Below are 72089 nucleotides of genomic sequence, written 5' to 3'. Positions count from 1 at the left end.
CATGGTATACCTCATCTTGGTAATCTAACTTTCTCTCTCTTTCATCTCTCATCACTCAGCCTCTCCCACCATAAGTACAAATTTTACACAACTGCTCATAATTTGTAAATTGCAACAAGATCTCAAATTTCTGTGCTTTCACAGCCTGATAGTTCATATTCACTTCTCAAAGGTAAGTTCCCATTTTATCTCTATCATGAAAACTTGCTGATTCTTCCTTCCACTCCTTAACCGAAATGAGACAATTGCTCTTCTTCTCTGCTCCTGCCATGTATCTTATTTTTATCATTTTCTTTCATTTACTCAGCAAACATTTGTTGGTCAGCTACTGTGTGGTGGTCACTGTTCAAAGCAGTAGAGATACAAACATGAAAGAGTTATCCTCAGCTGGTGTGGCTCAGTGGATTTAGCACTGGACTGTGAGGCAAAGGGTCACTAGTTCGATTCCCAGTCAGGGCACATGCCTGGGTTGCAGGCCAGGTCCCTGGTGGGGGACAAGGGAGAGGCAACCACACACTGATGTTTCTCTCCCTCTCTTTCTCCTTCCCTTACCCTTTCTCTAACAATAAATAAATAAATCTTTCAAAAAAGAGTGAAAAAATCTTTGCAGTCTTGACACTTACATTTTAGTGAGGGAGACAAGTAGTAAACAACATAACATAATAAACATGGAACTTACAAAGCATTTGTTCTCAACTCAAGGTTCCCATTAGAATCACTAGGAGAGCTTTTGTCTTTCTTCTTTTTAAAATACAAATACCTGGTCCCTATCCCAGCCAAAATTAATCTAAAACTCTAGGGGTGAAATAAGGCATTTTTATACATATATTTAAAAAAATTTTAAGATGTCTCTGATGCACAGAGGAGATTGAAAACTACTGACCTATAAACTACACCTCAGAAAAAAGGAAGTGATCCCAGAAAGACAGTTTGACAAACTAGAAGGAATACAGAACAAATAAAATGATGATATGCATCAACTTAAAAAAGAAATATGGTATATATATAAACATAATAATCAGGACAAAGTTGGGGTGTTGAAGAAAATGGTGATTCAAAGATTCTGAAAAGTATATGTGACTCAGAAAGAGATGGAGATCACAATTAAATTGGGAAAGAGGTTAATATATTTAAAAAGTTCAGACATTAAGTTAAAAATTATAATATGGGTGATAAACACACAATACAATATACAGATGATGTATTAATAGAATTGCACACCTGAAAGTTATATAATTTTATTAACCAATGTCACCCCAATAAATTCAATAAAATATTCAAAAATACAATAAAATAAAATAACAAAAACATAACAAATATTCAAAAGTTACCACTGAAGTAGTAGAAGCACAGTGAGAGTAAAAAAATAAATGAGAAAAATTTTTGCAAATTTAAACCTGTAGAGAGATAAAATAGAATAGGATAAAAAATTTAATCACTTAAAAAAGAAGAAACACATATTTGTATAAACAGAAAGACATAAGTTACTTGATGAAAGAAGGCCCTGCAATACATCAAAATCAGAGGAAATTTATTAATAGTTATCTTGTTCTTGAGTTGAGAAATAGTTCAGAAGTGTTCATTATACCATTGTTGTTCATAATTTATATCATATGCATCATTTTGTGTATATCATATATTGTAAAAGCATATGTAGAATTATTTAAAAGCAATTACAAAAGGAGACCAAGAAATATGCATTAAAAACTTTCCATCAAGGAAAATGGGACTCAAACCAAGGATTTGAAACAAAATAAAAAAACAAACATGCCCTGGCTGGTGTAGCTCAGTGGATTAAGCACAGGCCTATGAACCAAAGGATCATGGTTCGATTCCCAGTCAGGGCACACGCCTGGGTTGCAAGCCAGTCCCCAGCAGGGGCCAGTTCCCAGCAGGGGACACTCAAGAAGCAACCATACATTGATATTTCTCTCCCTCTCTCTTTCCCTTCCCTTCTAAAGATAAATAAAATCTAAAAAATAAATAAATAAAATTATTTAAAAAAAAGAAACAAACATCCACTGGAACAGAATGAAGAAACAACAATGCAAAAGAAAAATGAGGATAGGCTGAGAAAGCTCTGGGACAATGTTAAACACTGCAACATCCGAATGATAGGGATGTCAGAAGATGAAGAGGAAGAACAAGAAATTGAAAACTTATTTGAACAAATAATGAAAAAAAACCTTCCCCAATCTGGTGAAGGAAATAGACTTCCAGGAAGTCCAGGAAGCCCAGAGAGTCCCAAAGAAATTGGACCCAAGGAGGAATACACCAAGACACATCATAATTAAATAACCCAAGGTTAAAGAGAAGGATAGAATCTTAAAAGCAGCAAGAGAAAAGGAGATAGTTACCTACAAAGGAGTTCCCATTAGACTATCAGCTGATTTCTTAAAAGAAACCTTACAGGCAAGAAGGGGCTGGGAAGAAATATTCAAAGTCATGAAAGGCAAAGACCTACATCCAAGATTGCTCTATCTGGCAAAGCTTTCATTAGAATGGAAGAGCAGATAAAGTGCTTCCTAGATAAGGTCAAGTTCAAGGAGTTCACCATCACCAAGCCCTTATTATATGAAATGTTAAAGGGACTTATCTAAGAGAAAGAAGATAAAAATGTGAACAGTAAAATAACAAGAAACACACAACTACCAACAACTGAACCTAAAAAAAAAAAAAGAAACAAAAACTAAGCAAACAACGAGAACAGGAATAGAATCAGAGAAATAGAGATCACAGGGAGGATTACCAGTGGGGAGGGGGAGGGGAAGAATGAGGGGAAAAGGTACAAGGAATAAGAACTATAATAGGTAGGCACAAAGTTGACAGGGTGAGGTTAAGGATAGTATAGGAAATGGAGAAGCCAAAGGACTTATATATACAACCAATGGACATGACCTAAGTGGTGGAGGGGAATGCTGGAAGGTGGTAGGGTGCACGGAGGAAGGGGATAAAAAAATTGGGGTAACTGTGATAGCATAATCAATAAAATATATATTAATAAACTTTCCATATTATGCCTAGCCTCTAGCCAGCTGGTGAGTATCTTACTTATTCTTTCAAAGATAATTTATACATATGCAAGGATACACACACACATATATTTTTACCAAACAACAACATACAACATATGACACAGACTAGTTTTACACCATGATTTTTTTCACTTAAATATAAATGTAAGCATTCATTTCATCTTGGTATATAAAAAGATGTCATTTCATTTTTTTCAAGACTCTATTTATTTATCTTTAGAGGGGAAGGGAAGGAGAGAGGGAGAGAAATATCGATGTATGGTTGCCTCTTGTGGGTCCCCTGCTGGGAACTGGCCTGCAACCCAGGCATGTGCCCAGACTGGGAATTGAACAATGATCCTTTGGTTTGCAGGCCCATGCTCAACCCAGTGAGCTACACCAGCCAGGGCTCATTTTCATTTTTCATTATTTTTTAATTGATTTTTTAGAAAGAGAGAGGAAGGGCAAGAGAGAGAGAAAAAGAGACATTGATTTGTTGTTCTGTTTATTTATGCATTTATTGGTTGATTATTGTATGCCCTGGTGGCAGATGGAACAGGCAACCTTGGCAGGTAAGGACATCACTTTAACCAACTGAGCTACCCAGACAGGGCCAAGAGATGTCATTTTTAAAATTTGCACACAGAAAATTACTTTTTTGGTGTTTATACTGCTATGAGTACTAATATATGCAAAGATTTGTGTAACAACTCCACTATCAGGATATAGAACAATCTCATAATACCCTGAAGTCCCTATGATATCTTATTTTAGTCACACAGTCCTCATTCCTAAACCCTACTAAATATTAACCTATTCTCTTTCTATCCAGTTTCTTATTTTCTGAAATATTGTGTAAATCTTAGAATAGAATATGTAATGTTTCAAAACAGACTTGTTTTACTTAAGGTAACACCTTTGAGATTCATACAAGTTGTTGCATGTATCGATCATTCATTAGTTTTTATTTTTGATTAGTAGTATTTCATTGCATGAATGTTAACTCTACAAATCCATGAGCATTAGATTTCTCTCCATTTCTTTATATTTTCTTAGATTTCTTTAGCCTGTGTTTTATAGTTTGCTACATGCAGATTCTATTTATTTTTTGTTAAATTTACACCTTATTGTTTTCTCATTTTGAACTATCATAAATTATATTGTTTTCTTGAATTTTGGTTAATTATTGAAGTTAATATGTTTTAAAAATTTCATCACTAGTTTATAAATATATGATTGATTTCATTAACTTATATCCTGAGTTCTTATTAAACTCATTTGATACTTATAGAATAGTTTGTATTCCTTGCGATTTTTTCTAGACAGTTGTGTTGTCTGAAACTAGAGATAGTTTGCTTTCATCTTTCTACTTGGTATGAATTTTTTTTTAAAGGAGCAAAGCACTTTTTTTCAAAGATTTTATTTATTTATTTTTAAACAGAACAGTAAGGAGGGAGAAAGACAGGGAGATGTGTGGTTGCCTCTTGTGCTCCCCACACTGGGGAACCTGGCCTGCAACCCAGGCATGTGCCCTGACTGGGAATTGAACCAGTGACCCTCTGCTTTGCATTCTGATGCTCAATCCACTGAACCACACTAGCCAGGGCCGAATTTTGGTTTTTTAAAAAAGGCTGATTGCAGTGTTTAGTATTTTCACTGCAATCTAAATAGGAATGATGATAAAACCTCTTTGGCTTTTTCCAGAGATTAGGGGGAAAGCATTCAGTTTTTCACCATGAATTATAAAAGCTGGAGTGGCTATACTAATATTAGAAAAATAACAACAAAATAAACAAGCGAGCAAAAATGTGACCAAAGACACTGAAATACAGAATGGGCTGACAGGGTCCAAAGGGGAGAGGGGAGAGAATCACAGGGGAAAAGGGGAAGGACTCACATGAGCAAGTATAAAGGACACATGGACAATAACTAAGGTGGGGGGCAGAAGTGGGAGGGAGGTGGGGAGCACTGGGGGGGTAGGGCTGGGAATATAAGACAGAAAACTGTACTTGAACAAGAATTAAATAAAACAATAGACATTTAAACAAAAAGTGTATTACAATAAAGAAATATTTTTATAATGATAAAAGAGTATACCCATCCATAAGATATTAAAATTATAAATATATATATATATATATATATGCAGCTAAAACAGAGCTCCAAATGAAAGAAGCAGAAAGTCACATAATTGAAGACAGTTATTGAGAATTCTACAATAATAGCTAAAAAGTATAACACTTCACTTTCAGGAGTGCATGGAACAACAAATTAGAAGATCAAGAAGGAAATAGAAGACTTGCACAACACTGTAAAGAAATGAGACATAACAGACATCTATGGAACACTGTAGCCCCAAAAGGTAGAATATACAGAGGTGGGCAAATAAGGTTTACAGTTGTTCATATGGAATAATATATAATACAAGAATAAATAATAATACAAAGATAAACTCTATGTTTTATATACTCACAACTGTAAATGTACTTTAGCTTCCCCTGTATATTCTTCTTATGTACACATGAAACATTCTCCAGGGGCAAATAGTATATTAGGCCACAAAACAAAACTAAATAAATTGAAAATCAAAACAAAAAAATTGTTCTCTGAAAAGACCAAAAAAATTAATAAATATTTAATTAAACTGACGAAGAAAAGAAAAAGACAAGACTCAAATTGCTAAAGTGAGGAATGACACCAGAGGGAAAAGGGGGTGGGGATAGATAGAAGAGGGTATGGGGGGATAAATGATGATAAAAGGAGACTTGATTTGGGATAATGAACACATAGTACAATATACAGATGATGCATTGCAGTATTTTACACCTGAAACCTATATAATTTTATTAACCAATGTCACCCAATAAATTCAATTTGAAAAAACAAAAAAAATTCATGAGGTGTTAAAGTGTTACTACTTACATTAAAGACACAGGAAGAATAAAAGAGAATGTGAGAAACAACTATTTGTAAATAAATTATGTAATGGAGGTAAAATGCACAAATTCCTAGAAAGAAACAAACTACTGAAAGTAGCTCATGAAGAAATGAAAAATTAAAATAGACCCATGGCAACTATAGAAACTGGATTTGTAATTTAAAAGGCACCCCACAAGAAAAAGTCCAGGTCTAGATTGATGGACAAATTCTACCAAAATTTTAATAATTAATTAGAATCAATACCAATTTTTAATAATTTGTTACAGAATATAGAAGAGAAATATTTTCCAAATTCTATAAGACCAGTATTTTTCTACTAGCAAAAGCAGACAGGGGTATAACAAGAAAAGAAAACAACCCACCTTTACTCAAAAATCATCAGTAAACTACTACCAAACCAAATTCACCAACATACATAAAGTATTGTACTTTATAACCAATTAGAATGTATCCTAGGAATGCAAAGTTGGTGTAAATCTGAAAATCAAGTAAGATGCCACATCATTAGAATAAAGGGCAAATGCAACATAATCATCTGAATAAACACGGAAAATATTTGACACAATCCAATATTCCTTCATGATAAAAAAACTAAACAAGGAATAGAATGAAACTTTCCAACTTGACAAAGGCCTCTATGAAAAACTCATGACTAATATTATAATTAATGATTAAAAACTGAATGTTGTTTTCCCCAAGATAAAAGACAAAAATATACACACTTTCCACCAGTACTAGAGGTTCTAGCAAGCACAATTATGCAAGAAGATTAAGAAAAGGAAATATTCACATTAGAAAGGAAGAAGTAAATCTATCTCTATTTGCAAAAGACATGATAACATTTTTAGAAAGTGCTAGGGATATGTCAAAAAATTCAAACAATTAAAACTAATAAATAAGCATAGCAAATCTGTAAAATATAAGATCAATATACAGAAATAATTGTATTTTTATACATTGGCAGTGAACAATCTGAACATGAAATCAATGAAACAATTCCATTTACCACAGAATTATAAAAACATAATTAGAAATAAATTTAATTAAAAAACTTAAAATTTTTCTTCTTAAAATATTATTAAAAGTAATTCAGGAGACTTCTGGTCAAGATGGAGGCATAGATAAACATGTCTCACCTCCTCACACAACTACAGCAAAAATTACATCTAGGCTATAAAACAAATATCAACCAGAATTTCAAGCAAATATCAAGCAAGAATTTAAGGAAGCCCCATTCATCCAGACAAGTAGGAGAGAGGAGGGGTGGAGATATGGAGAGGCACACAGAGGAAAGGAGGCTCAGGGTGGTACAAAGAGGCATGAAGACACAGAACAGGCAGTCCCACATACACATATGGTAAATAACTTGGAAGTGAGGGATCCCAGTCCTAGACTAGACCACACAGCCCAGGGATCCAGCACCAGGAAATTAAATCCCCATAACTTCTGACTGTAAAAACTAGTGGGGGTTGGGAAGTGGAAGAAACTATGGGATTCTTAGGAGACTCCTCCTAAAAAGCCTGCAATGGACTTAAGACCTATGCAGACTTGCTCCCTTAGGGATTCATGACTAGGGTAACAGTGGCATACAGGGAGAAACTAAAGTGATTGGCATCAGAGCAAGTGCCAGGAGACAGCTCTCTCCTGTGCTAAACTCCAGAGGACAGGCAGTGATATTGTCCCCTCTTCTAGCCCCCCCAAGCCACAGAGTGGTGACACAGGTAGCCCTGCCCTGATGATTACCAAAAGCTCTACCCCAGACAACTTACAGGTGTGCTTTTCTACAATAGGCCATGCTATTAACACAGGAAGTCAAAGCAGCTCTTCCTAATACACAGAAACAAATACATGGAGGCCAAATTGATGAGACAAAGAAATATGGCCCAAATGAAAGAACAGAATAAAAGTCCAGAAAAATAACTAAATGAAATGGAGGTAAGCAAACTCTCAGGTGCAGAGTCGAGAACACTGGTTATCAGGATGCTCAAGGTACCCAATGGGTACTTCAACAGAATAAAAAGGACCCAGGGAGAAATGGAGGTTACACTAAGTAAAATAAAGAAAAATGTTTATTTTTCTTTATTAGAAGGAGATGAAGCTGAGAATCAAATCAATGATTTGGAACATAAGGAAGAAAAAACATTCAATCAGAAGAGGAAGAAGAAAAAAGTTTAACAAAAAACAAGGATAAGTTTAGAAACTTCTGGGAAAACTTTAAATGAACCAACATCCGAATCATAGGGGTTGCAGAAGGAGAAGAGGAAGAGCAAGAATTTGAAAACTTATCTGAAAAATAATGAAATAAAATGTCCCTAATTTGGTGAAGGAAATAGACATACAAGTCCAGGAAACACGGAGAGTCCCAAATAATATGGATCCAAAGAGGACCACACCAAGACACATCATAATTAAAACACCAAAGGTTAAAGACAGAGACTTATGGCCAAGATGGAGGCATAGGTGGAAACACTGTGCCTCCTCACACAACCAAGTTTAAAGACAACAAAGTTTTAGTAACAAAAATGCAACCAAAACACAGAAAATTGAATTATACAGAAGTCCGACAACAAAGAACCATTCAGCCAGACCGATAAACCTGGTGAAGGAGTGAGCAGTGAGACAGACCGCACAGGCCCCAGTGGCGGGAAGAAGCAGAAGAGGGGGCCGCCATTGCCATTCTCTAACCCCACCCCCACATACAGCGTCACAACCCAGCGACAGGGTTGCCCCGCCCTGGTGAACACCTAAGCCTCCGTCCCTCATATGTAACAGGTGCAAACAGTCCAAAACATTATGGCTCAAGAACTCAAAGCCCCAGAACCGATAACTCTAAGCGACCAAGAAATAGCAAACCTATCAGACGCACAGTTCAAAATACTGGTGATCAGGATGCTCACAGAACTGGTTGATTTTAGTCACAAATTAGAGGAACAAATGAAGGCTAAACTAATTGAAATGAAGGGAACTGCACAGGAAACCAATAGTGATGGAAAGGAAACTGGGACTCAGATCAAGGGAGTGGACCAGAAGGAAAAAAGAAATGACTACACAGAAAAGTATGAAGAAATAAGAATTCAAAAAAAATTAGGAGAGGCTTAGGAACCTCCAGGACATCTTTAAACGTTTCAACATCCTAATTATAGGGGTACCAGAAGGGGAAGAGCAAGAGCAACAAGTGGAAACTTATCTGAACCAATAATAAAGGAGAACTTCCCCAATCTGGCAACGGAAATAGACTTCCAGGAAGTCCAGGAAGCTCAGAGAATACCAAAGAAGTTGGACCCAAGAAGGAACACACCAAGGCACATCATAATTACATTAGCCAAGATTAAAATGAAGGAGAGAATTCTAGAAGCAGCAAGAGATAAGGGGACAGTCACCTACAAAGGTGCTCCCATTAGGCTGTCAGCTGATTTCTCAAAAGAGACCTTACAGTCAAAGGAGGGGCTGGAAAGAGGTATTCCAAGTCATGAAATCCAAAGACCTACAGCCAAGATTGCTCTATCCAGCAAAGCTTTCATTAGGAATGGAAGGGCAGATAAAATGCTTCTCAGATAAGGTCAAATTCAAGGAGTTCATTATAACCAAGCCCTTATTATATGGAATGTTAAAGGGACTTATCCAGCAAAAAAAGATAAAAAATATGAACATTGAAAGGACAACAAACTCACAGTTGTTAACAACCACACCTAAGACAAAAGCAAACTAAGAGGACAGCTAGATAAGGAGCTGAACCATAGAAATGGAGATCACATGGAGGGTTAGCAAAAGGGGAGTGGGAGGAGGAGAAGGGGGGAGAAGGTACAGAGAATAAGTAGCATAGAAGGTAGGTAGAAAATAGAGAGGAGGGAGGGCAAGAATAGTATGGGAAATATAGCATCTAAAGAACTTGAGACATGTGATCATAAACTAAAGGGGGGAATGGTGGGGGAGGGGATGTGCAGGGTGGAGGGGAATGAAGGGGGGAAATAGGATAACTGTAATGGCATAATCAATAAAATATATTTTTAAAAAGGTTAAAAACAAAAGAGAATCTTAAAAACAGCAAGAGAAGAGCAGTTACCTACATAGGAGTTCTCATAAGACTGTCAGCTGATTTCTTAAGAAAGAGTTTGGGGGTTAGAAGTGACTGGCAAGAAGTATTCAAAGTGATGAAAAGCAAGGACCTACAACCTAGATTACTCTATCCAGCAAAGCTACCATTTAGAATGGAACGTCAGATAAAGTGCTTCCCAGACAAGGTAAAACTAAAGGGATTCATCATCACCAAGCCCTTATTATGTGAAATTTAAAGGGGAATTATATATGAAAAAGAAGATCAAAACTATGAACATTAAAATGGCAGTAAATTAGCCCTGGCTGGTGTAGCTCAGTGGATTGAGCTTGGGACTATGAACCAAACAACTGCAGTTTGATTCCCAGTCAGGGCACATGCCTGGGTTGCAGGTCAGTTCCCATCCGGGGATGCATGAGAGGCAACCATACATTGATGTTTCTCTCCCTCTCTCCTTCCCTTACCCTCTAAAAATAAATAAATAAAATCTTTAAAAAATACCAATAAATTCACAGCAATCAGCAACTGAATCTAAAAAACAAACTAAGCAGAACAGAAACAGAATAATAGATATGGAGATCATTTGGAGGGTTATCAGTTGAGAAGGGGAAGGGGGAGAATAGGGGGAAGTGTGCAGAAATTAAGAAGTACAAAAGTAGGTACAAATAGACAGAGAGATGTTAAGAAAAGCATATGAAATTGAGTAGTCAAAGAACTTATATATATATATATATATATATATATATATATATAACCCATGGACATGAAGTAAGGGGGGATTGCTGGAGAGAATGAGGGTACTTGGTGGAGAGGGGCATAGAGGGGAAAACTCAGACAACTGTAATAGTATAATCAATAAAATATATATTTTAAAAAATTATTTATTTTAGACACAGAGGGAGAAAGAGAGGGAGAGAAACACCAATGTGTGGTTGCCTCTCACATGCCCCCTACTGGAGACATGACCTGGCCAGCAACCCAGGCATATGTCCTGATTGGGAATGGAACCAGCAACCCTTTCGTTCACAGGCTGGTGGGTGCAGGGCTGAAATATATATTTTGAAAAGTAATTGAGGAGGCCTAAACTGATGGGAAGAAATTCCACCTTCATGATCAGCAACTTTAGTACAGTTCAGATGGTGGTATTCTTCAAAGTGGTCTACAGAGTCAGTGGCAGACCACTTCCGTCAGATCAGCAGCAGACTGAGGAGAAACAATAGCCCCCACACCCGGAAAGATTCTGACCCATCCTATGGTGCTTCAACCTGACTGCTGAGTGACTAGATTAACAACTGAAAGAGCCAGTCACAGACAGTAGATCCCTGTAAGTCTCCAACAGGCTGCCTAAGGTTAGACAAGGTCACCCTCTGACCCCGCAGATCCAGAAAGAAAAAGCAGTGATAAATACTAGATGCTACCAAGATGAAATCCACTGTGGTCTTCTCCATGACTTGCTACATTTTCTTTCCTGCATAACTTTTTAACATTCAACTCTTGTACATCAAGTTTGTACATATTAAGTCACTAGATTTTATACTGTAGTGTATTTCAATTCACAAATTTTGCCCTTCCCTTCTCTCACCCAATTTTACCTTCTTCTTTCCTCATACTATTTTCTTTTAAAATTTTGTTTATTCTCTTGCTACAACTTGTATCCATTCTGCACTCTTACTATTTCTCCCCCTTCCGGCCCCACAAAAGAATTTTCTTGTCAATGGCCATCTACATTCCTTTCCCCTACTCTTAAAATACCTGCATTCTCTCTCTGCCTTTAGCAATCTTTCCTCGTTGGTAGTGGATAGGGTGGTTGATTTTGCATTTTTTCAATTTTATCCCTTAATCTTCACTAATTTTGTATTTCAAACAAACCTCAAATTTTACCATTCCCGTCATCTATTCTTTTTTTTGTCTCAAATTTTAATTTTGCCCTGTCTGCCTGGTTTTCATGCCTCACTCTTACTATTCCTTCTTCCTCTACCATTTCAAACTCACTTCCCTTTCCTCTAGACTTCTCTCAAGCTTTTATTTATTTCTCTTATCCCTCTTATTCCTTTCCACCTATATTAATTTTAGCTCATTTGTTGTTGATAGTTCTGTTACCACAGAACTATCTTTCTTTCCAATTTGGGTCCTATTTTTTGTTATTTATTTACATTTTTTTCTTTCTCTCTCTCACTTTATTTTATTTTACATTACTTTCTGTTTAAGGCTAATGCTAGAAGCTTTCCTTCTCTTACTGTGTTTAGCCTTCTTTTTTCCTTGTGTTTTAAAGATTTTATGTATTTATCTTTAGAGGGAAGGAGAGAGGGAGAGAAATATCAAAGTATGGCTGCTTTTCATGCATCCCCTGCTGGGAACTGGCCTGCAACCCAGGCATGTGCCCTGACTGGGAATTGAACCCCAATCCTCTGGTTCCCAGGCTCGCGCTCAATCCACTGAGCTACACCAGCCAGGGCTGTATTTAGCCTTCTTAATTCCCTTTTTAAATAATGATGTAAGTTTTACTTTCTTTCTTTGCATTGCTCTTCTTCCCTACTTTTATTCATGCTCCCCCCTACCCTCTCAAAATCATTTTTAGTAGGTCATCTCATATTTGCCCTCCTTTCTTATAACAGTCTTAATCTCTTTACACCTTTATTAATACTGGCTCATTTGCTGTTGATAGTGGAAATGTGAGTGAGAGTTATTTTTGCAGGTGTGGGTTTGCTTCCTGGGCTGTGTGGTTTTCTTCTGTCAGCACCTGCACAACAGCACACAAGACGCAGTGTGTAGAATGACCTCAGTCAACCAGCTGGAGGGAAGGACCCACCAAAGAATGACCCAACAACAATCAAAACCCAGTGACATCCAGAGAACCAACATAAATGGCATAAAGCCCATCCCAGGAGCATCAAGTTCAGGAGATCAAGGAGACTGCACCACTGATTCTCACAGGCCTCCTACCACAGAAGTTCACACCACAAAGACAGGGAGTCAAAGAAGATCAAATTAAGAAGCAGAAGCATACAAGAAGAGTTTTCTCCAAAATAGGAAGACAAAGAAACAACCCCCAATCAAAAGGAAAGGTGAAATCTCCAGATAGAGTGCCAAGTGAAATATAGGCAGGTCAACTATCAGATATTGAGTTCAAAACAATGGTTATAAGCAAGATTAATGAGCTCAGTGTGAATTACAAAAAACTACAGGGAAGCTAGGAGGAACTTATTGTAAATTATATCAGCATGAAAAAGGAGAATGTATCAACAAGACCCAGGAGGAAATGAAGACTACAATTTCTGAATTGAAGAACACAGTAGTAGGAATCAAAAACAGGCTAGATGAAGCTGAGGGCCTATTCAGCAAGCTGGAGGACAAGGTAGAAAAAAGCTCCCAGAAAGAGCAAGAAAAGGAAAAAGACTCAAAAAGAACAATGAGGGGTTAAAGGAACTGCAGTACAACATGAAATGAAATAATATTCATATAATAGGGATACCAGAAGGAGAGGAAGAACAATGGATAGAAAACCTGTTTGAAAAAGTAATGATCGAAAATTTCCTTAATTTGATGAGAGAAAAAGTCACACAAGTCCAGGAAGCATAGAGAGTCCCAATCAAGAGGAACCCAAAGAGACCCACTCCAAGTAACATCCTTATTAAAATGGCAAAATTCAAAGAGAGAATCTTATAGGCAGCAAGGGAGAAACATACAAGGGAGTCCCGATAAGGCTAGCAGCTGACTACTCGACAGAAACATTACAAGCCAGAAGGAAATGGCAAGAAATATTTCAAGTAATGAAAAGCAAAGGCCTGTAACCAAGGTTATTCTACTGAGAGCAAGGCTGTCAGTTAAGATGGAAGACAAAATAAGGAGCATCCCAGACAAACGAAGGCTAAAAGAATACACCTCTACCAAACCAGCATTGTAAGACATGCTAAAGGGACTGCTTTAAGAAGATGAAGAAAAAGAGTGAGAGGCAGAGAGAAACACAGGTACAAAGGGGAAAAATGAGTAAGTACCTATCAATAATAACTCTAAATATAAATGGATTAAATGCTCCAATGAAAAGACATAGGGTAGCTGAATGGATAAGAAAACATAACCCACACATAAGCTGCCTAAAAGAGACCAACCTCAGAACAAAATACATACACAGATCGAATGTGAAGGGTTGTAAAAAATATTCTAAGCAAGTGAACAGGTGAAAAAAAACAGAGCATCAATACTTATATCAGATAAAATAGACTTCAATACAAAAGCCATAAAGAGAGACCAGGACACTTCATAATACTCAAGGGAAGAATCCACCCAGAAGGCATAAATATTATAAACATATATGCACCCAACATAGGAGCATTCAAATATATAAAGAAAATCTTGGAGGACTTCAAGAAAGATATAGATAGCAAAAAAGTTATTATAGGGGATTTTAACACCCCACTGTCAACAATGGATAGATCTTCCAAACAAAATATCAACCAGGACATTGTGGCACTGAATGACACAGTAGATCAAATAGACTGAACTGATTTATACAGAACCTTTACCCCGAAGAAGCAAAATACACATTCTTTTTTTCTTTCAAAGACTTTATTTATTTACTTTTAGAGAGAGGGGAAGGCAAGGTGAAAGAGGGAGAGAAACATCAATGTGTGGTTGCCTCTCATGTGCCCCCTACTTGGAAACTGGCATGTAACCCACCCACGTGTCCTGTCTGGAAATTGAACTGGCGATCCTTTGGTTTGAAAGCTGGCATGCAGTCCTCTGAGCCACACCAGCCAGGGCATCAAAATCCATACTATTTTCAAATGCACATGGAATATTTTCAAAGATAGACCACATGATAGGACACAAAACAAGCCTTAACAAATTTGAGAAAAGTGAAACCATATCAAGAATTTTCTCATATAAAGTCTTGAAACTAGAAACCATCTTCAAGGAAAAAAACTCACAAACAGTCAAATTCATGGCGACTGAATAGCATGCTATTAAACAATGAATGGATTGATAGTGAGACTGAGGAAGAAAAAAAGGTTCTGTAAACAAATGAAAATGAACACACAACAGTCAAAAACTTATGGGACACAGTGAAGGTAGTCCTGAGAAGGAAGTTCATAGCAATACAGGTGTAACAAAAAAAAGAGATACAAATCTCAAATAAACAACATAATACCGCATCTACAAGAACTAAAGGAACAACACCAAAGAAAACCCAGAGCGGGTAGAAGGAAGGAAATAGTCAAGATCAGAGCAGAACTAAATTACATGGAGAGGATTCTCAGCATTACTAGTTATCACAGACATACAAATTGAAACCACAGTGAGATACCACTTCACAGAAATCAGAATGGCCATCACTAACAAATCAACAAACAATAAGTGGTGGCGAGTCTGTGGAGAAAAGGGTACCCTACTACACTGTTGGTGGGAATGCACACTAGAGCAGCCACTGTGGAAAACTGGATTTTTCTCAAAAACTAAAAATGGAACTGCCTTTTGACCCAGCAATTCTACTGCTGGGATTATACTCTAAGAATCCTGAAATACCAATTAAAACAACCTGTGCACTACAATGTTCATAGCAACCCTATTTCCAATAGCCAAATACTGGAAACAGCCTAAGTGTCCTTCAGTAAATGAGTGATTCAAAAACTGTGGTACATTTACACAATGGAATACTACGCAGCAGAGAGAAAGAAGGTGCTCTACCCTTTACAACAGCATGGATGGGACTGGAGAGTACTATGCTAAGTGAAATAAGCCAGGTGGTGAAAGACAAATACCATATTATCTCATCTATTGTTGGAACCTAATCAATAAAACAAGCAAGTGAGCAAAATGGAACCAGAGACATGGAAGTAGGGAACAAACTGAGAGTTACCAGAGGAGAGGGAAATAATAGGGAGAGAAGGGGAACGGTTAAGTCAAGGAACATGTATAAAGGACTCAAAGACAATAGGCAGGAGGATTGAATATGGGATTTTGTGGCGGTCGGGGCAGGGTAGAGTAATGGGGGATGATGGAGACAACTATAATAGAACAACAATAAAAATAAATAAATAAACAAAATGGTCAGAGGATATGAATAGTCATTTCTCCCAAGAGGATATAGAGATGGTCGACAGACTATGAAAAATGCACAACACTAAACATCAGGGAATTGCAGATTAAAACCACAGTGATGTATCACTTCACAGCTATCATAATGAGTATCATTAACAAACAAGAAACACCAAGAACTGGGGAGGATGTGGAGAAAGTTGAAAACTTGCGCAATGTTGGTGGAAATGCAAATTGGTGCAACTACTATGAAAAAAATATGGAAGGTCCTCAAAAAACTAAAAATGGTACTGCCTTATGACACAGTGATTCCACATCTGGGTATTTATCCAAGGAAAAAGAAAACACTGATTCAAAAAGATATATGCTGTTCATTGCAGCATACCCAAGATATGGAAACAACCTAGATATCCATCAATAGATGGATAAAGATGAATGGATAAAGAAGATGTTATATATATATACATATATATTGGGTATACAATAATATATTTATTATTATATATTAAAATATATAAAATAATATATATCTATATTATTTTTGATGTGAAAGAACAATATCTTATTATTTGCAACAACATGGGTGGACCCAGAGGATATTGCGCTAAGTGTAATAAGTCAGACAAAGAAAAACAAACACCATGTGATCTCACTTATATGTGGAATCTAGAAAACAAAATAAATGAATAAACTAAACAAAACAGTAACAGACCCATAGATATAGAGAAAAAGCTGATGATTGCCAAAAGGGAGGTGATAGGGCCTAGGAATTTTTTAAAATATGTAGAGAGACAGAGTCCTGAAAAAAATAGTTGCTTTGGGGCATTTCAAATGCAAATAGTTAATGTGGTGTAAATTGTATACTAGATTTTAGGGGAAAAAGAACAATGTTGAAGGACACAAAATTCCTGATTTTAAAATCTTCTGAAAAGCTAGAGTGATCAAGACATTGCTGAACTGGCATAAAAGTAGACATGTAGATAAATGAAATAAAATGGAAAGTCCAAAAATTAACCCTTAAGATTATGGTCTACAGATTTTCAAGAGTGCCAAGACTATCCAATGGGTGAAAAAAAGTTATTTCAATGGTCTTGAGCAACTCAATACCTAAATGCAAAAGAACAAATTTGGGCCTGTACCTCATACTCTATCCAAAAATTCACCAAAAAAATTGATCATAGGCCTAAATACAAGGGCTAGACCCATAAAATTTTAGAAGAAAGTTTGGGAGTAAATCTTTGTGACTTTGACTTAGGCATATGATTTGATTTTCCTTTTAAATATGACATAAATGCATAAGCAACATATTTTTTAAAACGGCTATATTAGGCTCATGAAAATTAAAAATTTTCATGATTCAGTGGATACCATCAAGAAAGTGGAAATGAAACATTCAAACTGAGTGAAAAAGTTTACAAACTGTGTATGATAAGGGACTTGTATATGTAATACACTAGTACCCCCTTGAGTGTGGGGGAATATATTCCAAGATACCCAGTGAATGTCTGAAACTGGATAGGACAGAACCCTAGATACACTTTTTGCAATATATAAATACCTATGATAAAGTTTAATTTATAAATTAGGCATAGTGACAGATTAGTGACAACTAATAATAAAATAGAAAAACTATAACAATCTACTGTAATAAAATTTATGTAAATATGGTATTTGTCTAAAAATATCTAATTGTACTGTACTCACCCTTCTTGAAATGCTGTGAGATGATACAATGCCTATGTGATAAAATGAAGTGAGGTGAATAACGTAGGCTTTACGACAGCCTTAGGCTACTCTAAGGGTTACTTGAACACAAGCACTGCAATACCTTGACAGGTATAATCTAAACAGCTACTAAGTGATCAACAGTGAGGACATGCTGGACAAAGGGATGATTCACGTCCCAGCCAGGAGAGAGCAGGTCAACATGACATTTCGTCACACAGCTCAGAAAATGCACAATTTAAACTTTATGAATTGTTTATTCCTTGAATTTTCCATTTAATATTTTTAGACCACAGTTGACTCCAGGAAACTTAAACTGTAGACAACAAAAATGCAGATGAGGAAGGGGGACTACTGTATATAAAGAACTCGTACAATTGAAAAATAAAAAGACAAATTACCCAACTTAAAAATGGGTAATAGATCTAAATGAACATTCTTCCAAAGGAGATATAGATGCAGCCAATAAGTACATGAAAAGATGTTCAATATCATTAGCCATAAGGCAAGTGCACATTAAAACCATGAAGAGAGGAATTATTAATAAAACCCAGCCAGCCATGCTGACTGTTTACTAGCTCAGCCCCAGAGACCCAAAAATTGAGTTTTAGGGGAAAATTACAGTAATAAAAGAGAAATGTAAAACAACAGGGGTGAGAACAGTTCCCTGGACTTGGGGCGTGAGATAATTCTGGGATAATTTTGATAATGAGCAAGGTGTGAAAACCTGAGGAGGGGGAAGAAAAACTTTCTTGGGTTCTCTAAAAACTATTTAGGTGGAATCTGGCAATGATTGAAAACTAGGTGAAAGTAGAGTCAAAGAAATACTCCTTTGTAATTGTTATTTTTATTTTTTGGCTTCTGAGTGAGGTCTGACAAACATAAAAAATTGACAATTGGCAGACAAAACATTATAAACTCAGGAAAGAATACCATTGATTTAATGAAAAAAATAAACTGACAAGCAAAATAGAAACTGAGGCATGGACACCTAGAACAGACTGAGAGCTGTCAGAGGAGAGGGGGTTCAGCTACTAGATGAAAGAAGGTGAAGGGATTAGCTGAAGAACGTATATGCATGACCCACAGACACAGACAACAGTGCGGTGATGGCCTGAGGAAAGTGAGTGCAGGGACTGGGTAAAGGTGGTCAAAGGGGAAAAAACGGGGACATCTGTAATAGTGTAAACAATGAAAATAAAGTTAAAAAAATAAAGTGTTTGTCCTGCTATCTATCCAGGAAAAATGAAAAGTAAGCCATAGCATTTTTTTCATAGCATCATGATGCTTTTCTTGATCACAGTCATGGTCATAATCCTATTAGCAACACTCACTCCCACTAGTATCTATTGATGTTCTACCATATGAATTACAAATAACTGGTAACAGGGATATCTGGGTGAGTTTTAGTGTCAATACGGGAAAATTTGAATACTTAGGCCCAGTGTTGTTGGACAAAATGTGCTGGCAAGGATGTGGAAGAAAGGAATACTTTTGCACTGTTGGTGGGAATGTAAATTGTAGCAGTCACTAAGGAAAACAATATGGAGGCTCCCCCCAAAATTAAAAATAGAATTATCATATGATCCAACAATATCACTTCTGGGTATTTATCTGAAGAAAACAAAAACGCTAATTCAAAAAGATATATGTATCCCCATGTTCATTGCATATTATTTACAATAACCAGGGTATGCAAGCAGCTTAAGTGTCTATTGATGGAAGAATGGATAAAAAAGATGTAACACACACACACACACAGACACACACAGGAATATTATTCAGCCATAAAAAGTATGGAACTTGCCATTTGTGACAACACAGATGAACCCTGAAGGCATTGTGCTAAGTGAAATAAGTCAGACAGAGACAAATACCATTATAACCTCATTTATACATGTAATTAAAACAAAATACACCAAGCTCATAGATGCAGAGAACAGATCAATGGTTGCTAGAAGTTTGGGGTAGGAGTTAGGCAAAATGAGTGAAGGGGGTCAAAAGGTACAAACTTCCAGTTATAAAATAAATAAATCATGAAGATGTACAGTGTGGTGACTATAGTTAATTGTACCATATTGCATATTTGAAAGTCGCTAAGAGAGTAAATCTTAAAAGCCTGAATAACAAGGAGACAAATACTTTTTGTAACTATGTATGATGACAAGATATTAACTAGATTTATTATGGTGATCATTTCACAATATACAGAAAAATCAAATCATTATGTTGTATACTTGAAACTAATCTAACATTGTATGTCAATTATACCTCAAAAAATATAAAGCAAAAAAATGCTCTGCTCTGTAATGTCAATCTGTAAAATATATATACACGTAATATAGTTTCACATATACATATATACATATATTCTCCACACACATATATTTCTACATATGAAATAAGACTAATTCTAGAAAACAGGAATTGATAGCTGAAGTATGGGAGCAATAAACTTGTATAGATTTATCCTGACTGTAGCATAAGTTCCTTTTAGTTCAAAAATGAAAGAACAAGGTAGTTAGCTTTCAATGAAACAGAGTAGAGGAAGGCGATAAGGGGCCTTCTAGGAGTGCTTGGAAATTTTAATATCTTGATCTGAGCAGTGATTGCACAGGTACATGAGTATAAATAACTGAGGTGTATACACATGAGTTGTGGAATACCTCATGTCTCAGTTGGAAGGACAATAAGAAAAAACAGATACTTTTGCTTATGGATAATATGAAGTAAAAAATATCAGATTTATCTTCATAGCTGAGACAACCAAGAAATGTTTCATACTATATGAAACATCAATTTTCAAGACAATGGAAATCCAAAGATCCAGCAATGGAAACAAATGAGATGAGCTAAAAAAATTGTCCCATTTTACTGCCTTGAGATGTTTTCTGGGCTGTGGTGTAGAAAGGAGGAATTAAGGAGAAGACTGATAGACTCCCTGCGATGAGAAGATGGAGCTGAGTGTTCAGAAAAACCTAGGTGACTAGAATTTTCAGAAGAGAGTACCAAAGAGGAGAAACTGCAGAGAGATAGAACTCCAGATATTTACAGATTCCTCTTTAACATTCAGCTGAGGGCTGATCAGAATATGGATGTGAGGAAGTATCCAACACCAGGTAGAGAATCATCCAAAAGGATTAGATTTAACAGGGTCTGGGTGAATACAGGACCAGAAATAATGCTTGCTCCTGCCAGCCACTCTAGCAAACCTCAGAATTCATGGGGCATTGGGTAGAGTACACAGAAGCATAACTTCAGTAGTGGAGAACAATTATGCCTAGACTGAACAACACTCTAGTCCTGTAAAGAAAAAGTTAAAAGCATGACCTAGAAGGATCAAACTATTTCCAGGTTCTTTAACTATGTCAAAAGTATTTACAGCAAAGCAAACAAGCAAGCAAAATATAACCAAAGACACTGAAATAGAGAACAGGCTGACAGTGACCGGATGGGAGAGGGGAGGGAATTTCAGGGGAAATAAGGGAGGGATTTAGAGGAACCTATATAAAGGATACATGGACAACAACTGAGAAGGGTGGAAATGGGAGGGAGGGGGAGGATGGGGGGTGGGATGGGATGGGAGTAATAGACAGAAAACTGTACTTGAAAAATAATTAAATAAAAAAATTGAAAAAAAAGTATTTACAGGAATACAGACATAGTCAACACTGAACGAGGTAAAATCCACAATGTCCAGTTAGTATTGTTACAATAGAATGAGCAGCCAGAGGGGAAATAAAGGCAGGAAGGAGGGAAGCCCTTGAAATTCTATGTATGGTCCCCACCATTTGTGAAAGAAAGCCTTTGAAACTACTCTCACCCCAAGGCCTGAAAAGCAGGAAAGGGCTCACAGTGCCCAAAGGAAGAAGCCAATTGACATTTTTGAGTATTCATGCCCCCTCCAAATCTGGCACCACCTTTACCTCTCAATCAATATGTAACTTCTTCACTGTCATCCTGCCAACTATATAAGTCCTCAGAACAAAGGACTCACTAGCTTGGTATTCTTGGCTCTCTGGCCACCTGTCCTCAGGCCACATGGCCCCTGGCCACATTTGCACATACCACCCTGGCCTTTGGCCACGGTTACCCTGCTTTTCCCTGAACCTTTGCTTTCCCTGTCCCACCTCGGCAAGGCCCCTTCTCTTCCATGAGAACGTATCACCAATAAACCCTGCTTGTGCACTAATGGATTTGCTGATCTGTAATTCTTTATGGCATTGGCAAGAAGAACCATGTCTCTCTTGGTAGCCATTAAACAGTGGTTAACTGGTTAACGGTATCCAATTAAACATTGCAAAGAATTTCAAGAGCATCAAAATATAAAGGGTATTAAGGAGAAAATTCAAACAGTTGTAACTAATCCAAAGCTGATAGAGATGTTAGAATTAGCCAAAATAGACATTTAAATAGGCATTATAACTGTATTCCATGTGTTTAAAAACTTAAGTAGAGACATGGAATGCATGAAATAGATGCAAGCACATTGTGGAGATGAAAACTAAAATTTGCAAGATGAAAAATAAGATGGGTGGAATCAATGGCAGTTTAGATATTGCAGAAATAAAAACATAATGTACTGATGGCACAAATTATCCAAAATGAAACGCAGGGAGAAAATGAATTTTTTAAAAAAATGGACAGTATCAGTTGAGACAGGATAGTAAGAACCTAGGAAAATTCCTGGGCAAGTGGAATGGGGAAACTGAGACAAGAAAATGTAACAAGGCTGAACTGTTTGAGCAACTTACAGCCAGCTGGTGAATTGCAAGCCCTTATCTTCCCTAACCAGAGACACTTGAGAGTAAATGGTTTATACCTCCCTTCCCTGACCAAAGAATCCATAGCTTCCATCATCCTGATCTGGAAACTTCCTTTGATACTTTTCCTTGCAGTTGTGAGACAGAACAGGTGAACAGGGAAGGGAAGGGGTAACTAGAAGCTGGCTACAAACATAAGACCCCTAAGAAACAGCAGAAAAGCAACTATCTTTTCGTGAGGTTATTCACAGGGCTTAAAGAAGAAGGAAAGCAAGACCAGGGTGCACCTGCAGGGAGACAATAACAAGGACCATCCCTCAGCGCCCTGGCTCCACAGAAACTCATGCCAAAACGGAAGAAGAGCCAGTCCCCACCCTCTGACTCCAGTAGAAGCCTGAGCACTCCCACAGGGGTTACTCTCTGGTTCTGATTCCCAGAGTGTCCGCTCCCTGCAGGGCTGAAATAAATGTTATTTTCATTATAGGTGTCCCTGAACTAAGTTCTTTTATTTGGGGGGACAGGAACCCACATTGGTTCTGGGTTTGGTTTGGTAACAGTGAGCTGTGGGACAACTAACTTCAAGTGAGTAGTGGATGGATAATTAGAGTCACTGAAAGGAAGGAGACAGAAAAATTTTGAAGAAACATGGCTGAAATTTTCTGAATTTGATAAAAATTATAAACCCACAGAACCAAGAAGATAAATTAATTTCAAGCACAACAAAAATGAAGGAAACTATACCCACGAACATTATGAGCAAATTGCTTAAAAGCAGTGGATAAGAGAAAATCTTAAAAGCACCCAGAGATAAAAGGCATGCTATGTAGAGAGGAACAAAGATGAGGACCTCAAATTCCTCTTTGGAAACAATGCAAACAAGGACAGTGGAGAAGAATCTTTAACATACTGAAAAAAAGTCAAAGTAAAAGTCTATATTTGGCAGGAATATCTTTCAAAAGTAAAGGTAAAATAAGGGCATTTTTTCAGACAGACAAAAGCTGAAATAATTTATTACTGGCAGACTTGTACTACAAAAACTGTTACAGAAATTGCTTCATGCAGAAGGAAAATGATACCAGATGAGAACATGTATCTAAAAAAAATAAATGAAAGAAGGGGAATGGACTAGTCAAAGAACATATCTAAATGACCCATGACCATGGACAATGGTGTGGGGATTGACTGGGAGCAGGGGCAGGAGCTGGGGGCGTGGAGAAGGGGGGTTGGGAGGAGGAGGACAAAGGGGAAATATTGGGACAATTGTAATAAGATAACAATAACATTTTTTAAAAAGAATAGAATGAAGAGGGACATAAATGTTGTGATATTATATGTGTGTGTGTGTTTGTACACTGTTCTTCACACATAGTTCCTAACATTCTTTAAATTTCTTATATAAGAGCCATGGGAATATTTTTTGGTTATAATTTTGGTCATTTGTACTCAGTTCCTGAAACAGCTTCAGAGCATAAAGGTGAAATAGGTAGCAATTAATATTCACAACAAACCCTTTTCAACCACACTTGAGATTACATTAATGAGGCAACTTTTGGAAAGCCCTTAGGGATAATTGCTGGATGCCAGGGGAATCTACCTTGATTAGAGGGTTGGAATTTTTAGTCCCATCCCCTGACCTCCAGGGAAGCAAGAGAGGCTGGAGATTAAGTTCAATCACCAATAGCCAAAGATTTATTTCATTATGTCTATGTAATGAAGATTCTATGAAAACCCAAATGAACAGGTTCAGAGAGATTCCAGGTTGGTGAACATCCACAGATATGAGGAGAGAGATGTGCCCAGAGAGAGCATGAAAACTCTGTGCCCCTACCCACGTACCTTGCCCTGTTCATCTCTTCCGGGTATTTTTTTCTGAGTTATACCTTTTTATTTATTTTTATTTTTTAAAAACTCTCTTTTGTTATTTCTTTTTTTAAGATTCTATTTATTTATCTTTAGAGAGGAAAGGAAGGAGAGAAGGAGAGAAACATCAATGTATGGTTGCCTCTCGTGAGTCCCCTGCTGGGAACTGGCCTGCAACCTAGGCATGTGCCCTGACTGGGAATCGAACCACGATCATGTGGTTCGCAGGCCCGCGCTCAATCCACTGAGCTACACCAGCCAGGGCTGAGTTATACCTTTTTAATAATAAGCCAGTAATCTAGTACTTGAATGTTCTCCTGTGTTCTGTGAGCTGCTCTACAAATTAATCAAACCAGAGGAGGGGTTCATGAGAATGTTTAACTTATAGTAGGTCAGAAGCACAGGTAACAACTTGGACTTACAATTGGCACTTGAAGTTGGGGGATAATCTTGAAGGACTGAGCCCTTAACCTGTGGGACCTGATGCAATCTCCAGGTAGATAGGGTCAGAACTGAATTAAATTGTAGGACAGCCAGCTGGTGCAGAATTGTTTGGTACCTGTAGGGGGTGTTCTACATCAGCTGTCAGAATGAAGTAATGTAGTAGAGTGCTGAGAATGAAAGAAACAATGCAGGAATGTGTTTTTCCTCTGGAAATGGTAACATAAAGAATAAACATAAAGAAAATATTTTTCTTATTTAAAAATAAAATTGTTTAAATAAAAATAATAATGTATTATATGTTTTGTAACACGTAAAAGTAAAATGTGTACACTAATGGAATAAAGGCCAGGAGAGGAGAATGGGAATGCTACTTTATGCTTATTTGTACTCAAAGTAGTATGGTATTACTTGAAGTTAAACTACAGTAAGTTAAAGGTGTATGTCATAAATTTAAGACTGACCACTAAAATAACAAAACAAAAAGTTATAGGCAATAAGCTAACAAAGAAGATAAATGGAATTAGAAAAATACTTGACCAATGGAAAGGAAGGCAGAAAAATAGGAAAAAGGGAACAGAGAACACATGGAACAAAGAGATAAGTACTAGACTCAAACCAAACCATTCAATAATGACAAAAAGGAACTGGCCTGAACACCCCAATTTAAAATCATACATAGGTAGATTGGATAGAAATGCAACACACAAGTATGTGCTGCCTATGAGAACTACACTTTAGTTATAAAGGCTCAAACAGAATAAAAGTAAAAGGTTTGATAAAGATATGCCATATTAAATGTAGTGGAAAAAACCCTAAATTTATAAGCAACAAAGCAAATTTTAGAGCAAAGAATATTTCTGCAGAAAAAAGGATATCTCATAAGTTAGATCATTAAATAAGAAGACATAGCAGTCATAAGTGTTTACAAGTGTCAAAGTACATGGAGCAAAAATACAATAAAACTGCTATTAGAAAAAAACTGAGTCCTCTTCCTGTGTTTCTCTTTTAGTCTCACATGGCTACCATCCTTACAACACTTCCTACACCAGATGGGTGTCTTACAATTTAATTCAATTCAATTCAATTTTGACACTATCTACCTGAAGATAGTGTCAGATCCAACAAGTTAAGGACTCAGTCTGATAAGACTGCTGCTTATATTGGATACTAATTGCAAGCCCAGGTTGCTCCCTGTGCTTCTGACCAGTGTGCTATGATCTCAGGTTTCCATGACACCCTCTTTGGGTTCAATTAATTTTCTAGAATGGCTCACAAAACTCAGGCAAACACTTACTTAGATGTATCAATTTATTAAAGGATATGATTAAAGATAAAGACAAACTGCTAGGTGAAGAAATACATAGATAGAGTAAGGTCTGGGAGGGTCCAGAGAGTAGGAGCTTCGGTCCCATGGAGGTGGAGTGAGTCACCCCCCCCAGTACATGGGTATGTTCTGCAATCAGGAAGCTCTTTGAATTGGATACTACTGGGATGTTATGGAGGCTCGTTTGCGTAGGCAAAGTCAATTCTTAATTTATTTCCAACTCATCTCCCTTCTCTAGATATGGGAGGTTGGGGCTGAAAATTCCAAGCTTCTAACTGTGGCTTGATCTTTCTGATGACCAGGCCCTATCCAGAAGCCCATCCAGAGTCTCCTCAATAAAATAAGGTGCTCCTGGTACTCTTAGAAATTATACTGGAGAGCATATTTATAAGGGTTCCCACAGAAAGAAAACCCAAAATTATTTAGGAAGAAGTGGCTCACATAATATGAAGGCTGAGAAGTGCCAAGATCTGCAATCAGCGAGCGGGAGACCCAGAAGACCTCACATGGTGTAGTTCCAATCTGAGTCCAAAGGCCTCAGAACCAGGAGAGATGATGGTATAAGTTCCAATGTAAAAGGTGGGAGTTTCAAGACCCAAGAAAAGCTGATTTTCTAGTAACAGTCCAAGGCTTGAAAAGGCTGATGTCCCCACTCAGTCAGGCAGTGGTTTCCTCTGACTCTACCATTTTTTTTCATGTCTTTAATTGATTGGAAGAGGCCCTCCCAAATTAGGGAGGGCAATTTTAATTTACTCAATTCATCAATTGAAATGTTAATCTCATCCAGAAACACGCCCACTGACACATCCAGGAAAAATGTTTGATTAAATGTCTGAGGACGCCATGGCCCAAGGCAAGCTGACACGTAAAATTAACCATTGTGGATAGTAACACCTGCGAGCTGAACAGGAAGAAGTAAGATTGAGAATAAGGAGCCATCAGACTATGGTGCAGACCTGGAAAAGTCTCTCAGTCCAGTGAAGAAGAACTAACTCCAGGGCAAATATTGTCTGTTAGAGGAGTCATGTTTGGTGGAAATAGTTAGGTCCTTATATATAACCATATATTTTAGACATAGGCAGGGAGTCATCCAGTAAAAATCTTGGTGTTGGCTATCACCATTTTGTTCAGTTATTGGGTGGGGGCCACCAGAGATCAGGACTTCAGCTGGAAAACAAAGGCAGATTCTGAGGGAGCTAATAAATGGAGGTTGTCAGTTAAACACATTCCTCTCAATTGGATGGCGAGTTTCATTCTGAAGACAGATCTGAGAGGTGCATCTTAGATATACATGTCACACCACCATGATCTAAGTAACCACCATTTCTCACCAGGGTAATTTCAGTAGCCCTTTAGTGAATTTCCTTGTTTTCATTCTTATTCCTCTCCTCCTGCTGCTGAGTCAGTACTCCTCACAACACCAGCAAAATCCTGTTAAACTGTAACCTAAATTCCTCTACTCTGCTCATCAACCTCTCGTTGCTCTCCATCTTGCTCAGAAAAAAAAAGTTAATATAATAAACAAGGGCTTATACAAACATGTTGCATTTTCTATTTACCCCAGTTTTCTGCCCATCTATCTCCCTAACAGAGAGATCTCCCTGATCACAGCAGAAATAGCACCCCCCCTTTTAACACTGTATCCTGTATTATATCCTACCACCTCATACTGAATCTCATATGTATTTATTACTGTTTATATATATATATATATATATATACACAAGTATATATATATACTTGTATATACATATATATACTAGAAGGTAAGGACTTGAGGACAAAAATATTATTGACATTCTCCTCTGCTGCATCCCTAGTTTCTAGAACAGGGTGTATTATCTAGAAGATGCTCAACAAATATGTACTGAGAGACAAGTGTAATTCTTATATCCTCTTCTTACCTGATTAAAATGTAATCTCCATAAGGGCCAGAACTCGGTCTTTTTCACCTTTGAATCCCCAGTTCAAAGAATAGTGACTAGAACATAGTAGGCATAAATAATTTGAAGAATGAGTAAAAGATGACAAATGAGTCCCCACAATGTTCTCAGTCCAAAGATAGCTATTGGGCAATAATGATAACCAAAGAAGATGTAGTATATACCTTTAGATGCAAATAAATAAAAATGACAAATAAATATACATTATAAATTGTGAAAAGTATAGAAATGAAAAAAAATATGGTATTATCAAGTATAACCCCAAATTTTGCAAAGAGAGCAAGAAAAACATTCCACCAAAGGTGATGTTTATGCTGGATAATTTGAGATGAGGAGGAGTTAATAAGGGTAACAAGGTAAGGAGAACAGTGTTCTAGAAAGAGAACAGAACAAGCAATCTTTCTGAGGCAGGGAAGAAATCAGCATGTCTGACAAACTGAAAGAACAACTGACATTGTATATATCAGTGCCTTCCAGGCAAAGAGCACCAGGAATACACAGATCCCTAACTAAGTTGCATATTTAACTCCTTGTAGTGAAGAAATGCATGACACGAGGAACTGTGCTCGTGTTCCAGGAAGATCATGTGAGAAAGAACCTATCATGATACTAGACATCTGATTGGGCGGTTTAGTTGTTTATGTCCAAAGGGAGGACAACAAGAACCGCCAGAGGCAGGTCATGTTACCAGCAACACTGAGACCTCCTCGCAAGGGGGAAGCCAGGGCCCAGAAGTTAGCCACTACTTTTCTCCTCCGTACACCAAGGAGCAGAGAGATTTACGGGAAGTGACACAGGTGCCCAGAGAGGCAGGCAGGGCCAGGCCATGCAGGGGCAGAAAGACCCTGTTAACAGAGTTGAACTTCATCCTACAAGCAAGGGGAAACAGAGGAATGGTGTACTTAAATCCATGTGTCAAGGACTGGGGAGGGCCTGACATTTACGCTACTTGAAAGCTTACAGGTTGCTCCGACTGGAATGGCTCAGCTGGCCAGGACTTGTCCCACAAACTTTGAAAGGTCACCAGTTGCACGTTCAGGCCCCAGTCAGGGCGCCTGCAAGAGGCTTGCAAGAGATCAGTGTTTCTCTCTCACATCAGTGTTTCTCTCCATCTCTTTCCTCCCCCATTCCCAGCCCTCTAAACAAACAAACAAACAAACAAACAAATCTTTTAGAAAAAAGAAAGCTTACAAGTTAATTTGCCACAGATTGACCAATGCTGACAGAAGAGAGAGGACCCCTGAGTCAGAGACAAAAGACGTATTACTGGCGTCAGAAGCAGTGATCCGAACACCCTGTTTGTACTAGCTGTACCAGTCCCCTTGGAGCCCTGAGGACAATGAAGGCAGATGGACCTGGATGCCCACAGTTGCAGAAGGTTGTGATGCAGGAGGAGAAGCTTGAGCTTGGGAGATTTGCTGCTTTGATAGTGAGCACAAGCAATCCTGCTCTTTCGGGGAGGTGTTCCCCCACACACCCCAGGATCAATCAATCCAAATTGAACTCTGATAAACCTCCCAGGTAAAGTGATTAGGGCTTTGGATTGCTGGCATACCCAGAAAAAACATGAAGGAACCCACAGGGCCCATAGTGGATTTCCTCTCCCAACACTGTTTTCAAAGGCCAACATTGCAGAAGTGGCTCACTATATGGAGAAAATGAACACTGAACCTGCCTACACTCGATACGAATCATTCCCATCAGCCTACAAACATGCTAAGATTTCTCCCATGTTGACTCCCACATTCCCCTCCAGCTACTGGCCCACCCTTCAACCTCTTCAGGGGCAGGGGAAATGTAACACACCCTGGGATAACTCTGATGCCAAGAGTGTGTATAGGCATGGTGGCACTTTGGTGAGTAAAAGAAGGGTCACCCCACCCCATGAGGACGGAAGGACAGGTGGAAGCAAGGAGGGTGGCGTTCGGGGCTGCTGACATGGACCGTGCTGAATCTATGGGCGCTGGTGCTCTTATATAAAAGCATGCAAACGACGTCCCAAGAGGTGGTATCATTTGGTTTTTGTTTTTTAAATATTGTTATTTATTCAGAGACAGAAAAGGGAGTGAGAAAGAGAGGGAGAGAAACATGGATGTGTGAGAGATACATGGATTGCTTGCCTCTCCCACATCCCCTACTGGGGACCTGGCCCACACCCCAGGCATGTGCCCTCACTGGGAATCGAACTGGTGACCTTTCGGTTCACGGGCTGGCACTCTGTCCACAGAGCCACAACAGCCAGGGCCAGGGGGCGGTTTTGCATGTGGACATGAGGGCCTGGGGAAAAGCACACAGTACCCAGAAGAGAGGCATGAACCCACACCAACATCCAGGCCACCTCTTAGACAAAGGCTCACCCTGCATTTTCTGTGGGAGATGGCTCTCCCTGGTGTACTTGGTTGCCATGGAAACTTAGGTACGCACCAGCTTCTGTGAACCACATATGTCTCTCCAGGACCAACTATTCCCAAGATGGATTCAAAATGGTTTAGTTCTGAACTTGCTGATATCATCTACAGACGGGTGAACAGCGGGCGAGTTTGGGCTTTAGAGATGAAATGGTGCACATTTCTTCATCAAACTCTAGGAGGATTATCCCTGTCTAATGTGTTTAGTCCATGCTTCTATCCATTGGGATGTTTGTCTATGTTCTTCGTGTCACCTTTGCCCTATTTCAACAGAGTATTTAATGATTAGGATCCTCATACAACATTTACTGATTGTTAATCGGCGACTTCCTACAAATCACCGTCTCATTAACAACTTAATCAATTAATATTCAACATGCAGTGATTGGTTTCACTGCACCAGGTGCTATGCTAAGCAGTTTACATAGAAATCTCACTGAAGCTTCGCCCTAAAAGCTATGAGTTTTGTTTCTGTTTTGCTTTGTTTGGTTTCAGAAATCTCTGCAGACCAAGAGACTGAAGCCCTAGACAAGTCCACTAAGGGCACACAGGTCAGCTGTGGCGGCAGGTTAAAAGCCTGCCATTACTAGGGTCCCGCAGGGTCCATGGTGGCGAGGGGTCCCTAGGCTTGGGGGTTAATAGTTGCCTCCTTGAAATTCTTAACCTTTGGACTTTGAATCTGTGCCTCCTAAGTGCCGCCTGATGGGGCAGTGGGGTATGTTGTGTGGAGAGGCTCAGCCCTCCTGTGGTCCAGCCCCGCCAGCTCTGCACCTCCCTGGGGCAGGTTTCCTGCTGCTCACTCAGCCAGCCACCCACTCACTCACACTCCCCTTCCTCGCTCACCCATTGGGCTGCTGCTGTACTCCTCGCTCTGGGGGGCCTGGGTGTGGCGCAGGAAAGGTCAGGCTGGAGAGTGCCAGGTCATGGGCTGGGGCCCATGGCCACCTTCCAGGACCTTCAGGACACTCATTCCACAGCTAATACAAAACACAGGGAGGGACGGGTCAAAAGAGTGGCTATGGAAGAAAGGAAGAAGGAGCTTCCCCTGCTTTCTGAATGGGAACCCCCAGCTTTTCATTTCACAAGAAGCTCCTCATTACATAGTCGAGCGACTATGCTCTACCCAAATGGTAGAGAAGGCCGCAAATTAAGAATGCATAGCTCCAAAGCCTGATTGAATAGGTGACACACACACCCATGGTACGAAATTCCAAAGCGTCTCCATGTCTAGTGTGGCCCAGTTGCTTCAGCGTTGTCCTGCAAGGCCAGAGGTCACTGGCTCACTTCCAGGTCAGGGCGCATGCCTGGGTCCCAGGCCTGGTCCCTGGGTGGGGGCATGTGAGGGGCCCCTGATCGATGTTCCTCTCTCACATTAGTGTTTCTCTCCCTCTCTTTCTCCCTCCCTTCCTCTCTCTAAAAATGAAGAAATAAAATCTTTCCCAAACCCCCAAAGTTTCAAAACATCCAGATGAGCACCCACGCTTGTCCACCAGGTTCTTCTCCAGCCTTCCTGGCAGAGGTACACTGTGCACATACAAGCACAGATGCATATTTCAATCCCTGCACTTTATATGCAGATGGTTAAATACCAAACAGCTTCCTGGACCTTCCTGCTTACATTTCCCATGTATCTCGGAGATTTTCCTTTTTTTTTCTTTTTTTAAAAATGTATTTAATTATTTTTCAAGTACAGTTTTCTGTCTATTACTCCCATCCCATCCCACCCCCATGCTCCCCCGTCCCTCCCATTTCCACCCTTCTCAGTTGTTGTCCACGCATCCTTTATATAGGTTCCTCTAAGTCCCTCCCCTATTTCCCCTGAAATTCCCTCCCCTCTCCCCTCTGGTCCCTGTCAGCCTGTTCTCTATTTCAGTGTCTTTGGTTGTATTTTGCTTGCTTGTTTGTTTTGTTGTTTACCTTCCTTTTCAAGGTGAGACCATATGGTATTTGTCCTTCAACACCTGGCTTATTTCACTCAGCATAATGCTGTCCAGTTCTCGGAGATTTTTCTGAGAGCAGAAGTTAGAGAATGCCTGTCATACCATTGTTTTAAGTGCTTTAATAAAAGCCTCATCGTGCCGAGGAAGTGACATGGTCTCCATTTATTGATGAGGGAACTAAGACACGTGGAATCTAAATGGCCTTCGAAGGTGACAAAGTGGAGAGAAGCAGAGTTGAACCCATGCAGTGTAGCTCCAGAATGCACGCTTAACCCCTCAGCTAAAAGCATTCTAGTTTCTTAAGCAGCGGCCTGATGTCCTCTCTGCAGGATGTGCCTTCTCTTCTTTATCCAGCCAGTTTGCTACGGATGAATCCTCCTGCTTCTTGCTACCTTACGTTACTGCAGACAATGATAACATAACTGTTATTACAGACAAGAAGAACAGAAGTGTTGTCATCCAATCGCACCGATTAAGCTTATATATAACTTCGCTCCACACAGGTACAAGTGCAGCCCATGGATCGATTCAGGGGAGCTGGATTTCCGGATCACAGGGTGAAAGCACACACAATGTTGGCAGGCAATGCCCTCCCTAGATGCTCTATCAGATTACACGGGCACTCACGGTGCAGGAACGGCTCTGTTTCCCCACATCCTCACCAAAACAGTGCATTTCAAATGCTGGTGTCTTTGGCGATGTCTAGATAATGGATGGTCTCTGCTTGTGGTTAAAATATGCATCTCTTTCACTATGAGTAGGCTGGGGAGCTTTCAAACTCATTTAGGGGCATTTTGAATTTGTTCACTCCTGTGAACGTATTTGTCACACCTGTGGCGGTGACTGACTGTTCGCCAGATCCGTTTCCCTTTCCTGGAGGAGTTTCCCAGATCTCCAGCAGGTCACTGTGGCTGGTGAACTGGGTCCTGGCCAAGGGCAAGCGGGCCTAACGGATGTCCGGTGCTGATTGCCAGGACTCCTAAAAGCCTCCCGTGAGATCCTCCTATTCTCTTTCTTCTCCCATCTGTTGACACAATGTCCACACTCAGAGTGAACGGTGCAGCAAATGTGGACAGGGGCAGAGCTTCCATCAGTCTGGTCCCTGAATATTTCAGAAAGCAGAGCCAAGCCTCCCAACCCTGCTTCCTTTTGGGTTGTACCTGGGGGAAAAACATTTATAAAGTGTCAGGCTGCGCAGATTGGGGAGTTCATCTGTTACAGCGGCTAGAGTCATCACAGACAGTAGGAGCCTTTGTTCCCTTTTTCACAAACGAGAGGGTCTATGAGAGGCTATTTTCTACCAGAGGGTCTATGAGAGGCTATTTTCTTTGTAGGGAAATTAGCCCTTTGTCTGTGATATAGGTAGCAAGTACTTTTTAAACTTTGCCTTTTGAGTTTTGACGTTACTTTAGATCAATTTAGCTTGCTGAATGTCTTTTCAGCCTTCGTGCACTCAAATCGATCGTCCTCTCCTCTGATGAATTTGGAGTTTGTGATTTACCTAGAAAAACCCCGTCCACTCCAAAAGTATGTCTAGAAAGCCTAGGAGAGTCTCCCCTAGTCCTGTTTTTCTACACGTTGTTTCATGAATCAATGATGACTTTTCACAAAATATGTTTCAATTGAGTTCAATGTGTTTCAATATGTTCGCAATAGAATCAACTGAGGTGATTATGCTTAGTTTCCGCCCCCCCCCCCACCCTGCTTAGTCTGTTCAGGTGGTGAATTATATTGGCTTATATTTTCTCTTGGATGTTAAACCAATCTTGCTTTCCTGGGATAAATGCAACTTGGTCATGATATGGCATCATTTGTGTATATTGCTAGGCTATTTTTGGCAAATATGGTGCTTAGGATAGTTTCATCTGTGTTTGTGAGACAAGGAGTTTGTAAATTAATACTCTCAAGATTTCCTGCCTAGTTTTGGCACCAAACTGAGGCTTCATAAAATGCAACAGGGCCGTGTACCCTGTACCTCTAGTCACTGAAACGTTTGTGTACTGTTGGAATTATCTCTTACTTAATCATTGACAGAACTCATTTATGAAGCTCTTTGGGACTGCATTTTTGTGAAAATTACTGAATTGTTGATTCTGCNGTGTCAGGCTGCGCAGATTGGGGAGTTCATCTGTTACAGCGGCTAGAGTCATCACAGACAGTAGGAGCCTTTGTTCCCTTTTTCACAAACGAGAGGGTCTATGAGAGGCTATTTTCTACCAGAGGGTCTACGAGAGGCTATTTTCTTTGTAGGGAAATTAGCCCTTTGTCTGTGATATAGGTAGCAAGTACTTTTTAAACTTTGCCTTTTGAGTTTTGACGTTACTTTAGATCAATTTAGCTTGCTGAATGTCTTTTCAGCCTTCGTGCACTCAAATCGATCGTCCTCTCCTCTGATGAATTTGGAGTTTGTGACTTACCTAGAAAAACCCCGTCCACTCCAAAAGTATGTCTAGAAAGCCTAGGAGAGTCTCTCCTAGTCCTGTTTTTCTACACGTTGTTTCATGAATCAATGATGATTTTTCACAAAATATGTTTCAATTGAGTTCAATGTGTTTCAATATGTTCGCAATAGAATCAACTGAGGTGATTATGCTTAGTTTCCGCCCCCCACCCCACCCTGCTTAGTCTGTTCAGGTGGTGAATTATATTGGCTTATATTTTCTCTTGGATGTTAAACCAATCTTGCTTTCCTGGGATAAATGCAACTTGGTCATGATATGGCATCATTTGTGTATATTGCTAGGCTATTTTTGGCAAATATGGTGCTTAGGATAGTTTCATCTGTGTTTGTGAGACAAGGAGTTTGTAAATCAATACTCTCAAGATTTCCTGCCTAGTTTTGGCACCAAACTGAGGCTTCATAAAATGCAACAGGGCCGTGTACCCTGTACCTCTAGTCACTGAAACGTTTGTGTACTGTTGGAATTATCTCTTACTTAATCATTGACAGAACTCATTTATGAAGCTCTTTGGGACTGGATTTTTGTGAAAATTACTGAATTGTTGATTCTGCTTATTTCATATTTTAGTTGGAGTCATAGATTTACATCTTCTACTCCCAGTTTTATTAAATTGTATTACTTTTATCTTTATAATAGTTTGATGTTTGGCTTTTCGTTAAGATATGTCTTGCAATAAATGATCAAATCCTTCAGGTAGCCAAGTGATTAAGGAGAAGTAGCGTGGTGGCTGGATGCTATTGCTCTCCGTTCCCCTGGTGTCTATAGATAGGAGCCACTCAAAGGGGAGAAATGGTGAACATGTTGTGTTCAGAGACTGAGGTTACACAGCTCCCTCCCTGTCTGTCTGTCTGTCTCTCTCATAAATAATGCACCATTATTTTATGTTTGGAACCACTAATCCAAACTCTGAAGAAGCCATTGCATTCCTCCTGTTTGGTCTCCCATGCATCACCTGGAGATAATGCTATTTACCTCATTACAGTATTGTTTTGTGTACTGAACAAGATAGCATGTTAAAAGTGCCTGTAAAACAGTATGTGGCTCAATCCTTGTGAATTTAGCCCCTTTAGTTCATATTCAATCCTCAGCTTTGACTGTGTTTTTGACCTGGAGTCCTGCTTCTTATTCTTTTAGATTTGTTGATCAGCCTTTCCTACCAATGTTCTGTGTTTAGAAAAACTGATTTTGTTTAAAGAACATGTCCAATCCCAGTATGTGAACCAGGATTTCCCCAATCTAGTCATGGCCATCACATTCTCCTTTTTTAGGTGATGGTTTTTCCAGCCTCCCTTGCATCTAATGTGGCCACGAGACTCAGTTCTGCCCAATGAGTTGAATGGGGAAAGTGTGGGTGTCTTCTGTGGAAGATTCTGTTTCTTGATAAAAGGACATATAATAAATGCTATTCAGCGACAAGAAAAAAGGAAATCCTGCCATTTGTGACATGGAATTAGATACCTGGTGTCTGTCTTATAAATTGAGATGGTATTTAGAGTCTTCTAATTCAGTTTTCTTATTTTGGCAAGAATGTCTCATAGATAGTATTGCACTAGTCCATCAGGAAACACATACTTTATGGATATCTTTCTTTTTGTAATGAAAGCAGATATTGGTATTCATTGTTTATACATGGGTGTCCAACATTTTGGGGTCTCTAAGCCACACTGGAAGAAGAGTTATCTTGAGCCACACATTAAATACATTGTGACACATAATCACAAAAAAATTCTCATAATGTTTTAAGTAAATTTACAATTTTGTGTTGAGTTGCATTCATAGCTATACTGGGCTGCAAGGGCCCGTGGGCTGCAGATTGGACACCCTGGCACTTAAGTCATTTGAAGTTACCAAAATGAAGATGTTTGAATTCTACCTATCTTTCATTTGTTAGATGGAACTATTCCCTCATGAGAAATTATTCTTGTTTATTATTTGGTAACCAATGTTACAGTTCATATGTCAAACACAGGATGATTATTTCATTATTTGCCTCTGGTTACCTAATTTCAAAATAATTGTCCTGGCTAGTATGGCTCAGTGGATTGAGTGCTGGCCTGTGAACCAAAGGGTCATTGGTTCAATTCCCAGCTGGGGCACATGCCTGGGTTTCGGGCCAGGTCCCCAGTAGAGGGCACATGAGAGGCAACTGCACACTGATGTTTCTCTCCCTCTCTTTCTCTCACTCTTCCCCTCTGTCTAAAAATAAATGTAAAAAACAAGAAATTAATAACCAATTCATTTTCTAGGATATAATAATGGTGACCATGAGGTCTTTGGGGTTTTTTTTTTTTTTGAGCCACTTGGATCACTATGGACTCAATATATGGCATCCAACACAGTGTTCTTAAGCCTGTGTTCACTAATCCTTTGATATTTTCCTGTTATTCTCCTTTCAGCCCATCTGACATTACTATTCCTTGAGCCAAGAGGAAACAAATATCTGCTTGTGCTCCAGGTCACCCAGTTATGCCAGGAGTATGTTGGGGAAAGGGGGGAATCTCAAAACCTGGGAGTATTAAGTTTCTAGTCCAACACTACTTTTGTTTAATTGGAATTGTTCTGAAAATAATTTTACTGTAACATCTGCAATTTTCCTACCTATATTCTCCTGTATGACTTTTATGTTGTCAAGACTCATATTTAAGTCTTTTACCCATCTTGAGTTTATTTTGGTGTATGGCATAAGTTGGTGGTCAAGTTTCATTTTTTTGCATGTACCTGTCCAGTTCTCCCAACACCATTTGTTGCTCCTGCCCCCCTTTGTTGAATATTAATTGACCATAGAAACATGAGTTTATTTCTGAGTTCTCTATTCTGTTCCATTGATCTGTGTGTCTGCTCTTATGCTGGTACCAGGCTGTTTTGATTACAGCAGCACTGTAATATAGTTTGGTATCAGGTATTGTGAACCCTCCTACTTTGCTCTTTTTCCTCAAAATTGTGGAGGATATTTGGGCTTATTTATAGTTCCATATAAATTTTTGAGATATTTGTTATACATCTGTGAAATACATCACTGGAATTTTAATAACAATTATGTTGAATCTATCTATTTATTTAGTTATTATGGGCATTTTAATGATGTTAATTCTTCCAATCCATAAACACAGTATATGCTTCCATTATCTGTGTCATCCTTAATTTCTTTCTTCAGTGTTGTATAGTTTACTGAGTACAAGTCTTTAACTTCCTGGGTTAGGTTTATTCCTAGGCACTTTATTTTTCATGTTGCTAAGTGCGACATTTTTCCTAATTTCTGTTTCTGATATTTCAGTATTGTTGTACAAAAATGCCTTTGATTTCTGAATATTGACTTTGTATCCTGCTGTTCTCTCAAATTCAGTTATTATGTAGAGTAGCTTTTTTGGTGAAGTCTATAGGGTTTTCTATGTACACTATCACGTCATCTGCAAACAATGACAGTTTTACTTGCTCCTTTCTAATTTGGATGCCTTTTATATCTCATGCAGCAACATTTTCACTGATATGTCCCTTGGAGCAAGGGATTAAAAAAAGGAATAAACAAATGGGACTACATCAAATTAAAAAGCTTCTGCAGGGGTAAAGAAAACATCAACAAAATGGAAAGGGAAACAGCCATATGGAAAAATATATTTGTTGATGATACCTTAGACAATGGTTTGACCTCCAAAATATATGAAGAACTCACATGACTCCACACCAAGAAGATAAACAATCCAATTTAAAAAATGGGCAAAGGACCTGAACAGACACTTCTCCAAGGAATACATACAGAGGGCTCAGAGACATATGAAAAGATGCTCAGCATCACTAGTCATCAGAGGGATAGACATTAAAACCACAGTGAGATATCACTTCACATTGGTCAGAATGGCCATCATTAACAAATCAACCAACAACAAGTGCTGGCAAGGTTGTGGGAAAAAGGGAACCTTTGTAAACTGTTTGTGGGAATGCAGACTGATGCAGCCACTGTGGAAAACACTATGGAATTTTTTCAAAAAAACCTAAAAATGGAACTACCTTTTGACCCAGCAGTTTCAGTGCTGGGATTATACTCTAAGAACCCTGAAATACCAATTTAAAAGAACCTATGCACCTCAGTGTTCATAGCAGCATTATTTACAATAGCCAAGTGCTGGAAACAGCCCAAGTACCTGTCAGTAAATGAGTGGATCAAAAAACAGTGATACATTTACACAATGGAATACTATGCGGCAGAAAGAAGGTGCTCCTACCCTTCACAACAGCATGAATGAATCTGGAGAGCCTTACACTAAGTGATATAAGCCAGGCAGTGAAAGACAAATACCATATGATCTCACCCATAAGTGGAACCTAATCAATAAAAGAAAGAAGGGAGCAAAGTATAGCCAGAGACATTGAAGTAAAGAACAAACGGATAGTGCCCAGAGGGGAAGGAGGAAGTTTATAATGGGGTACAGAAAGGGAAGGGTCAAGTAAAAGAACATGTATAAAAGACCCATGGACAAGGACAACTGAGAGGGGAAGGTTGAATGGGGAAGAGAGGTGGAGCGCAGGGCAGGGTAGATTAATGCAGGAAAAAGTGGGACCACGGTAATTGAACAATATTAAAACATTTTACAAAAATATATATAATTTTACTACTCCTAAGATAGCCAACTCTTCCATACCCAAAAATTCTATTCTAAATCTTCTCCCATTTTTCATTTTTCTTATTGCAATCCTTCCTCACAATCTCTACAGGGTAATCTAATTCAAGAGGAAAACATTAATTCCCATAAAAGAAATTCACTGGCCCTGTCTGGTGTAGCTCAGTGGATTGAGCGCAGGCCTGTGAACCAGAGGGTTGCGGTTCGATTCCCAGTCAGGGCACATGCCTGGGTTGCAGGCCGGTTCCTTGTAGGCCAACTACCAGCAAGGGATGCATGAAAGGCAACCATACATTGATCTTTCTCTCCCTCTCTCCTTCCCCTCTAAAGATAAATAAATAAATAAAATATTTTAAAAAAAGAAATTCACTGAATTATCCTTTCTTTCTTAAATTCACCCACATTTCCATTCCCTCCAGATAAGCTAATACTTTACCTTCTCTTCCCATTTGTGATTTTAACCCATCAAATCTGCCTATTTTTTAGTATATAATAGATACTATAAGCCTATATAGATTTAAAATTGTATTGTCTGTTTTGAACACTAAGTCCACTATTTACTAGCTATGTGACCTTAGATAATTCACTCAGCTTCACTAAATATCCATTTCTTATCTGTAAAACAGAGTGATTAGATTATCGTCTTGTCCTGCCTGCTGTGGCTCAATTGGTTGGAGTGTCACCCTGTAGACTGAAAGGTCATGGGTGGGATTTCCAGTCAAGACACATACCCAAGTTTCAGGTTCAATCCCTGGCCAGGGAGCGTATGAGAAGGCAACCAATCAATGTTTCTCTCTCCTCTCTCCTCTCTCACTTCCTCTCTCTCTGAAAAAAAAAGTCTTCAGGTGAGAATTGAAAAAAAATTTTTTAAAGGATTACCATTCTTCACAGAATGGTATGATCAGTGATGAAATGAGAGAATTCATAGAAAATAATTTAAATATAGTGTCCACCTAGGAAATATCCAACAGAAATGGGTTATTACCAGATAGATAGTTCAACTATGACATACTGATAAAGAAGATGGAGAATTTATTTATTTATTTTTATTTTTAAGTATTTATTTATTTAATTGTTGTTCCAGTACAGTTTTCTGTCTTTTACTCCCATCCCAGCCCACCCACCCCCAATGCTCCCCACATTCTTCCCATTTCCACCCCCCTTAGTTTTTGTCCATGTGTCCTTTACACCTGTTCCTGTAAACCCTTCCCCTTTTTCCCATGAAATTCCCTTCCTCTCCCCTCTGGTCACTGTCAGCCTGTTCTCTATTTCAGTGTCTTTGGTTATATTTTGCTTGCTTGTTTGTTTTGTTGATTAGGTTCCACTTAAAGGTGAGATCATATGGTATTTGTCTTTCACCGCCTGGCTTGTTTCATTCAGCATAATGCTTTCCAGTTCTATCCATGCTGTTGCAAAGGGTAGGAGCTCCTTCTTTCTTTCTGCTGCATAGAATTCCATTGTGTAAATGTACCATAGTGTTTGGATCCATTCATTTACTGATGGGCACCTAGGTTGCTTCCAACACTTGGCTGTTGTAAATTGTGTTGCTATGAACATTGGGGTGCATAAGATCTTTTGGATTGGTGTTTCAAGGTTCTTAGAATATAATCCTAGTAGTGAAATTGCTGGGTCAAAAGGCAGATCCATTTTTAGTTTTCTGAGGAAATTCCATACTCTTTTCCATAATGGTTGTACCAGTCTGCAATCCCACCAACAGTGAACTAGGGTTCCCTTTTCTCCACAACCATGGAAAGTTTATTTAAAAAATCTGTGTCCTCTATCATTTTGGTGATGGTTGTACCAAGAGTACTATATGTATAGGTAAGATAAATAAAATGAATAATTGTTTTATTTCATAATGTCATCATCCTCTATTATCATTGAAAAGCAGTATTTCTGGTTTGGCAGAAATGTATACAATTGGCCTGATACATTTTGTCATACCAGATAATAAACCATCAAGGACTACTAGTATAGTCTTAAAATGATTCCGAACCCAATTTGAATGGGCTTCCTGTGGCCAATGATGGACCATCTTAACATCAATTAGTATATAAGAGTAATTGTTTAAAAGACATCAAATATATATAAAACCAATAATCCATAATTTTTCTCTTGAAATATCCTTATTTGTCATCTGTAAAGGATTATAGGCAACCAAATCATTATTTTGAAAACTCTTAAATAAAGAGAAATAATTAAGGACTTTCTTTACAATTGGTACCTCAGAGTATCAAAATTGTTGATGAAAGGACATTGCTTTAAAGCAGTATTGCAGTTAATAAAGACAGGAAGAATCACAGTAGTACAATATCACATTTTGAAACCTCTAATGATATGTTTTTACATAATTATCATTAATTGCTGTTAACTGTAAAAGGAGCCTCTTTATGGAGATACTCAAAATCTTCCTTTGCGTGTTCTTGCTTTAAAAAGTTGCATATATATCTATTCAAGCTCATAGGTCTAATTATTGATATATAAGAAATATAGAGTAGAAAGTAATATTTAAATCAATACCATAGGGATGCAATAAGCAAAGTCAAGATTGTAGAAAATTTATTGTGAGACTAGTGTCTCACCACCCACTTTCTTCAATGAATAAATGATGTGATAAAACTGAACGTGTACATTATGAGAGAACTTTAAAAGTATCAAAACAAAGTAGGCAAAATTGAACTGTAGTGTTTGAGTATACATTTGTGTGCTAAAACTCTACAGAAAGTCATGGAAGTAATTGTCATAAATGTCAGGACAGTAGTTACATTTAGGGGTGGAGGTAGTGGGTTGTGATTCAATGGGATTCAGAGAGGCCTTCTGAATTGGCCAACAAATTTCTAATTATTGATTTGGGTGGTGAGTACAAGTATGTTTCCCCTCTAAGTCAAAAAGCTATACTTTTGTTTTATGTGATTTTCTTTATTTGTGCTATATTTTATAATAAAATTTTAAGGGGAAATTATTAAATTGAACACTGGCCAGATACTGTCTATACTTTAAAAAGTCTTTGGTGAAGAGAATTCTCTTATTTACTGAGTGAACTCTTTCAAATTTTAGGCAGATAAACTGGAGACAATCACTCCGCCACACTAGCCAAAAGAGTTTTGTCCAAGGTTAGTCTCTGTGGACACACCCTATTTCATTTTCAGGGGAAAACAGGTCCACAAGGATGATGTGGACCTCAAGGATGATGGCTTGTGAAAATAACCACTCACTATTTCTCATTTTTCCTTTAAAGTTCTAAAAGTGAAGTATCCTTTGTTCTTTAACAGAAATATTACTAAGTAGTAGTCATGTTAATATTGTCATGATCAATGCAACTAACCCAGATGAAGGAAACATCCTAGGCCTTTCCTGCTTCCTTGCTATTACTAACTTTATGTGAACATGACTACCTAAACCTTGACAAGTTCTCCCAGAGATATTAAGTTCACAGATATCCTGAGTTCACAGAATGTCCAAGAAAGGCTCTAGCACATTTATAGATTATTGTCCAAGGGTTTCTGCAGACTCGACCTCTCAGTTACTCTTATTCATTGTGAATAGGTACACACTTTCTTTTTATGTGACAGCAAATAATTAAGCCATTACCTAAGGCAAAAAATGAAGGGGTTTCATAGCTAATAGCTTGGAAAAAGCATAGAGCTAGAAAGAGTGGCAGCCTGAGAATGAAGCCATCTGGGGTCCAAGCATGTTAGACATGGACATTTTTGTACCCTTAAAATCTGGGGAACAAAATTCTTATCAATCAGTTACTAACTTTTATAATATTTTGACTTGTTGTTGGATTTATTTACTACCCAAGTCTATGACTTCATCTTGTACCAGCAAATTATATTTTGCTGGGATCTTTTTCTATTTCAGTCTGACCTAAATTAATATAATCTACAAACTAGATCTTGTAGGCTTCGGCTCAAATGTTACAATCTCTTTCGAAGAGTGAGATTCTATTGACTAGGGTCTTACATATTTTGCCCATGTCACAGGTCTCCATCCATTTAATTAGGCTGATACCTATAGCCCCATGGCATTGCTACTAACTGAAGAAAGTTCCAACATGACAGTGATTCTTTGTTAAAGCAAACCCATGACCAGCAGTGAATGAGATTCCAGGCCCCCAAAATGAAGCAGGGAAGCCTGTGGACCTCCTGTACTCTGGGAAGGTGTTGGTGATGGGGGGCAGGTACACCTAGATTACAGTTTGTCAGATGAATAAAGCGATCAGAGTCTAGTTCTTGTGTGTGTGATGCAACACACAGAATAGCAGGCCAGCCATTGTCGACACCTGCACAAATTCTGTAGGTTGGGCAGCTTCACTGGGACAAGGTTATTCCATAGAACCACAGTACTTAACATGAAACAATATTATATAGCCTTATCCTTATACTGTTGACACCACCAGCAAAACTTAAAGGCTTATGGGGGCCCATGGAAAATGGGAAAATCAAAAGGCCTCTAGGGTTTCGAATTAGTGAATGATCTAAAGGTACATTTCCTAGATTCATCTACATCTTTGTATATGTCATGAGTGCCTCCCTTGTCAATAATTTCTTCCTTTTGTTGCTGGGTTTCTAGGTAGTTAACCCACAACATGCCTCCGTTTGTTCAATAAGGAATTTTTATTTTTACTTGCATCTTTCAGTAGAATTGTAAATCAGATGTGCCTGTCTAAATTTGATCACTAAAGTGGTCAAATTGCTCTCCCAAATCGTGTGAACAAAATAACTACAAATTTTCATTTTAGAAATCATACTTTTGCACTTAGCCCATGACTGAGAACTAAGGAGGCCAGTCGTACGGATGGCAGCGAGGGGTCAATCCATGCCAGGCGCTGGGTCGGCAGTGGAGGAGTCGGAAGTGGTTGGGGTTTGGGGGAGGAGATCCGCTCACACACAAGAGGAGAGGCTTGAGCCGCCATATCTGCTGCCGCCGCAGCAGCTGCGAATGCAGTGTATGTACATAACCGCCTGCGCGCTACCGCTAAGGTTCGTGTTGCTACCCTTTGGCCCTGCGCTCTTGTTGCTTACCCCCGTTCGCATAGCCCGCTCTTTCTGTCCTGCTGAGCCCGCTCCCTCCCCGCCATCCATCAGGTCCTTAGAAGATGGATACGGGTAGCAGCAGCAGCGACTCGGCGCCCGACTGCTGGGACCAGGTGGACATGGAAACCCTGGGTTCGGCCCCCAGCGGGGACCCAGCCTCTTCGCCGGTGGCGGAGGCCCAGTATGAGCACATCAGCGCGGCCTTCAGCCGTCAGCTCAACGTCAACGCCAAACCCTTCGTGCCTAACGTACACGCCGCGGAGTTCGTGCCCTCCTTCTTGCGGGGCCAGACACAGCCGCAAACCTCCCTGGCCGACACCACCAGCATCGAGGAAACCTACACCGGCGCGGGCAACCCACAAGGTAAAAGGCTGGGACTGGGGGCACCTGTGGAACATTCCAAAGAGGAACAGATAGTGTTGCATGAAGGTTCCAATTCAGCCGTTACCATGGAAATTTCAGAACCTGTTGTAGAAAATGGAGAGGTGGAGATGGTTCTAGAGGAGTCATGGGAGAACAATAAAGAAATAAGTGAAGCCAAGCCAGGGGGTAGTTCATTGGGAGATTCAGGGCCCCCAGAAGAAAGTGGCCAGGAAGTGATGGAGAAAGAGGAGATGAGAAAATCTAAATTTGTGGTCCTACCTTCAGGTGCTCCTAAAAAAGAGCATGTAAATGTGGTATTTATTGGGCACGTAGATGCTGGCAAGTCAACCATTGGAGGACAGATAATGTTTTTGACAGGAATGGTTGACAAAAGAACACTTGAGAAATATGAAAGAGAAGCTAAAGAAAAAAACAGAGAAACTTGGTATTTGTCCTGGGCCTTAGACACAAATCAGGAAGAACGAGACAAGGGTAAAACAGTAGAAGTGGGTCGTGCCTATTTTGAAACAGAAAAGAAACATTTCACAATTTTAGATGCCCCTGGCCACAAGAGTTTTGTCCCAAATATGATTGGTGGTGCCTCTCAAGCTGATTTGGCTGTACTGGTCATTTCTGCCAGGAAAGGAGAGTTTGAAACTGGCTTTGAAAAAGGTGGACAGACGAGAGAACATGCTATGTTGGCAAAAACAGCAGGGGTAAAACATTTAATAGTGCTTATTAATAAGATGGATGATCCCACAGTAAATTGGAGTAGCGAGAGATATGAAGAATGTAAAGAAAAACTGGTACCCTTTTTGAAAAAAGTTGGCTTCAGCCCCAAAAAGGACATTCACTTTATGCCCTGCTCAGGGCTAACTGGGGCAAATATTAAAGAGCAATCAGATTTCTGCCCTTGGTACACTGGATTACCATTTATTCCATATTTGGATAACATGCCAAACTTCAACAGATCAATTGATGGACCAATTAGACTGCCAATTGTGGATAAGTACAAGGATATGGGCACTGTGGTCCTAGGAAAGCTGGAATCAGGATCCATTTTTAAAGGCCAGCAGCTTGTGATGATGCCAAACAAGCACAATGTGGAAGTTCTTGGAATCCTTTCTGATGATGCTGAAACTGATTATGTAGCTCCAGGTGAAAACCTTAAAATCAGACTGAAGGGAATTGAAGAAGAAGAGATTCTTCCAGGATTTATACTTTGTGACCCTAATAATCTTTGCCATTCTGGACGCACATTTGATGTTCAGATAGTGATTATTGAGCACAAGTCCATCATCTGCCCAGGTTATAATGCAGTGCTGCACATTCACACTTGTATTGAGGAAGTTGAGATAACAGCCTTAATCTCCTTGGTAGACAAAAAATCTGGAGAAAAAAGTAAGACACGGCCCCGCTTCGTGAAACAAGATCAAGTATGCATTGCACGTTTAAGGACAGCAGGAACTATCTGCCTTGAGACATTCAAAGATTTTCCTCAGATGGGTCGTTTTACTTTAAGAGATGAGGGTAAGACCATTGCAATTGGAAAAGTTCTGAAACTGGTACCAGAGAAGGACTGAGCAGTTTTCTTGATACTCCTGCACAATACTGTGAGAATTGACTGTAAAAGTTCACCACCATCTCTTATTTAATGGCCATTCAGAGACGTTTTTCCATATTTTGCAAAGAAAAATTTCACAGCAAAAATTCATGTTTTGTCAGCTTTCTCATGTTGAGATCTCTGTTGTTTTACTGATGAACTTACCCACAAGTTTCATCTTCTTATACCATTCTGCTTCTTGGGACAGAATCAGTAATAGCTTTGTAAGTGATGTGGATGTAATTGTGTATAACAATGAAAAATTAATATATTTTTTAATTTTTCATTTTCTCTTAGGATATTTAGATAACCCTGTTCACGCAGACCAGTCAGAGTGTGTCAGTGTGTGTGCATATGTTAAAAAGACGAGTAACATGTGAATAAAATATTCCATTTGAAAGTCTTACTAATATTTGAAATGCTTTTGAATTCTTTCTGAATGTGTGTCCAATATTGTACAGTTAGCTTTTTTAGTTTCTGAAGTAATTGAATACATTTTATTGGGCTTTTAAAAACTGTTCTCCACTCAGTATTTTAGATCAGGCATTTACAAACAATGCACAGGTTCATATTAAAGAAAAAATTTTAATTTTGGAAAAAATTGATCTTAGGGCTTTTTCCCAGCGAAGTTTGTTTTCTGTGTCTAAGTCCAGTCAACAAAGGAGCTCTTCTGCTTTCCTACTTACGATTTGAAGAAAGAAGGGCTGACGCCATTTGTCAGGTGCCCTAATGTTGAACATGGCCAAATTACCAATTTACCTGGTGATTCAGACCATATGTTGACTAAACTCTTATCTGCATTCCATCATCTTAACATGCCCCTTTGTTTTGTTCAACAAGAGACTTGGGATGTGGGACACAATACAATAAAGGGGCATGACTACTGAGAAGATAGATGCTTTAATAGGGCTACAAGTCATTTAGTGAGGGTCCTGAGCTGGGAAATGATGGGACCATTCCATCTTTCTTCAGTGCTTGGAGTTTGTAGGAAAGGTGGAAGGTCATTCTGGCAACCAGATTATAAACCACTTTTGGGGTCAGAGATATTAGACTTGATCTCTGAACAGCAGATTGAGAAAACACCAGCCATGGGTCCTGGGGTGACTACTATTACTGCCAGGAGACTGGCCTTATAACCTGCATAACTATCAACAGCTGCAAGAATGTTTTGTCTTGTTAAGTGGGTAATGGCCCTATGGAAACACCTGCCTAAATGATGGGCAGAGCCAATTCCTCACACTCCTGGGCTGGTTGAACAGGGGTGGAGACTGTTGTCAGAATACCCTGGGCCCATGCTGAGGCAAAGGTGGTGTCCACTTCATGGTCCCCTTATGTACCCATGTAACTCCAGGATGTCTAACCTGTCAGAGATAACCACTGGTCTTGTCAGAGCGCCAGCAGCATGGTTCTGTAAATCATCCAACAAACATATACAGGGCACCTACATGGAAAGTAGGGTTTTTATTTGGTTGTATGTCAGCTAACCTAATCCATAGGGATGCGCCTTACTGTCTTGGTCCTAGTCCTTTAATAATTAGAATGTCAGTAGCAAGAGTTTCATCTTTATTTTAGAGTTCCTACTCTTGCCTCTGCTCTGAACTTGGTACAAAATACAGGCCAATCCGATGTTTGCTAAAAGTTTTAGGAAATTTTTAGGGCAGTTACTTATTAAATGTATATGTGTGTATATATAGATAGATAGATAGATAGATAGATGCATCAATCTTATTTTTGGCAATTTTAGTAATTTACTAATGAGATTATGGCTATCTTTCACTAATAGGCCAAAACCACAAGGTGGGACAGAACTCTTTTCTCCATTTAATTTGGATAGTTTACCACCAAAGTCAGCCTCTGAAATGTCTTTCCCATTAGCCAGTTGTATAGCAATTTCTTCACCAGGGGCTCTAGACTGTGTTTTTTAAAAAAAAACTTTCAGAGAGCAGGACACAAGTCTTTGTAAATAGATTTTGGAAACCAGTTCTTTTCAATAAGAAGCAGATCATCCAGGTGGTTGGAGATACTACACTTTGGCTCTGTTGGAAAGTAGATATAAACTCAAGGTAACATTTTTTCTAACTTTCTGAGAATCTTCCTTTACAGTTCTAAATTTCTGGTGGTGGTCTCTAAATACTGCAAATTGGGGCCGTTCACAAATACAGTGCTGGTTTCTGAAGGACATTCGAAGTAGTGTCCCTTTAGAGCTCCCCTATTGCTTCCAATTCAGACCAACGTAATTGAACTGTTCTTAGATCTTCAACTCAAATACCTGGCAACCATGATAATGTAGAAACTCCCCAAGTCTGACTGTTTGCTGTAAATACATTCTGGACTTAATACTTTAGGCTTTCTCAGTGCAGTAATTGTTTAACTATTGGCTCTTGGCAACTTTCTCCCAAGTTTCTTTCATTTTTCTGGTCATTGTGGGACAAATCTAAGGAGAATTAGGGAAAGGTGCCCACTTATTCCATACTTCAGCAAAGACACAAGAAGGAAAGGGGAAAGTTTGGGCTGGGTAGAAGCTAGCAAACATCCACATTGTGGTGATGATCTTCCTCTGGTACCCAGGACAAATTGCCAGTGCTTTTAATATTTACTATGGTCACTGTTTCTGTCTTCAAAAGACAAATCCTTTCTCAAAGTAGACCTTCCTTTCACAATATCATAATTCTGGTTTACTAAAATGCAAGAACTTGCTCTTTTAAAAGTTTACTTATAAACATTTTATAGTACAAATATTCAATTCATTTTAGTTAAAATGAACTGTTTAGCAACAGGGAGATGATTAGTTAACTCTTCATGGCCATTAAAAAAGAAACTATTCAACCACCACAGAAGTTCCACCAAAGCCTGAGCATTTGAATATGTTCATTGATCCAGTGCCTATTTTTATGTTCCATATGGTTCTTCCTATAGTCTCTCTTAAGACTATTGGCATATTTCCATTTGTCCTAGTTTTCAGTTACAGTATCTACTCATGATTGGACCTTGGGGGGGAAGAAAAATTTGATCCAAAGTTTCTCACCAGGGACACCATTAATTCCACAGAGTGGGGAATGTGACTTGCCTTAGAATTTGAGAATTGTGTGCGCACGCACACGTGTGTTAATGTCTACTGGATCACCAAAATCCAGGGAAAGGGAAAAGAAAAAAAATAACTTACTGTATGAGCATGCCATGTATGAGAAAACAAGAAAAAAAAGAAAGCTTTGCCTACGTAAAAGGGCACAGCTTGATACCAGATTGTTTTAGAGGAAATTTGCCTAAATCCTAGGAGGATTCTCTTTTCTTTCACTTACCATTAAAAAACTCCTATAGCTTTTTTCAAGTCAGTGGATGAAAGGTTCAGGCTCTCAGAGTCAGATATTAATCACAAGGGGTTCAGCAGAGCCTCTTATTTTCTATTCAGATCATATTAAGCAATCAGAATTTACGTACACAGATAATTTGCAGACATTTCTCAGCCCCCTAATGAGGATTATTTTCTCTTTGATTGTTGAACTTCTTCAAAAGTCTGAACAGAGGACACTGCAAAGATAGTTTAGTTTCAGCATGAGAGAAAAAACAAAAAAAGATTTGTCCAAGTCTGGCTGCTATACACCACCATGCTACTGCATCTCTCACTTGATATGACAGGTATCCAATATATATCCAGTTATACCCTTTCTTTCACATATGGGGCAATGAGTAAAAGCCTTCCTCTAGTCCCTAACAGAGACTTAGATTAATTCTCTGCTGAGATTGCTTTTATAGCACTACCACAGTCCATCAATGACCTTTGGCCACACCAATAAATTTACAGAGGAAGAACACATTGTCACATGGCAAAGGACTAACAAAGACCCCAAATGGCTTCTACAGGTTTAGCTGTCAGTCCCTGGATTGAAGGTTAGTGTTTGATTTCTACCTTTCCATTTCTTTTTGCACCCTGCTTTAATTGATGCTCATATGATGTATATTATTTAGCTTTCTGAACTGCATTAGCTTCTTTTAACAATTGGATAGGGTATAAGTGAATAGGTGAAATAAAATGCATTAAACACTTTTAAACATATAAAGGCTTAGCTCCTGAGTGATGGTAATGACAGAACACTCCATTCACATCTGTGTTCTTCAATACGTGCTAAACCAAAAAGAACTCTGGTCTAAAAGGGAACATGTGTTGCAAGCATACATTTCCCACATTTAAAAGGCAAGGGCCTACATCCAAGATGATTCTTTCCAGCCAAGCTATCATTTAGAATGGAAGGGCATATAAAGTGCTTCCCAGACAAGATCAGTTAAAGGAATTCATCATCAGCAAGCCCTTATTATATGAAATGTTAAAGGGATTTATCTAAGGAAAAGATGCTCAAAACTATGAACAGTAAAATGACAACAAACACAAATATCAACAACCAAACCTAAAAAACAAAAACTAAGCAAACAACTAGAAAAGGAACAGAATCAGAGAAATGGACATTACAAGGAGGGTTTTCAGTGGGGAGGAGGAGAGGAAGAATGGGGGTGAAGGTAGAGGGAATAAGAACCATAATTGGTGAGCATAAAATAGATGGGGAGAGGTTAAGAATGGTATAGGAAACAGAGAAGTCAAAGAACTTATATGTACAACCCATGGACATGATCTGACCGGAAGAATGCTGGAGGGTTGGGGGTGCAGGGCAGAGGGGGAATAAAGGGGGAAAATTGGGAAAAGTAATAGTGTAATCAATAAAATATACAAAAAAGGGAACAAAGACAGTTTGAAGGACAGTGGATTTAACTAAGGAGGCCCTAACCTTAAAGGATGGTGATTCAGGATGGATGAGAGGTGGCTTCACAAGATCCTGGTGGTGAGTAAAATGTTGCAGTGACCAAACGTTAACATCATTCAAGAACTGTTTGTCCCTATGGATGGCACAGTATTCAAGGGCTGGAGAGAAGTTGGAGACATGAGAAAGGTCGTTGCTTTTCTGGCAGAATCTGAGCTGGGTTGACAGGTAGCTAGGTGACTAATGCACAACACATACATTCTGTAAGACAAAGAGGTCAGAATTGCTGGTGATACTGGCAGCATGGCAGCCAACTGAGGGTGGTGACATTGCCAAGCCTCACAAACCCACAGGTGTGGGTATGAGGCTCCATAGTATCTACCAGTGCCTGACTGAGTTAGTGGGGTCCAAGATAATACATATGACTTGAGTGTGCAGACTGGCAACAGCTGCAACAATGGGCAAATTCTGCTGTGAGCCACCCTAGTTCCCCTACCTCTGTTGGAAGGTCCTATCATCATAGAAGTGGCCAAAATCAAAATATGTCCCCTTCTTGACATGGCCACTGGGAAAAAGAAAAATAGAATATGCCTAGTACAGTGCTGAACAAATAGTGGATCTCTTGTTACTCTCCTATTTATGTTCCTGACAGTGATCTTGGTAAGCCAGTCAAGGCACTATGATCCATAACAGAGGGGTAAAGTAATGCACTGCGAACACTAAACAAGCTACCTTGCCCCTGTATGAGCCTCTGGTCACTAATGCATAACATGGAGATTAAACCACTTACCTTGTTTACAGGATTGTGAGAACTGAACAAGGCAGCGGGTATGAAAGTGCCTGGAAACAGTATGTGGCTCAATTCTTGTGAGTTTATTACCTTCAGTGCATATTCAGTTTTTACCCTTGACTGTGTTTTTAACTCTAGAATTCTTTCTCGCTGGATTTTTTGATTGCTGACCCAACAGCCTTTCCTACCAATGTCTTATAGTAAGAAAAACTGATTGGTTAAAAAAAAATCAGTATATTTCTTCTGGGACTCGGGGGTGGACTTCAGGATTTCTCTGATTCGATCAAAGCTATCCCATTCCCCTTTGTCAAATGATGGCTTTTCCAGCCTCCCTTACACCTATAGGTGGCCATGTGGCCCATTTCTGCCCAATACAGTTTACAGGAAATGTGGTAGGGAGTTTTATAGAAAAAGCTGTTTCTTAATAAGAAGGATAGGTGTGAGAGAAGATAATGATGGTACTTGGAATGTGACAGAGATGTATGGAACTGTTGCATCCATAATGAGGCAAGCATGTGGTCATAGAGTCCATGGGCTGAAAATGGTTGAGCAGGAAGATGGAAGCTGTAGTATTCTTATGGCATCTTTGAGCACCTGGACCAATGCAAGTACTTCCAGACTTCTTATCACTATTTAAAAATAAACGGTAAGTGGGGGCTGGGTTGAGGGGGGCAAAGAGGAGGAAAAGGGGGACTTCTGTAACAGTATCAACAATAAAAAGTAATAAAAATTTAGAAAGAAAAGTAAATAAAAATAAAAGGTAAAGCCCTGTTTATTAGCTGCATAGTAATACTTCAAGCATAGAACTGAGCAGAATTGATACTTTCTGAGGAGAGTTGGTAATAAAAATGAGTTAAGAAACACTGACATCCGTGGTATGTTAATACAATTATTAAGCTACTTATAAAACATTCACACCTGTGCAAATAGTCTCATTCAACATGCCTACACATTACTCATGTAGTCTTGATTGTCTAAATCTTTGGTTTAGCATACATAAATTTATTGATTTAACAAATAAATGACTTATTAAATGTTTAAGAATTGTTTCAAGAATGTGACTATTGGATCTTATAAGCACTTAAAATTTTCCCGTAAAAAAAGCAAACTCAGCCCTGGCTGGTGTGGCTCAGTGGATTGGGCACTGGCCTGCAAACCACAGGGTCAAGGGTTCGATTCCCAGTCATGGCACATGCCTGTGTTGTGGGCCAGGTCACCAGCTGGGGGTGTGTGGGAGGTAACTGCACAATGTTTCTCTCCCTCTCTTTTTCCCTCTCTTCCCCTCTGTCTAAAAATAAAATAAATCTTTTTTTAAAAAAGCAAACTCAACCCCAACTGTTATGGCTCAGTTAGTTGGGCATTGTCCCACAAACACAAAGGTCACTGGTTTGATTTCCAGTCAGAATACATGCCTGGGTTGTGGGTTTGGCTCCCCCATCGGGGCATGTATGAGAAGCAATTGATTGACGTTTCTCACATTGATGTTTCTCACCCTTTCTTTCTTCCTCCCTTTCCCTCTCTCTAAAAATAAAATGTTTAAAAAAGCAAACTCACTTGAACGTAGCTTTTAGAAATATGCATATCTAAAGACAGTCTTTTCTTCATTATTTGGTAATACAGCAACAGTACAAGTGGAAGGATAATTATTTAATTTTTCCTTCTACTTACCAGTTTGAAATTATGAATTTATTTTCTAGAACTTTTAAAGATGAGTACAGAATATATTTTAGAATCACCATGAATACAATGTTTAAACATATTTAGTGTGTTTAAATGTATTTATTTTTATTTATTATTTTTATAGATGCTCAGATCATCCCATTTTTAGGTATTTAGACTCTTCATATTAGCTCTTGAGTCCTTTCTAAACGACCCTAGCAGTCCTTCCTTTTTCCTGGTGCATCAAGTTATTCAACTCATGCCTATACAGTACCTGAAATCAGCTAGTTCATCATGTAATCTTGATTTATTTTTTAGTGGAAAATGCTTTTTAAAGAGTAAAATCATGATGTTTGCATGCTAGTGGGTTCATCATGGTTTCTAGTGCATGTAGGAGGCAGAAGTAAGAAATATATATGCATTTTAAAGCAAAATATAGTTTTATACTGATACTTCCCTTTCACACTTAGGGCTCCAGGGTATATACTTTATGTCATCAATATTTTACCTTTATATCTTTTCTCTGAAGTCACAAGCCCTGATCCCAATGGTAGCCACAAAACTATTCACTACCATTACCCCACAGTTCACAACCAACAATGCCAAAGAAACCCATGTCAACACTAACACTACAATTACTGATTCTGAAAACAGTTTAAAATGTTCATCTAGTTCTGGTGATCTCAGATCATATCCAATAGGAGTGTACAGAATAAGTGACTATATTTTAAAACTATTTAAAATACTTTCTGTGTGGTAATGCCACCAACTGGATAAACAATAAATTCTATTAGATTCACATTGTTTTTCATTGCTTTTGTCTTATACAATTAATTTTTATAAATATGTGGAAAATTTATGTAATATGAAAGTCAAACCTACAAAACAAAATTTTAGTACAGTCCAGCTTCTTTTCTCATCCCTCCTACTCTGTACCTTCTATCTCCCATATCATTTTTTTACTTTGTTGATTATAATTTCATATACATTCACACTCACCATGTGTGATAAATAATAAGGTATTATACTGTTTCCCCATCTTAATTTTTGGGGGCTTGGCAATATTACCTGGAGAGTGTTCCAAATTAATATACAGAAATAGTTAACCCTCCTTTTTATAGCTGAATATTTTGAATTATTGAATTATTTTTCTTTTTCAAGTCCTCTATTCATGGATATTTAATCATTCTAGTTTTTGTTATAACACACATTGCTGAAATTATTTCAGTTTTTGTTGTAACATGTATTTCTGCAATCAACAATGTTTTCATATTTTCACAGTGCTTCTATGATTTTGAGAACTTGAATTTATGGGCCAATAGGTACATGCTAAATATTGCCAAATTCTTCTCCATAAGAATTTTCCACTTTGCAAGAAGTTTGTTTTTTTAAAAAAAGAAAAAGAACTTCTCACTATGGTTCTGCAAGGATTGAGAACTACTGGTTTAAGTCTTGTTAGATGTTTTGTTGTTTGATCTGTTTTGGGTTTTTGTTGTTATTGGAGCTAAATGCATAACAACCTAATGCACAGTTCATCTCTACATCCACATTGGCTAGCACAGTGTCTAGAACAAAGCAGGTCCTTAGTTCTAGTAGAATGTAGTAACACATATTTTCTTGATTTCCTACAAAAATATGTTATTGGGCCTGCCCCTATTTCAGAAATTTTCTTCTCTGAAAGCACAAAGTGGATATTTTTCATATATTATATAGCGAACATTTGTTTAGAGTATACCATGTGATCAGCAATGTTCTGGGTACAATAGATAACGATAGAAAAATCTGTGCCCTTATAGAGTCTATAATCTAGTGGTAAGAGAGATATTAAAGAAAATAACAAATATGAACAGAGGACTACTAAGTGCTGATAAGAAAATTAAAGTAGTGTAACAATGAGACTGACAGTGATTTTAGTTGTGGTTGGACTTGTCTGTGACTTTTTTTTTAAAGATTTTATTTATTTATCTTAGAGGGGAAGGGAAGGAGAGAGAGAGAGAGAGAAACATCAATGTATGGTTGCCTCTTGTGTGTCCCCCGCCAGGAACCAGGAACTGGCCTGCAACCCAGGCATGTGCCCTGACTGGGAATCGAACCGCGATCATGTGGTCACAGGCCCGCGCTCAATCCACTGAGCTACACCAGCCAGGGCTTGTCTGTGACTTTTAAAAAGAAACCTGAATTAAATGAAAGCTGTCTTGTCATAGAAGACATTTTTTAATATTTATTGAATAGAGTGCTTGTGGTTGCCAGGAGAATCTTGTCTCTCTGGCTATGTACCAGTCCCCGGATGAAAGCACACCTCCCTATTTCTGTTTCCTAAGCTCTTCCCTTTTTAACCTCCTAAGGTAGCCCAGAAAAAGTCCTCTAGAATAAAAAAACTAGATCTCATTCTATATTGTCAGTAAGGAAGATCTTCTTGACATTCATTAAATTTTAAAACTAAAAAATAGAAAAATACCTTCTGAAGGACATAAGGAGTATTCATAAAACTTTACCGTATGCCAGGTCACAAAGAAAATATCATCACATTCAATAAAATAGAAATAACAAAACCAGCACTCTTTTCCCACAATGCAATAAAGGTAAAATGTTTAAAAATTATTTCCATCAGAAAAATTTTAAAACTCTAGTAAGGGCCACAGAGTCATATAGTGGAAGCAAACTGGTCCTCTAAAACTCTCTATTAAAAGCTGTTGAGCCCTGGCTGGTGTGGCTCAGTGGATTGAGTGCCACCCTGTCAACAGAAAGGTTGCTGCTTCAATTCCCAGTCAGGGCACATGCCTGGGTTGCTGGCCAGATCCTTGTTGGGGTCATGCAAGAGGCAACCACACATTGATGTTTCCTTCTTTCTTCGTCCCTCCCTTCCTCTCGCTCTAAAAATAAATAAATACGCTCTTTTAAAAATAAAAATTAAAAAACAGCTCTTGACTGAAAGGGGAAATGCAAACCCAAATTTCAGCACTGAAAATAAAATGGAAATGGAAAACTCACAAATCATAATGTGTGGGATATATTTTAGCAATTGTTAAAGGAAATTTAATAGTTTAAATACTTCTATTAATTAAATTTTAAAATTAAATTAATGAATTGAAGTTGCAACTCCTAAAGTTAGGCAAAAAACAAAGGAAACCAAAAGAAAACACAATAAAGTGATGCTAAAGATAAAACAAAAAGGATACAACAGAAAAAACTATAGAACTGAATAAATCAAAATATTGAATTCTTAAAATAAATAATGAAACAATTAATGTAGTCACAAAATAAGTATAAAATACAGATGTACAAATAAACGAAAGAAAATAACTATTAAAATAGAGAACAATTACATAACAAAAGACTTCTCTGCACTAGAAATAGAAAGAAAACCTAAATGATAAGTATGATTTCCTAGGGAAGAAATAGTTTGTAGCCCTGGCTGGTATAGCTCAGTGGATTGAGCTCAGGCCTGTCAACCAAACAATCCTGATTTGATTCCCAGTCAGGGCACATGCCTGGGTTACAGGCCACTTTCCAGCAGGGAATGCACAAGAGGCAACCATACATTGAAACTTCTCTCTTTCCTTCCCTTCCCCTCTAAAGATAAATAAATAAAATCTTTAAAAAATAGTTTGTAAAAACTGACTCAATTGAGATGGAGATGTTCAAGAAACCAATTTCTGTAGGAAAAAATAGGGATATTTATTAAAGAACATCCTCAGATAAAAGCAGCAGGCCTCAAAAATTTTCACAGAAGAACTTACCAAAATTTAACCTCCAACAAACCACAATGTTGTATGTTATTACTCCCAATGCTTCACAAAATATTCCAAAACATAAAAAAATAAACAAATTCAATTTATTTTTAAAATATATTTTATTGCTTATACTATTACAGTCCTCCCAGTTTCTCTCCGCTTTGTTCCTTTCTGCCCTACACCATCCATCCAACCAGCATTCCCCTGCTTACTTCATGTCCATGGGTCATACACATAAGATCCTTGGCTTCTCCACTTCCTATATTATTCTTAACCTCCTCCTGTCTATTTTGTAACTACCAATTATGTTTCTTAATCCCTGTATCTTTCCCCCCACTCTACCCCTTCCCTCTCCACTGATCTCCATTTCTGTGGCTCTGTTCCTGTTCTAGTTGTTTGCTTACTTTGTTTTTGTTTTCGATTTTTTTAGATTTAGTTGTTGATAGTTGTGGGTTTGTTGTCATTTTACTGTTCATAGTTTTAATCATGTTCTTTTTCTTAGGTAAGTCCCTTTAACATTTCATATAATAAGGGCTGGGGGATAGGGAACTCCTTTAACTTGACCTCATCTGGGAAGCACTTTATCTGCAATTCCATTCTAAATGATAGCCTTGCTGGATGGAGCAATCTTGGATATAGGTCCTTGCCTTTCATGACTTGGAATACTTCTTTCCAATCCCTTCTTGCCTGCAAGGTTGGTTTTGAGAATCAGCAGCTAGTCTTATGGGAACTCCTTTGTAGTTAGCTGTCTCCTTTTCTCTTGCTGCTTTTAAGATTCTCTCCTCTTTAATCTTGGGTAGTGTAATTATGATGTGCCTTGGTGTGTGATTCCTTGGGTCCTACTTACTTGGGACTCTCTGAGCTTCCTGGACTTCCTGGAAGTCTATTGCCTTTGTCAGATTGGGGAATTTCTCCTTCATTAATTTTTCAAATAAGTTTTCAATTAGTTGTTCTTTCTCTTCTTCTGGCACCCCTATGATTCAGATGTTGGAACATTTAAAGTTATTCTGGAGGTTCCTAAGCCTTTTCTCATTTTTTTGAATTCTTGTTTCTTCATTCTGTTCTGATTGAATGTTTATTTCTTTCTTCTGCTCCAAATTGTTGATTTGAGGCCCTGTTTCCTTCCCTTCACTGTTGGTTCCCTGTATATTTTTCTATATTTCACTTTTCATAGCCTTCACTTTTTTCTCTATTTTGCCACCATACTCAACCATTTGTGTGAGCATCCTGATTACCAGTGTTTTGAACTCCGCCTCTAATAGGTTGGCCATCTGTTCATCGCTTAGTTCTATTTTTGGAGCTTTGATCTATTCTTTCATTTGGACCATTTTTTTTGTCTCAGGGTTCCTGTTATGTTGTAAGGGGTAGAGCCTAAGGTATTTATCAGGGTGGAGCAACCCAGGTAGCTGCATTGTGGTGCTGTATACGGGGGAGGAGTCCAAGAGGGAACAATGCCACTTGCTTCTCTCTCCACCAACTTTCAGTCACTTCTCCTGCTACCCACAAGCAAATTGGGCCTTTCTGGTGCTGATTTTTGAGTGGGTGGGTTTTTGAACATTCTAGGACCCTGTGGGTCTCTCCAACAAACTCTCCTGTGATGCTGGGAGTTTCTCCCCCATCTGCAACCCCCACAGATTTTACAGCCAGAGGTTTTGAGGCTTTATTTTCCCATGCTGCAACCCTGGGTTTCACAGTGTGTCTCACACCCATTGTTTCTCCCAGTTTATATGCACACATTTGTGGAACCATCCAGTCTGTGCCTGGTCCTCCAGCTGTCACCTTGCCGCATGGTCCTCTCCAACTGCATTGCCTGTATTCACTCCTCCTGCTGGTCTGGATGAATGTTTCTTTTTTAACTCCTTGGTTGTTGAACATTCATACAGTTTGATTTTCAAGAAGTTCTGGTTGCTTTTTGTTTTTAAATTTATTGTTGTCCTTCTTTTGGTTGTGTGAGGAGGCACAGTGTATCTGTCAATGCCTTCATCTAGGACACAAGCAAATTCAAATTATTTTTATGAAGTGACTATAACATTGACATCAAAACCTAAAAAATACAGTATAATGAAAGTTATAGAACAATTTCTATTATGAATATTGATCCAAATCTACTAAATTTAACACTGGTGGGCAGAATCTAACATCACATTTGTTCTAGACAATCAAGGATGATTCAGTAATTAGAAAGTCTATTAATATAATTCACCTTAAGATAGGTCTGAAGAAAAAAAATCATATTTAAATCTCTAGAAATCCTGAAACAGAATTCAATGAAATTCACAACCCACTGTAAGAAAAAAAATCTAAACAAAACAAAATGAAAAACAAAAAGCTCAGCAAAATAGGGAATCATGAGTACTTCCTACATATACATATATGCACTATATAATATCTGTGTGTATATCTACAGGTCTAAGTTCACAAACACACAAAGGAAGTGTGGACTTTAATACTAAAATTTCTAATGGGAAACATAGGAATCATTCCTGCTAACATCAAGAACAAGGAAAGTGTCCATGCTCTGACTATTGTCTTTCCAGATATATTCATCTGGATTTATTTATTTATTTATTTATTTATTTATTTATATTATTGTTCAGTTACAGTTGTCCCCATTTCCCCCTCCATTACTCTGCCTGCCCTGCCCACCCCCACCTCCCATACTCAATCCTCCCCCAACTCCCGTTGTCTTTGTCCATGGGTCCTTTATACAAGTTCCTTGACTTGAACCTTTCCCTTCTTTTCCCCATTAACCCACTCCCTCTCCCCTCTGGTTACTGTCAGTTTGTTCTTTATTGTCATGTCTCTGGTTATATTTTGCTCACTTGTTTGTTTTCTTTATTAGGTTACACTTATGGGTGAGATCATATAGTATATGTCTTTCAGTGCCTAGGTTATTTCACTTAGCATAATGCTCTTCAGTTCCATCCATGCTGTCATGAAGTGTAGGAGCTCCTTCTTTCTTTCTGCTGGGTAGTATTCCATTGTGTAAATGTACCACAGTTTTTTGATACACTCATTTACTGATGGGCACCTGGGTTGCTTCCAGCACTTGGCCGTCGTAAATTGTGCTGCTATGAACATTGGGGTACATAGGCTCTTTTGGATTGGTGTTTCAGGATTCTTTGGGTATAACCCCAACAGTAGAACTGCTGGCTCAAAAGGAAATTCCATCTTTAGTTCTCTGAGGAAGTTCCATACTGCTTTCACAGTGGCTGCACCAGTCTGCATTCCCACCAACAGTGCACTAGGGTTCCCTTTTCTCCAAAACCTCACCAGTACTTGTTATTTGTTGACTTGTTTATGATGGACATTATGACCACTGTGAAGGGGTATCTCATTGTGGTTTTAATTTGCATCTCTCTGATGGCTAGTGATGCTCAGATTCCTTCCATATGTCTCTGAGCCCTGTGTATGCTCTGCTTGAAGAAGTGTCTGTTCAGGTCCTTTGTGAATTTTTTAATTGGATTGTTTGTCTTCCTGGTGTGGAGTTGTGTGAGTTCTTTATATATTTTGGAGATCAAACGCTTGTCTGAGATATCATTGGCAAATATATTTTCCTATACAGTTGGTTCCCTTTTCATTGTGCTGATGTTTATTTTAACCATGCAGAAGCTTTTTAATTTAATGAAGTTTCATTTGTTTATTCTTTCCTTTATGTCCCTTGCTCTAAGGGGTCATATCAGTGAAAATACTGCTGTGTCAAATATCTGAGATTTTTCTGCCTATGTTTTCCTCTAAAATTATGGTTTTGTGACTTATATTTAAGTCTTTTGTCCATCTTGACTTTATTTATGCGTGTGGTATAAGTTAAGGGTTCAGTTTCATTTTTTTGTTGGCATGCAGCTGTCATGTTCAGACTATTGAAACTTGTAGTGAGGCTATTACTATACACAATTTAAAGACAAACACAAAAAAACAATTATATGCATAAAAATTACAAAGTACACCTCTATGTGTAGATTATATGACATTTTACTTGGAGAAGTTGAGAAGTATATTCATAAAATGAACAGAAACAATTAAAAAATTTGGCAAATTCAGGATATGAAAACTCAATTTTGTATATTAATTTATATCCTAAATTTACCAAATCTCTTTTAAAATGCTTTATTTATTTATTTTGGGGGAAAAGGGAAAGGAGAAGGGAAAGAGAAAGAGAGGGAGAGAAATATCAACATGTGGTTGTTTCTTGTGCATCCTCCACTGGGGACTTGGCCTGCAACCCAGGCATGTGCCCTGACTGGGAATCAAACCAGCAACCCTTTGGTTCCCAGGCTGACACTCAATCCACTGAGCCACACCAATCAGGGTAAATTTCCCAAATCTTTTTATTGTTTACACTCAGGGTGGGACAAAAGTAGGTTTACAGTTGTTCATATGGAAAATAATATAATAATTAATAATTAATACAAGAAAAAGTGTTTCTTGTACTCACAACTATAAACCTGTTGGGAACAGCTCTGCCTGGTTTCAGGAGTTGTAAATGCCCCCCATGGCTAAGGCTGAGTGAGTGACCTCCGGAATGTGAGCCACTAAGGAGACAAAGCTTGTCCCTGGCAGCAAGTACTGCTTCTGCTTCTCCCCAGCCCCCAGTGTTTGGTTGGTTAGTCTATGACAGGTAAAACCCCTCGGGGGAGGGGGGCAACCTAAGCCAGACACGATCACTTGGGAGGCCATCATGGAAGGACTCAGGGGGGGGGTGCAACAAAGAGGTAGTAATGGACCCTTGCCCCCTGGCTATGCTGACATAGCTGGAGTCCCCATTTGCATTGGGGAGAAGCACTTCTTGGCTCTAATACACTTAAGCCTAAAAACCTATGACTGAGGAGGTGGTGTAGCCCCTTGCTGGCTAGAGCAGGTTCCAGGATGATCAGACATAAGAAAGAGTTCCTAAAGTCCTGTGAAGTCTGCTTTGCTAAGAAATCTTTCGTTCATATGATAAGGGTCCAAGCAGGAAATGAGTATGTCTCCCAAAGTTTTTGCAACCCCCTTACCTGACAGACATTGACTCAGACTAAGCCCACAGATTTCTTTGAAATGTTATCTACTGTTTGATCATTGCCACCTGTATTCCTGTGTATTACAACCCAATAAAAGCCATTGAGGAAGGGGCTCTTGGCCTTTCTCCTCTGAGAGATTGGCCACCTCTCCTCCCCAAGCAGATCACATCTTGGTAGTTCCACTTTCATCTGTGGTGGACAGGGGGACTTTGTGGGCAAAGTTTCCCCCACATAAACCTACTTTTGCCCATCTCTCTCTCTCTCTCTCTCTCTCTCTCTCTCTTTCTCTCTCTCTCTCTCTCTCTCTCTCTCTATATATATATATATATATATATATATATATATATAAAAGAAATAATGATAAACAAGATATAATAGAAGAAAAATTCACTTATAATAGCAACAAATAGGATAACATACTTGGGAATAAACTTGACAAGAAATTTGAAAAAAAAGTATGAGGAAACGACTCCTGAAGGCTGTAAAACATAAGAACATAATTTTTGGTCTTCGATGGAAGACTCAACATCATTAAAATATAATTAGTTCACATATTAATGCATTCTTTTTAACTTTTTTATTGAATTTATTAGGGTGACATTTGTTAATAAAATTGTATAGGTTTCAAGTGTGCAATTCTATAATACATCATCTGTATATTGTATTGTGTGTTCACCATTCAAAGTCAAGGTCCTTTCATCAACTTTTATTTCCTCTTTACCCTGTTCTACCCCTCCTTTCCCTCTCATAGTCATCATACTCTTGTCTGTGTCTATGAGTTTTTCTGTTTGTTTAATCCCTTAACATTTTCACCTAGTCCACATAACCTCCTTCCCCCCTGACAGCTGTCAGTCTATTCTCTGTATCCATGAGTCTGTTTCTATTTTGCTTGTTAGGTTTTTTGCTCATTAGATTCCACATATAAATGAAATCATATGTTACTTGTCTTTCTCTGACTGGCTTATTTCACTTAGATAATACTCTCCAGGTCCATCCATGCTGTCAAAAAAAGTAAGATTTCCTTCTTTTTTTAAAAAATGCATTCTTAATAAAAAACTATACCAGCAAGTTATTTTTTTCCTACAGAAAGACAGGTTAATTCTAAAGTTCCTTTGAAGGAAACAAACCAAACATGCAAGAGTGGCTATAACACACTATGAAAAAATCTAACAATGAGTCAACACTATCCAAACCAGGAATGAAACACTATGGAGTTTTGATAATTAAAACCATATAGTACTGGCACTTGAATGAAACAAAATAGAGATTTGAAATACACCCATGTACATATTGAAACTTACTATATAATAAAGGTGACATCACATATGACTCGGGAAAAGATAAACACTTTAATAAATGCTGGTGGGACAACTCAATGTTCATTTGATAAAAGGTAAAATTTGAGTCATAATTCATATAATAAAAATACAATCTCCAAGAAGTTTAGAGAACTATATGTAAAATATGAAGCTCTTTAATACTAGAAGAGGTTACAAGTAGATTCTATAATAATCTGGAGGTGTGGAAAGGACTTCTGTCAACAAATCAAAATCCAAACACAAAGGAAAAACTAATAAATAATTTACCTACAAATAAAGAAGGAGAAATATTTTGATCTGCAAAACACAAAAACAATAAGATGAGCAAAAGTTAAATAAGCATCTTGGTGAACATATTTTCAAAATACATATTTGGTAAAGAGCCAATATCCCAAATAAATGCAAAGTATTCTTTCAAGTCAAGTTAAAAAATCCATAAATCCATTACATGAAATGACAAAAATCTGTACAAATAACTTTTAAATAGACATACAAATGGCCATTAAATACATCAAAAGATGATCAAATCTACTCATGGCAACATAAAGTTAAATTAAAACTACTTTTGAAAACCATTTTTCACCCACCAGGTTGTTCATTCTCTGTTTTTATGTGCTGTGATTCATGCACCATTATCTCATGCATTTATTATTTTAACTTTATTACACATTGAATAATAAGTGAGTGTTAATCAAGTTACCTGTAAAAACAAGGAGTAGAGCTTTGTCAACAGAAAGTTTTTAGTAAGCTCTAGCTATTTTTATTTTGCTTCATTCCAATCCTGAATAATATATGACATGGGTGCTTTCTCCTCCAACAGTGGAGATCAATTGGTGTGCTCCATGCAGTACATCACCATTATACAACTAATTTATATGTGCACACACCTGCTAACAATAATAAAAATTCCAGAATCAATCCTTTCCCAATGATGGAGCCAAATAACTTATGGGATAGTGAATATCTTTGGGAAAATAATTCTGTTGGCTCTGTTTTCTCACTCTGAACTGATGAAGGAGATGGTGTTGGCAGTTGAGGAAAAGCTGCCTTTGGTGTGTCAAGTCTGAACAAGATTGGGTCAAGTGCATAAGTTACCATAGCAACAACACAATCAAGATGCATCATCACCCATAGCAACTGCATTGAAGAGGCCTAGTGTCTGAATAAAAGCTTTCTCTGGCTGTCAAGCAATGTTTAAATCCACATCTACCATGACACCCTGGGGTGCTACTTCCAATGATATGAAGAGGCCACAAAGAACCACAGAGGCTGGATTATAAGTCACTTCAGCAGCTTCAACATTTTTCAGACATTATTGCCCACCACAATTACATTAAGGTGTGGGAGAGCATCCTCAGTCAGTGCTGAAATGCCTGATAGCCAAGTATGGGAATAGCACATTCAGAAAATAGCTTAATTTTGAGATTAAATAGGGAAAAAAATGTATCTCCATTTTAAGGCAGTCCTCATTTCCTGCAAATGTCCACACCACACTCATCCAATGTTTCCAGTGCCAGCTGAGGATACAACTACAAAACCAAAGCTGACACTACAATCCTGTTGCTTGCAAGCTAATTCATATGGGAAATATGAAGAACTCTGTAAACTGGGAACATTAGTTATTCAGCCTTGTTAATTTTCCACCACTACCCACAACTGCTACAAAAAAAAATTGGTGAAACACACTTTGCTAGAAATGAGTCGCCTGATAGCCAAATGCTGGAATAGCTCTCCCAGAAAGAAGTATAATTTGGGGATTAAAAAGTGTAAAAAGGGACTTCCGCCAAGATGGAGGCTTGGTGGAAACACTGTGCCTTCTCCCACAACCAAGTTTGAATACAACAAAGGTTTGGAGAAACAAAGACACAACCAAAGGACAGAAAACTGAATTATACGGAAGTCCGACTACATCTAACCGTTCAACGGGGACGGTAAGAGGGGCAGAGCCAGCAGCGAGCAGGGTCGGGCAGGACAGGGCCCCCGACCCAGGCGCACAGGCAGACGGGAACCAGTTGGGGTGCGGGGCAGACCGCGGGCGCATATTCGCACACAGTGAGACAGACCACGCAGGCCCCAGGGGGCGAGGGCTGACGGCGGTGGCGCACTCGCGAGCAGTGGGACGAAACGCGTGGGCCAGGTGACGGCAGCAACTGCGGCACCGGTGAGGGCCGTGGCGGCAGGCGGCGGACAGGACGCCATAGTCCCTCTTTGACCCCGCCCCCACATACAACGTCACAACCCAGCGACTTAGTTGCCCTGTTCTAGTGAACATTTTAGGGCTCTGATCCTGCTATGGAACAGGCACGAACAACCCGAAAGATGGCACAAGAAGAACTCAAAGTCCAAGAGCCAATAACTCTCAGCGACCAAGAAATTGCCAGCCTCTCAGAAGCACAATTCAGGACACTATTTATCAGGATGCTCACAGAACTGGTAGATTATAGTCACAAATTAGAGGAACAAAGTCACAAATTAGAGGAACATATGAAGGCTAAACTAATTGAAATGAAGGGAGATGCACAGGAAACCAATAGTGATGGAAAGGAAACGGGGACTCAAATCAATGGAATGGACCAGAAGGAAGAACAAAACATCCCACCAGAAAGGAATGAAGAAATGAGAATTCAAAAAAATGAGGAGAGGCTTAGGAACCTCCAGGACATCTTTAAACGTTCCAACATCCGAATTATAGGGGTACCAGAAGGGGGAAAGAAACAGCCACGAGTGGAAAACATATTTGAACAAATAATAAAGGAGAACTTCCCCAGTCTGGCAAAGGAAATAGACTTCCAGGAAATCCAGGAAGCTCAGAGAGTGCCAAAGAAGTTGGACCCAAGAAGGAACACACCAAGGCACATCATAATTACATTAGCCAAGACCAAAATGAAGGAGAGAATCCTAGAAGCATCAAGGGATAAGGGGACAGTCACCTACAAAGGAGTACCCATCAGACTGTCAGCGGATTTCTCAAAAGAGACCTTACAGGCAAGAAGGGGCTGGAAAGAAGTATTCCAAGTCATGAAATCCAAAGACCTACAGCCAAGATTGCTTTATCCAGCAAAGCTTTCATTTAGAATGGAAGGACAGATAAAGTGCTTCTCAGATAAGGTCAAGTTCAAGGAGTTCATCATTACCAAGCCCTTATTATATGAAATGCTAAAGGGACTTATATAAGAAAAAGAAGATGAAAAATATTAACAGTGAAAGGACAGCAAACACACAGCTATTAACAACCACACCTAAAACAAAAGCAAACCAAGAGGACAGCTAGATCAGGAGTGGAACCATAGAAATGAAGAGCACATGGAGGGTTAGAAACAGGGGGGTGGGAGGGGGAGAAGGGGGGAGAAGGCACAGAAAATAGCATAGATGGTAGGTAGAAAATAGATAGGGGGGAGGGCGAGAATAGTGGGGGAAATATAGAATCCAAAGAACTTGAGACACGTGGTTATAAACTAAGGGGGGCAGAATGGTGGAGGAGGGAGGGTACGGGTGGAAGGGATTGAAGGGGGGGAATAGAACAACTGTAATGGTATAATCAATAAAATATTTTTTTTTAAAAAAAGTGTAAAAAGTATCTCTATACACCAGCATGATGGTCAACCAATTCCTGTGTTTATCTTAGCAATCCTTGTGTAAATATTACTGTGCTCTCTTGGAGTGATGGGATAAATTCAAAGGGTTGTCTAACTCCCCTACATTTAATGCAACACTTCTTTTTTTCGTAAGTGAGATTTTATTGGTTGTTCTGAGGATAAGTACACAGACATTTCAATTTGTACACAATTCTTAACATACGTACCAAAAATGTAAAGTCATGTAGTTGTGATTCTTTTCTGAAGTTATTCCAGTGACTTTCCAGCTTAAATTTTGGGTACTAATTTTCTTAGTACCAATATCTACAAATGTTTTGGGAACTAATTTTCAAGTACCAATATCTACAAATGTTGATATGCTGTTACATCAAAGCCTGACTAATTCACAACTTAATATCCTATATTACACAATATATATCCTATATATAATGTCCTATATACTACATAATCGAATTTTCAATCTTCCATAGCACATTAACAAACTTAGTAGGAAAACTGGACTACCACAACAAAGATGTTACAGAGTGCACACAATTCTGACAGGCAGACCCAAGATCAAGGAGTTGTTTTTTTAGGAAACAATTCTACTAAAAACATGAGAATAGAAATAATTTTAAATGTCCAGGACATAGTAATTGCATGACTGACTCCAAATTTCCATTTAGTATGCTTGGTATTATAGGATATAAGAACTACCCCCATCTATGCAATGTTAAGCTGACACCCAAGACAATCGAAGCCTCCCATATGCAATATCCCAATATTTTCTGGTTGTACCAATAAACAAACAAACAAACAAACAACTAGCAAATGATTTCACCTCTTCAAAAAATCATTTACACTTTTAAAAAATGGGATGAGGTGGAATTTCCTCCTCCTTGGAAATTTTTCTAGAGCTACTAAAAAACTTGCATTTACAAAATAGTTGATAAAAATATTCCTCTGGATTGTACAAGAAGGGAGACAGGGACTACTGATAAGACATGATATATGATATTAATCAGACTTGGCTTCTTTTTCTCCTGCTTCTTGCAAGGCCGGACTCTCCTCCTTTTTAGTTTCTCCATTTTCCGCAGGTAGATCTTCCTTAGGTTTCTGGTTAGCCTCTTTGGCATGTCTTCCTTTTGCTCCCCTTTCGCTTTCATTTGCACTATTTTAGTCTGCAGATTTATCCTTTCCTGTCGCCTTTTTGGGCTTGATTTCCACTTTTGCAGGAGCAGGTTTATCTGACAACCTCACCCATCTCCTTCTGAGCTCCTACTTCACTGCCCACTGGGCAAAGCTAACCTTCCTTTTGGGCATCGTAGCAGCAGGGTGCTGTATGCCTGCTGCCTGGTGCCTGAGGGCCTCAGGGCACGGAGAACCTTTGCAAACCTGGACTGCCTGGCCAATACCACTTCTCCCGCTGACCAAACTGCTCGGACCCCACCTAATCCAACACTTCTTATATAGAAACTGTATTCAACCAATCATGTGTGCAAATGTTTTCCACATCCCAGACTTTGTATGTTTCATAATGTTCTAATTCAGTTTTGTGGAGCTCAATGTACAAGGAGAGCTTAGCTCTTAGCCCTCTATTAGACGAGATCGGGAGTGTTCAGGGTGGTATGGCTGTAGACCCCCTGTTAGAAATCAGAAAATTGAAGGCCTAAACACTCAGCCCTCAAAATGCACACCCATAATTGGAATAATCATTGAGATGAAGAAGCAGAATAAAGACACTTGATTTACAGAGAAACTACTCAGTAAATCAAGTGCCTTTTCATAGGAGTGCTGACACAATGATAAGGAAGAGATATATTAGGGAAAGGGGAAATTTGAGCTATTCAAGGTTCTTGGAAATAGAGCAGATGATGGTCCCAGTGAGCATGGAGAAAACAGTGTTGAGTGAAAATTAATGGTAATGTAGGAAAATGAATTTTGTAAGCCAAAAGATAATTAAATCCATGAACTTAGTTGGGAGTCACTTGTCCCATTAATTAAAGGAAAGATGCAGTGAAGACAATTTTTTGTCTTCAAATGTAGTAATACTTGAATGACACCAAAGATAGCAAAGGGGTAATGTCACTCTCAAACATTTGATGGGAGGATGAGCATAGTAATATAATGTTAAAATAAAACAATCAAATACGCTGTCAGTACACCTCACTCGGTTATTTGACATACTTTGAGTGCACATTTACTGTGTACCAGCTTTGTGCTCGCTTCTGTGTAGACAGAAAAAATTGAGTGCCAATAAGAATAACTAAAATGGATTTAAACACATTATTAGTGGGTCCAGAGTGGCTTCAAAGGGACAAAGACCTCATGGTCACCATTATTAAATGCAAAGAAATTAATTTATTATTTTGAAATTGAGGAAGCAGAGACAAATAATGAAACAAACAATTATCCTGTGTTAAGCACATGAACTGTAAGATTGGTTACCAGTCTTACAGTTTCTCATTGAAGAATTCCATCTAGCAAATGAAGAAAAATAAATTAAAAATCTCCATTGTTAACCCCCAAATGACACAAGCACTCTAGGCAATGAACACCAACATTTGATCCCATTACAAAAAGAAGGACAACCATGCAGTATGTGCCTCCTAATGGACTAATGTGACACTATCTCTAAGACATTCTTGCCAAATATGAAAACTGAATCAGGAGAAGACTCTAGATCTACATCTCAATTTACAAGAAAAAACAGGGGACAGAGGAATGTGTTAAATGATGCCCCAAAAATGGAGTAAGCAAAATTGTGCATGTGGATGACTCTAGAAAACAAAGGACTAATTGCTCAAAAGAAAAAAGAGAGTAAGAGAGGGTGAATTTTACAGAGAATATTGAGACATATTGAGAAATTACAATGTATGAGACTAAATGGGATTTTGAGTTAAAGAAAACAAAGCAAAAACACTACTATTGCACTGACAAGAGAGTAAGGGGAAATTTACATGTGAATGAGTATTGAAGATATTAAGAAATTATTAATTATTGTTTAGGCATGATAATGGTGTGCATTGCATTACTGAAGTAGTGCTTTTTAGGGAAATAGATAGATAGATAAAATGAATGCCTGGGGTTTCCCCAGAGGGGGGAGCTAGTAAATGTAGATGAAATAAAATTGACTGAGAGCTCATGATTGTTAAAATTGGGTGGGATTTACATGTGGGTTCTTTATTATATTTAACTTATGATTTATCAGTTTGACAGTATTTATAAAAATTTTTATTTTAAAAATCCAAAGTCACAATATAGAATAATAAAATCATAATTTCTGAATATAAGGCCAGTATTAGTATTATTATAAAAGTTAACTTCAAATGAGTTTAAACTGAAGTTGGAAGCCAAAAGTCTAAACAAAATAAGCCTCACTGTTTTTTTCTTGTGATAAGAAGTCTGTAAGCACCCATTTCTCATTCAGCTTCTCAGAGATGCCACAAGGACACCATGGCTTCCATCTTCCCACTCAACTGTTTTCAGCCAGTTGAAACTACAACCTCATGCTGTCACACAAGCTGAAAAAGCTCCAGGCATCTCCATCACGTTTCAAGTACCACCCTTCTCCTGTCCAACATCTGCCCTTCTTATTTAAAAACTGTAAATATCACAGAAGTTTCCAAAACATTTCCCATACATCTAATTGGGCAGAACTTGGTCTCATGGCCAGGCACCTTTAGCTACAGAAGAAGCTGGAGTAACCATCATTTGACAAAGGGAAATGGGATAGCCATGACTGGATTGGAGAAATCCCAAGTCCCACCATGGAACTAGACATATTATTTCCTTGAACAAAGTCAGTTTTCCTTACCATTGGGCATTAGTAGGAAAGGCTATTCAGTCAAAAATCAACAAATCCAGTGAGAAAGGGGTAGCAGAGCTTCTGGGGTCAAAAACAAGTCAGGAGGTAAGGATCAATGAAGCACTGAAGGAAACAAACTCACAAGACTGAGTCACATATTCTCTCTAAGCACTTTCACACCTGCTACTTGCTACCTTGTTTAGAACTCACAATAACCCTATAAATGAGGTAACTGGCATTATCTCCATGTTATGGATGAGGGACAAGAGACTCACAGAGGAGGGGCAAGATGACTAGTTGGGGTTCTGATTACTGGCTGCATGACATATTCCTTGACCCCTCTCCCATGGGTTGTAACAGCCACCTGTCTGACTGATCAAAATCACTGTGGGAAATGAACAGGAGAAGGGAAAGAATTCCACTGTTTTCTCAACACAGTACTAGTCATATTCCAATTCAGAAAGAGGATATATTTTGATTCTAGCTACTAATGTGATGGTAAATGATACTTGCACAGTTAGGACTCACAGTGGCTCAAAACAGATCCTACCCTACTACATTAGCCATTCTGCACAACAGTGTCACATGTGATAATTGCAATAACATGATTACAGGGCCTAATGCAGGAAGTCTTACCATACTCAGAGGTGCTGCCACACTGATTACGTAGCCAGCAGATCCAATCACCTATTCACAACAAAAAAGCCTGATGTGCGTTTGTCCCATGAGCTCCTGCAGGGTCCATCTGAGATCTTGCCAGAATATTAAGGATAGTTCTTTAAAAAATATTTAAAAACAGATTTTATTTATTTGTTTTCAGAGAAACGGAAAACAAGGAGAGAAAGAGGGAAACAGTGATATATGAGAGAAACATCAATCAGTTGCCTCTCACACGCCCCCAACTGGGGATCTGGCCCAC

The 72089-nt window shown here is 38.6% G+C and overlaps 1 protein-coding gene and 1 pseudogene across 1 annotated transcript; one reads left to right on the top strand and one right to left on the bottom strand.

Annotated features, from left to right (window-relative positions):
- The first annotated feature begins 44432 nt into the window (after window positions 1-44432).
- Window positions 44433-46940, top strand: GSPT2 (G1 to S phase transition 2). The gene is made up of 2 exons (XM_037066187.1): window positions 44433-44514; window positions 44620-46940. The coding sequence occupies exon 2, from the start codon at window positions 44631-44633 to the stop codon at window positions 46512-46514; it is 1884 nt and encodes a 627-aa protein (XP_036922082.1). The 5' UTR covers window positions 44433-44514; window positions 44620-44630; the 3' UTR covers window positions 46515-46940.
- A 21242-nt stretch (window positions 46941-68182) lies between these two features.
- On the bottom strand, window positions 68183-68685 carry LOC119001034 (non-histone chromosomal protein HMG-14-like; annotated as a pseudogene).
- Window positions 68686-72089: the final 3404 nt, after the last annotated feature.

The sequence above is a fragment of the Sturnira hondurensis genome, unplaced genomic scaffold (genome assembly GCF_014824575.4).
Source record: "Sturnira hondurensis isolate 20B ecotype Veracruz unplaced genomic scaffold, ASM1482457v3 Scaffold0016561, whole genome shotgun sequence".
In the NCBI taxonomy this organism is placed as follows: domain Eukaryota; kingdom Metazoa; phylum Chordata; class Mammalia; order Chiroptera; family Phyllostomidae; genus Sturnira; species Sturnira hondurensis.
This window is presented reverse-complemented; position numbering and strand designations above follow the sequence as displayed.

Bases quoted from the DNA above. Each gene is read 5' to 3' on its own strand.
- GSPT2 (XM_037066187.1), top strand. From the start codon at position 44,631: ATGGATACGGGTAGCAGCAGCAGCGACTCGGCGCCCGACTGCTGGGAC.